The 72089-nt window shown below is 46.2% G+C and overlaps 1 protein-coding gene across 3 annotated transcripts; it reads left to right on the top strand.

The window, feature by feature from the left end:
- The first annotated feature begins 26102 nt into the window (after positions 1-26102).
- Positions 26103-41627, top strand: LOC122554672 (glutamine synthetase, mitochondrial). 3 transcript variants are annotated; one of them, XM_087990939.1, is made up of 8 exons: positions 26108-26259; positions 26561-26655; positions 27761-27926; positions 33096-33257; positions 34451-34597; positions 35313-35440; positions 38584-38783; positions 39959-41627. In XM_087990939.1, exons 2-8 carry the CDS (start codon positions 26578-26580, stop codon positions 40278-40280), a joined length of 1203 nt encoding a protein of 400 aa, XP_087847065.1. In that variant the 5' UTR covers positions 26108-26259; positions 26561-26577; the 3' UTR covers positions 40281-41627. The 3 variants fall into 3 exon arrangements, with proteins under 3 accessions (XP_043555977.1, XP_087847065.1, XP_043555976.1); XM_043700041.2 differs by having other exon boundaries at positions 26109-26259; positions 27752-27926; XM_043700042.2 differs by lacking the exon at positions 26561-26655 and having other exon boundaries at positions 26103-26259; positions 27752-27926.
- Positions 41628-72089: the final 30462 nt, after the last annotated feature.

Below are 72089 nucleotides of genomic sequence, written 5' to 3'. Positions count from 1 at the left end.
CTTGATTATCCATGATGTATGGATCAGAGTGGTGCTGGAAAAGCACAGCCGGTCAGGCAGCATCCGAGGAGCAGGAAAACCGATATTTCTGGCAAAAGCCCTTCATCCTGATGAAGGGCTTTTGCCTGAAACGTCGATTTTCCTGCACCTCGGATGCTGCCTGACCGGCTGTGCTTTTCCAGCACCAGTCTAACCTAGACTCTGATTTCCAGGGTCTGCAGTCCTCACTTTATCTATGATATACGTCACGTGTGCTACCCTGGAAAGATAACAAACCACATCACTCACTATTCAACTTCAGGAAGCATCGCAGCTGAGCTGAATTCTGCTGCGAGATAGGTAAAGCCTCCGATCCTGTGATAACCTGAAAGGGGAAAATCACAATGAGAAAATCACAGTTGCAGTTGGAGAATGACAGTGATGACAAGTATAAAGGAGGGTTAAATAAAGATGCTGAAATGTTACTGAGGACAGAGGATCTGGTCACAAGTGGCTGAAACATACAAAGAACATGAAGCACAAAAACAGGTCATTCAACTGATGCACCTACATTCAAATGCACCTCCCTTCATCTCAGCCAACCAACAAATCCTTCTAGAGTATTCGCTTCAGGCAGGAAGAGCTGGGCACCATCAGCAACAGAAAACTTGGCTGCTTCACATGCTGTTTTTTAAAATCAGATTTTATGGAGTTCAGACCAGCCATGTGCAGATTGATTGGATATGTGGCTGGGGACCTGTTGCAGGATGGACGATATCAGGTTCCTGAGGAATGGGGTCTGCTTCTGGGGCAGGTGGGGCCTGCACAAGCTGGGCAGCTTCCACCTTATAATAGAACTGGGACCAGTATCCTCGCCAGTGCTGCTGGGACTGGTTTAAACTGGCCAATCAGGGAGAAGGAGAAATGTAAGGTACTGTATTGTATTTCAGTAAAACAAACAAAATAGTTACCTTAAAAGACCTTAAATCTCAACTCATTCAAGTAACATAGAACAACCAGTCTCCTCCACAAAAAACTCCATTATAGAACCCAGACCATATATCGTAGCCTTGTAGTTAATATTGTAGAGCAGAGAGACTTAGGGGTTCAGATATATAATTCTTAGAAATTTGCAGCACACGTAGACAGAGTGGTTAAGAAGGTGTTTAGCACACTTGCCTTCATTGCTAGGACCTTTGAGTATAGGAGTTGGGATTTCATGTTCATAGAATCATAGAACCTTACAGTGTGGAAGTTGGCCAATCAGCCCATCGAGTCTGCACCAACCCTCCAAAGAGCGTCCTACCCAGACCCACCCCTCTACCCTATGTCTGTAGCCCTGCATTTCCCATGGCTAATCCACCTAGCCTACACATCCCTGGACACTATGGGCAACTGGGATGGCACGGTGGCTTAGTGGTTAGCACTGCTGCCTCATAGTGCCAGGGACCTGGAATCAATTCCAGCTTCGGGTGACCGTCTGTGTGGAGTTTTCACATTCTCCCCGTGTCTGCATGGGTTTCCTCCCACAATCCAAAGATGTGCAGGGCAGGTGAATTGGCCATGCTAAATTGCCCACAGTGTTAGACGTGTTCGTCAGGGGTAATATAGGGATGGGGAATGGGTCTGGGTGGGTTACTCTGTGTGGACTTGTTGGGCTGAAGGACCTGTTTCCATACTGTAGGGAATCTAATCTAATCAATTTAACATGGCCAATCACCAAACCTGCACATCTTTGGACTGTGGGAGGAAACCACTACCCCCAGAGGAAATGTACTGAGATACAGGGAGAATGTGCAAACTCCATGTAGTCACCCAAGGTTAGAATCGAATATGGGTCCCTGACGCTGTGACACAGTAGTACTAACCACTGAGCCACAGCACCACTCTGTTGAAGTTGTACGGGATACAACTGGTAAGGCTGCTTCTGGAGTGGCGTGTACAGTTCTGGTTACCCTGCTCCAGGAAGGATATTATTCAGCTAGGGAGTGTTCAGAAAAGATTTACCAGGATGTTGCTGGGAATAAAAGGTTTGAGTTATCAGGAGAGGCTGGATAGGCCGGACTTCTTTCCCTGGAGTCTACGAAGTTGAGAGGTGACATTGTAGAGGTTTATAAAATTAGAAGGATATAGATAAGATGAATAGCAGGTCTCTTTTCCCTAGAATGGGGGATTTCAAGACTAGGTGGCACATTTTTAAGGTGAGAGGAGAAAGATTTAGGAAGGACCTGAGGGGTAATTTTTGTACACGGTATGTGTAGAATAAAATTCCAGATAAAATGGTGGATGCAGGTGCAATTACAATGTTTAAAAGACATTTGGATAAGTTCACAAATAAGAAATGTTTTGAGCGATATGAGCCAAATGCAGGTACGTGGGATTAGTTTAATTTGGGATTATAGTCAGCATAGACTGGTTGGCCCGAAGTGTTTGTTTCTGTACTGTATGACTCGATAGCTCTATAACTTGAAAGGGAGTTAAGTTGGTAATAGACAAGCTGTGAGGAACGTTAGAAGACAGGAGAAACCAACTGAGTATACCTCGAATGTGGAAAAATGACAAAAAGACAATGTTAAGGGCTATCTACTTGAAAGCACAAGACATTCAAAACAAGGCTGATGATCTAAAAGCACAAATAGAGATACAGGGGTTATGATCTACTGGCGATGAAAGATATACGATGGCATGGTGACTGGGACTCAGGAACTGAATATTCAAGGATATTCAGTGTTGAGAAGGACCAGATAAGTGGAAGAGAGGGTGGAGTTCTGCTGATAATAAGGGATGGCATCAGTACATTATTGAGGGGGGATTTCAGATCACAAGAACAAAATGCGGCATCTGTTGGGGTGGACTTCAGAAACAGCAAGGGCAGAAGATATTCGTTGAGTTACCTAAAAGCCATCAAATAGTTGTGGTAGTAAGGGGCATGGTATTAATCAGGAGTGGGGAGACGTATGTAACATGAACAACACAGTTACCATGGGTGACTACATGTATACTGAGTAAATCAACTGAGCCCAGAGGCTGTGGAGGGCACATTTCTGAAGTGTATTGGGATGAGTTTCTGCAACAGTATGGTGATGCGACCAAAAGGAGAATATCTAGTCTCAAGTAATAAAAAAGGGCTAATTAAAATCTTGTTGAGAAAGAACTATTAGCAATGAGGGAATCACAACGGGGTCCAATTTTACATCAGGTTTGAAAGTGTGGTAGTTCAATCTGAAGCAAGTCTGTTCAATTTGAATAAGGGAAATTATAAAGGCTGAGATGAACCCTGTTAAAATGCAAGACTCCACAAGGGCAATGAACCGTCTTCGATGAACTACAACATACAGCAGAGATACACTCCTTCAAAGTGCAACAGCTCGAGAAAGATCAAACAAGAGTTCAGGATTGTATAAGATTAAAAGACCTTTCAGAGCAAAGAAACAGCAAAGGGAGGTTTATAAAATATATCAAAGGAGGACCAAGAAACAGATAAGAAAAGAGAGAATAAAATATGAATGTACTGTCATTATAAAACATTAAAATGTACTGTAAAAGATTCTATAGGTAAGTAAAAAGGATTCATTTGGCTAAAATAAATGTGGGTCCAATACAGAGAGTGTCAGGAGAATTTATAATGAGGAACAGAGAAATGCCAGCAAAGTTATATAATTACTTTGTGTCTGTTTTTAACTGAGAAAGAATAAAAGAGCTCCCAGGATTAGAAGCCCAGGGAGAATGAGGAGCTGGAGGAAATTATATCAGGAAGAAGATTGTTCTGCAGGAATTAAGGAGCTGAAAGTTATTGTGTTTCTGGAACCTGATGGTCTACATTGTAGAGTGTTGAAGAAAGTGACTATATATTGGTGATGATCTTCCATAATTCCACAGATTCTAGGATATTCTTGCAGATTGGAAGGAAGCAAATGTCACCTCATTATTTAAGAAGAGAGTGAGAGAGAACAGGGAATGACAGATCTGGCAACCTTATGTCAGTATTAGGGAGAACTCAAGAATGCTTGGTAAAGGTTGCAATAAATACACTTTCTGACTGAGCAGAGTCAGGCATGGATTTGTGAATGGCAAATTGTGTTTGACAAACCTGCTGGGGTTTTTGAAGATATTACTCACACGATTGATGAAGGAGAGCTGATGGACATGGTGTTCTGAGATTTTCAGAAGTCCTTTTGATGAAATCCCCCACAGGAGGCTGGTTGGAAAGATTAAAGCACGCAGTATGGGAGGCAATGTACGGGCATGGGTTAACGACTGGCTGGCAGACAGAAAATAGAGAGTAGGAATAAATGGGTCATTCTGGTGTTGGTCAGGATGTAAGTAGTGGGCTATCACAAAGATCAGCACTTAGTGATCTCTGACTATTCAAACACATCATTGATTTGGATGTGGGGACTAAATATAATCTTTCCAAGTCTACAGATGATACAAAGCTACGTGGGAATGTGAGTCGTGGGGAAGATGTACAGTGTCTTCAGGAAAAGGCTTAGCAAATGGACAAGACTATGGGAGAAAGAATATAATGTGGAAAGAGGTGAGGTTTGGTAGAAAAAACAGATAGCTAGAGTGGTACTTAAATGGTAAGATGTTGGAGATGTACAAAGGGTGTCCTTATTGCTAATCACTGCAGACGCGGCAAGCTGTTATAGAGTCATACAGCACAGAAACAGACCCTTCAATCCATGTCGGACATAATCCCAAACTAAACTGGTCCCAACTGCCTGCTCATGGGCTATATCCCTCCAAACCTTTCCTATTCATGTATCTATCCAAATGTATTTTAAAAATCATAATCGTACCCGCATCCACAACTTCCTCAGGAAGTTTATCCACATGCAAACCACCCTCTGCGTAAAATAATTGCCTCTCGTATCTTTTCTAAATCTCTCTTCTCTCACCTTAATAATGGGCCCCCTAGTCTTGAAATCTCCCATCCTAGGGAAAGGACAACTACCATTAACTCTAGTGAAAATGTCCCAGCCTTTCTTTAGAACTCAAACCTTCAACACCCGGCAACATCCTGGTAAATTTCTTCTGATAGTATTCTTGATAGTACTCTCCAGCTTGACAGTATCTTCCCATAACTGGGTGACCAGGACTGGACACAGTATCCCAGAAGAGACCTCATCAATGTTCTGTACAAACTTAACACGACTTCCTAACTCCTATACTCAAAGGATTGAACAATGAAGGCACGCGTGCCAAATGCCTTTATACCCACCCTGTCTACATGTGACACAAACTTCAAATAATTACGTCCCTGCACCCCTAGATCCCTCTGCTCTACAACACTACCCAAGGCCCAACCATTAATTGCATAAGCCCTACCCTTGATTGTTTTACCTTACAATACCATCCTCCATTTCTCAGCCTATTGACCCATTTGACCAAGATCCCTTTGTTATCTTAGAAAATCTTCTTCACTATTGTTAGAAACAAAATTCAATAAAATTTAGACGAGACCACCAAAACTGGAAACAAGACAATTTATTACGGACTTGCAAGTACGGGCTGCAATTGCACACGACAATTGAGCAAATTAGAACTTAGGTTGGTGTCCAGTTATACCCTTTGAACTGAGTGAGGTCATCTCTCCAGACTTCTAATTACCCAATCTCTCTCACTATGCCAGACCACTGCCCAGCTGTGCTCCACCCTTATTACTTCCCCCTTCCCCAGGTTAGCCACCTTCCTTTCTGTAAGGGCTGACACATACATTTATTTTGTCGACAGTACATCTAGATCTGGTTTAACATTTTGTATCAATTCTGCTGGTACACTCCATCCTCGGACATTTCAATAACTTGTATCATTTTGTACAGCTCAAGCATTTCAGTTATCTCAGCGTTTTGCTGAAAGCATTCATTTTACAAAAAGAACTTTTTGTTATAGTAATTACACACCAAAGTTAGCATTTAATTAACCACAATTATACACTGAAAAGTCCCTAAATACCTGCAGGGTTAACAATTCTCTTGCTGTACCACTTTTCTGTATGCTTTTCCTATATGTGTAAAAACAACACTTTACCCCATTTCTAACACTATCTACTATGCCACCAATTTTGTTATCGTCTTCAAACTTACTAACCAAGCCTCCTATATTCTCATGCAAATCATTTATACAAATGACAAACAAATGAGAACCCAAAACCAATCTCTGTGGAACATTGCTGGTGACTAGCATCCACTCCGAAAGGCAACTCTCCACTATTATTCACTATTATTCTGTCTTCTGCCTCAGGCGACTGTCTGTGTGGAGTTTGCACATTCTCCCCGTGTCTGCGTGGGTTTCCTCCGGGTGCTCCGGTTTCCTCCCACAGTCCAAAGATGTGCAGGTTAGGTAAATTAGCCATGCTAAATTGCCCGTAGTGTTAGGTAAAGGGGTAAATGTAGGGGAATGGGTCTGGGTGTGTTGCAATTCGGCGGGTCAGTGTGGACTTGTTGGGCCGAAGGGCCTGTTTCCACACTGTAAGTAAGTCATCATTAAGCCAATTTTGTATCCAGCTGGCAAGCTCACCCTTATTCCCATGTGACCTAACTTTACTAATTAGTCCACCATGCAGAACCTTGTCAAAGGACTTACTAAAGTCAAACTAAACAACATCCCCTGCTCTGCCCTCATCAGTCTGTGGGATATAGGTAAAGTAGTGTTACTCCTGCAATTATAATTACCTATACAGGGTAAATGAACTCACACCAGTGTGTCATTGCTTCAACTAAGAGCTGAGTCAACTAGAATGCAAACTATGTGGAGGAAATATACATAAGTGTTTTTGTATTAGCTAAAATTGTATGCAAGAATGAAACGTGACTGCAAAACAATGGTAGATGTTACAGACAAATAGATAAGGTGCTGTGAGGATGTAGGTTAAGCCAGATATGCTTGCACAAGCAGTAGTTATAAGCATCTGTTTCCCACTTTTACAGAAACACAGGAACAAACCCCAATTAGAAGGTCATAAGGATCAGTATGGTTGGGGAAAGCACAGATGGAGGGAGTAGATAATACCTAACAATGGGCCACAGCGGGATGTGGTCAAACGGCCTTGTGAGGCCAGAATTAAGCATTTTGTCACAGACAAGGCTGGATAAGGCAAGAGATAAACAGGAGTAATGGGGCCGGTCTTAGAGAAGTGGGAGATGTAAACGGGGAGGAGCAATGGGATAAAATAAAGGAACCAAATTACATAAATATCGTGTATTCGTTGAATTCAGTGTGTGTGTGTCCCTGCCTTGTAGACAGTGGACATCACACCCTCTTGCAAGGGTAAAATAAATGACACTACTGATTCAGATCTTGTCTCGGACTGAAATTATTGAAGTGAGTGAGCTTTGTTTCTCACAAGTCCTTTCGACAACTTCCTCAAAAAACTCAATCAGATTTGTGAGATATGATTTTCGTCATACAAAACCATACTGACTATCCTTAATCAATGTTTGCCCCTCTAAATGTCCTTTTTTTTATAATCACCTCAACAATTCTTCCGTCGCCTCCGCCTCCGAGCTTACTTTCACAATCAGGATCCCGCCCCCTTCCGAGGACCCCTTCGCCCACCTCCAACACACTCCATCCACCTGGACACCCCGTGCTGGCCTATTACCTGCCCTCGACCTCTTCATTTCCAACTGCCGCCGGGACATTAACCGCCTCAACCTGCCTAACCCCCTCCCCCACTCCAACCTCTCACCCTCACAACGCGCAGCCCTCCAATCCCTCTGCTCCAATCCTGACCTCACCATCAAGCCAGCGGATAAGGGGGCGCAGTGGTAATCTGGTGCACTGACCTCTACATCGCTGAAGCCAAACGCCAACTCGAGGACACCTCTTCCTACTGCCCACTCGACCATGACCCCACCCCCCATCACCAAACCATCATCTCCCAGACCATACAGAACGTCATCACCTCAGGAGATCTCCCACCCACAGCTTCCAACCTCATAGTCCGGGAACCCCGCACTGCTCGGTTCTACCTCCTTCCCAAGATCCACAAGCCTGACCACCCTGGCCGACCCATTGTCTCAGCATGCTCCTGTCCCACCGAACTCATCTCTACCTACCTCGACACTGTCCTATCCCCCCTAGTCCAGGAACTCCCCACATACGTTCGAGACACCACCCACGCCCTCCACCTCCTCCAAGACTTCCGTTTCCCCGGCCCCCAACGCCTCATCTTCACCATGGATATCCAATCCCCTCTACACCTCCATCCGCCATGACCAGGGCCTCCACGCCCTCCGTATTTTCCTCTCCAGACGTTCCCAACAGTAACCTTCCACTGACACTCTCATTCGTTTGGCCGAACTGGTCCTCACCCTTAACAATTTCTCCTTTGAATCCTCCCACTTCCTCCAGACCAAAGGGGTAGCCAAGGGCACACGTATGGGCCCCAGCTATGCCTGTATCTTTGTTGGCTATGTAGAGCAGTTGATCTTCCGTAGTTACACCGGCACCACTCCCCACCTCTTCCTCCGCTACATTGATGACTGCATTGGCACCACCTCGTGCTCCCGCGAGGAGATTGAGCAATTCATCAACTTCACCGACACATTCCACCCTGACCTTAAATTTACCTGGACCATCTCTGACACCTCCCTCCCCTTCCTGGACCTCTCCATTTCCATTAGTGAAGACCGACTTGACACATTTTTTACAAACCCACCGACTCCCACAGCTACCTGGATTACACCTCTTCCCATCCCACCTCCTGCAAAAATGCCATCCCGTATTCCCAATTCCTCTGCCTCTGCCGTATCTGCTCCCAGGAGGACCAGTTCCACCATAGAACACACCAGATGGCCTCCTTCTTTAGAGACCACAATTTCCCTTCCCACGTGGTTAAAGATGCCCTCCAACGCATCTCGTCCACATCCCGCACCTCCGCCCTCAGACCCCACCCCTCCAACCGTAACAAGGACAGAACGCCCCGGTGCTCACCTTCCACCCTACCAACCTTCACATAAACCAAATCATCTGCCGACATTTCCGCTACCTCCAAACAGACCCCACCACCAGGGATATATTTCCCTCCCCACCCCTTTCCGCCTTCCGCAAAGACCATTCCCTCCATGACTACCTGGTCAGGTCCACGCCCCCCTACAACCAACCCTCCCATCCTGGCACTTTCCCCTGCCACTGCACGAACTGTAAAACCTGCGCCCACACCTCCTCCCTCACCTCTATCCAAGGCCCTAAAGGAGCCTTCCACATCCATCAAAGTTTTACTTGCACATCCACTAATATCATTTATTGTATCCGTTGCTCCCGATGCGGTCTCCTCTACATTGGGGAGACTGGGCGCCTCCTAGCAGAGCGCTTTAGAGAACATCTCCGAGACACCCGCACCAATCAACCACACCATACCGTGGCCCAATATTTAAACTCCCCCTCCCCCTCTGCCGAGGACATGGAGGTCCTGGGCATCCTTCACCGCCGCTCCCTCACCACCAGACGCCTGGAGGAAGAACGCCTCATCTTCCGCCTCGGAACACTTCAACCCCAGGGCATCAATGTGGACTTCAACAGTTTCCTCATTTCCCCTTCCCCCACCTCACCCCAGTTCCAAACTTCCAGCTCAGCACTGTCCCCATGACTTGTCCGGACTTGTCCTACCTGCCTATCTCCTTTTCCACCTATCCACTTCACCCTCTCCTCCCTGACCTATCACCTTCATCTCCTCCTCCACTCACCCATTGTACTCTATGCTACTTTCTCCCCACCCCCACCCTCCTCTAGCTTATCTCTCCACGCTTCAGGCTCACTGCCTTTATTCCTGATGAAGGGCTTTTGCCCGAAACGTCGATTTCGAAGCTCCTTGGATGCTGCCTGAACTGCTGTGCTCTTCCAGCACCACTGATCCAGAATCTGGTTTCCAGCATCTGCAGTCATTGTTTTTACCTCCAACAATTTACCCACAACCAAAGTCAGACTCACAGGTGTATAGCTCCGTGATTCCTTACAGTCTTTCTTAAACAAAGGTCAAACTTTAGCCGCCCTCCAGTCATCAGGCACCTCACCCGTAGTTATAGATGATGCAAATACTTCCGCAAGGGATCTCACAATTTCCTCCCTTACTTCCCACAATGTTCGAGGAAACCTGACATCAGGGCCCCAATAGAATGTTGAAAGAGAGTTTGAATCCAAGAATAGTGAAGTCTCTCCTCAGGTGTAGAGGAACGTGGCTCTACTGCACTGGTTGCAGTTTGGTCTCTTTAACTCAGCAAAGATATTATTGTTCAAGTTCTACCATCTGCTGTGGCAAGATTCAAACGCAGGCCCTTAGAATGTTACCTGAGTCTCTGGACAAATGGTCGAGTGGTAATAACACTAGACCATCACCTCCCTTTGGTTGGGGAGTCTAGAACCAGGGGACACAGTTTAAAAAGGAGGGGATAGAACTTAGGACATGTCATTTTACTCAGAGAGTTGTGAATTCTCTGCCAAAAAGATCCTTAGAAGCTCAGTCTTTGAATTTTTGACGTTTTTTTAAGGCAGAGATTGTTAGGTTTCTGATGACCAGTAGCAGTACAGGGATATGGGGATGGGGGTGGGTAAAACACATTGAAGTATTGAATGGTACACCAGGTTCAACGGGGGCTGAATGGCCTCCTTCTGTACCTGTATATCATTTACTGACTTGGACAGTGATGATACAATGAACAGCCACTGAGCGTCACTGTTGCACTTCGCACTCAGCAATTCCTGCTTTCTCCTCTTCGGTCATTATACACAGACAGACAGACACACACATACACACAGACACACACACGCAGACACACACAGACACACACACACACATCGACACACACAGACACACACACACAGAGACATACACGCAGACACACACACATCGACACACACAGACATGCACACACACCAGCTCCTCACTGGTGCCTGGAGGATGAGCCCAGGTCTCAGACACTGCCCGTCTCCTGGCAGGCATTGCAGGTGAGGTGGCAACCTGAAATGAGAGATGGCACGCAATTATTCCGAGACCGGCATCCATTCCATAAGAGGAGCAAGTCCGTTGTGTAAGTTATTGGCATAGCAAGATCCCATGCTGGTTCCCTGAGGAGCAATCCAGTCAGTCCCATTCCCCACTCTCCCTCCTCTGCTCGATTATCTCCCTCAAGTGTCCATCCAATTTCCTTTCGAAATCATTCATCAAATCCAACTCTAACCCTCGTGGGCAAGTCATTACCACTCACTGTGGAAAAATGTTTTTCCTCACAGTACCTTCAACCTGGGTCCCCTCGGCGGAATGGGACTATTTGGTGCCGCCCTTTTGGTGCTGATCGTTTGACCCCGCCATTTTGACTCTAAACTGTTTTGGCACTCATTACTTTGGCGCTGAGCTGTTTTGGCACCAATACATATAGATAACTATCGTGTGAAAATTTTGGTTTGTCTCTCTTGCTTAGAATGTTTTCTGGTATGGGCTCTACAAGAAAATAGAAAGAAAATTGTATTACAGCTTTCCAATGTGAAGGCAGAAGGGCTTAAATATCATCAAGGCAGTGGATGCCTATTAACAATTGTTAAATGAGAAAATCATTACAAAACGAGATTTGAATCTACAGCAGGTCATTACAGCTTTGACTATCAACTCTTGCTAGTTGAGAAAATTACATTGTCGACAGTCAACAGTGTTCACTATAGAAAATGAAAATGTTTTTGAGGAAGATACAGAGGTACTTGCATCTAGACTAGAAGAGATTGAGGTTCACAAGGAAGAGGTATTAGAAATACTGCACAGTGTGAAAATAGACAAGTCCCCTGGGCCGGATGGGATCTATCCAAGGATCCTCTGGGAAGCAAGGGAAGAGATTGCCGAGCCTTTGGCATTGATTTTCAAATCATCATTGTCTACAGGAATAGTGCCTGAGGACTGGAGGATAGCAAATGTGGTTCCCTTGTTCAAAAAGGGTAGTAGAGACAACCCTGGTAATTACAGACTAGTGAGTCTCACTTCAGTTGTTGGTAAAGTGTTGGAAAAGGTTATAAGAGATAAGATTTATAACCATCTAGAAAAGAATAATCTGATCAGGGACAGTCAGCACGGTTTTGTGAAGGGTAGGTTGTGCCTAACGAATCTTATTGACTTTTTTGACAAAGTGACCAAACAGGTTGATGAGAGTAAACCGGCTGATATGGTGTATATGGATTTTAGCAAGGCGTTCAATAAGGTTCCCCACAGTAAGCTATTGTACAAAATGCAGAGGAATGGGATTATGGGAGACATAGCAGTTTGGATCAGTAATTGGCTTGCTGAAAGAAAACAGAGGGTTGTAGTTGATGGAACATGCTCATCTTGATGTCCAGTTACTAGCGGCGTACCGCAAGGCTCGGTGTTGGGTCCACTGCTTTTCATAAATGACTTGGATGAGGGCTTAGAAGGGTGGGTTAGTAAATTTGTGGATGACACTAAGGTCGGTGGAGTTGTGGATAGTGACGAAGGATGTAGCAGGTTGCAGAGAGACATAGATAGGATGCAGAGCTGGGCTGAGAGGTGGCAAATGGAGTTTAATGTGGACAAGTGTGAGGTGATACACTTTGGACAGAGTAATTGGAATGCAAAGTACTGGGCTAATGGTAAGATTCTTAGGAGTGCAGATGAGCAGAGAGATCTCGGTGTCCATGTACACAGATCCCTGAAAGTTGCCACCCAGATTGACAGGGTTGTTAAGAAGGCATACAGTGTTTTGGCCTTTATTAATAGAGGGATCGAATTCCGGAACCAGGAGGTTATGCTGCAGATGTACAAAGCTCTGGTGCAGCCACACTTGGAGTATTGTGTACAGTTCTGGTCACCGCATTATAAGAAGGATGTGGAAGCTTTGGAAAGGGTACAGAGGAGATTTACTAGAATGTTGCCTGGTATTGAAGGAATATCTTACGAGGAAAGGCTGAGGGCTTTGAGGCTGTTCTCGTTAGAGAGAAGAATGTTGAGAGGTGACTTAATAGAGATGTACAAGATAATCAGAGGGTTAGATAGGGTGGACAGGGAGAGCCTTTTTCCAAGTATGGGGACGGCAAACACGAGGGGACACAACTTTAAAGTGAGGGGAGATAGGTATAAGACAGATGTCAGAGGTAGTTTCTTTACTCAGAGAGTAGTAAGGGTATGGAATGCTTTGCCTGCAACAGTTGTAGATTCGCCAAGTTTAAGTGCATTTAAGTCGTCATTGGACAGGCAAATGGATGTACATGGAATAGTGTAGGTGGGATGGGCTTCAGATTAGTATGACCTAGTATGAAGAGCCTGTACTGCGCTGTAATGTTCTATGTTCTTCTTTAACCAAACAAGACTTTCTTTTTATTCTGAATTGGTTCCAAAAGAGCTCAGCGGCAAGTAATGAGCGCCAAAACAGTTTAGAGCCAAAACGGTGGGGTCAAATGAGCGACGCCAAAAGGACGCGCCAAAATGTACCCGACCCTCCCCTAGGCCCTGTACCATCAGCCAGTGGGAGCAGATTTCTTTGTTTCCCTTGTCCAAACCCCTGATAATCCCATCCACCTCAATCAAACCTCCCCTCAACCTCCTTTGCTCCACGGAGAACAAAGAGAAAGTGAGGACAGCAGATGCTGGAGAGTCAGAGTCGAAAAGTGTGGTGCTGGAAAAGCACAGCGGGGCAGGCAGCATCCGAGAAGCAGGGAGAGTCAATGTTTTGGGCATGTAGAAGGGGGGCAGGGGGCTATGAGATAAAAGGGGGGGTGGGGGTGGGACTGGGGGGGGGGCAAGACAGCTGAGAAGGTGATAGGGGGATGCAGGTGGGGGGTAATTGTGCTAGGTCGGTGGGGAGAGTGGCGCGGTTAGGTGGGAAGGAAGATGGACAGGTCAAGAATGTAGTGTCGACTTGGAGGCTTGGATCTGGGATGAGGTGGGGGGAGGGGAAATTTGGAAACTAGTGAAGTCAGTGTTGATGCTATATGGTTGAAGGGTCCCAAGGTGGAAGATGAAGCGTTTCCCCCAGCTTCCCCAACTGAGCCTTGTCAGTAAATTCCCTCCTCACTGGGCCCATTGTGGTAAATCTCCCCTGCACTCTCTTGAGAACTCTCACATCCATCCTTGAGCGTGGAGACCAAAAGTTGACACCAATTTCTAGATAGGCCCTAAGCAGAACTTAGACTCTGCAGCCTGATCTGTAAGAACACAAAAGGACATATAAGTGCCTCTTGGATAGGCACATGGAAGATTGTACAATGAGGGGAATGTAGGTTAGTCTGATCTTACAGTAGGATAGAAGGCCGGCACAACATCAAGGGCTGAAGGGACTTGTTCTAGTAACATTTGCTAAATGCAGTCAAACAGAAATGAACCTGTCCATGAGATCTTGGATTTGTTTTCAATCATGAACAACTTGTTCTCATGCTCTTGTAGAGAAAATTGATTACAACATATCCCAAAGTAGAATCACTACAGAGGGGAAGGGGGCCGTTCAGCCCATCAAGTCTGCATGACCCTTTGAAGAGCATTCCCAAACCCCACCCTATCCCCATGACCTTGAATCCACCTAGCCTGCACATTACAGAGCAATTTAACATAACCAATCCACCCAACCTGTACATCATTAATTATGGAAGGAAATTGGAGCTATTGGTGGAAACCCACACAAAAACAGGGAGAACATACAAACTCCAAAGCGACATGTTGCTCAAAGCTAGAATCCAACCCGGGTCACTAGCACCATGAGGCAGCAGTGCTAACCGTTGAGCCACTGTGTCCTGTTTGACAACTGAGAAATAACATTGCAAAGCAAGAAACAGTCTTTTTAATAGAGAGGCCTAGTGTTGACTGAAGCCTAACTTCATTCGGATAAGGGAACCACATGCAACATTTCCAAGTTTGATGATGACACAAAATATGGCGGGATTGCGTGTTGAGAGGAGGAGGCAAGGAGGCTTCAAGGTGAATTAGACAAGTGGACTATGTGGGGGGGAAAAACGTGGTGAAACATAAAGTTACTCACTTCAGTGTGAAAACCAGAAAGACAGAATATTATTTGAATGGTGATATATTGGGAAGTGTAGATGTGCAAAGGGATCTTTGTACATCAGTCAATGAAAGCAGACAGGCAGGAGCAGCAAGTAATTAGGAAGGCAAAGATATATTGACCTTGATTGCAAGAGCATTGAGTTCAGAAGTAGGAATGTCTTCGTGCAATTAAACAGGGCTTTGGTGAGACCACAGCAGTGTACAGTTTAGGTCTCCCCACCAAAGACAGGATATACTTGCCATTGAGGGAGTATGTGGGGCTGGTACCAGGATGGCGGGACTGTCCTATCGCAAGATAGCAAAGCTGGGCCTGGAATCACTCAAGTTGAGAAGGACGAGAACGGGGGTCTAATGGAAAAATATAAAACGGGCTGGACAGACTCAACGCAGGGAGGAGGTTTCCCCTGGGTGGGGAGTCTGGGACCCAGGCGACACAGTCTCAGGGGGATATGAGGTAGACCATTTCGAACTGAGATGAGGAAACATTTCTTCACTCAGAGGGTGGTCGATCTGTAGAATTCTCTACCACTGAAGGCTGTGGAGGATAAGAGACTGAATATGTTCAAGAAGAAAAAGAGATAATATTTTACATTTTAACAGCATCAAGGGAAATGGGGAGAAATGGGAATACAGCATTGACAGAGAGGGTCAGCCATGATCAAACTGAATGACCCAAGGGGCCAAATGACCTACTCCTGCTCCTAATTTCTACATTTCACCCGAGCCAACATTGGGAACTAAACATTCCTGAACTCAGACTGAGGAGCAACAATTGGAGATAAAGATTGAAACAGTCGACTGAAAAGGAGTTCTGAAGAAGTCATCCTGGATTCAAAACGTGAACCTTGTTTCTCTCTCATTCCACTGATGCTGCTGAATTTCTCCAGCATTTTCTGTATTTGTTTCAGATTTCCAGCATCCGAAGCATTGTGTCTGCGTTACTATGGCTTAACGTTGAAGAACGAACTATGCTCAGGTGGTCAACAAATTTTTATGGATGAAGTAACAGCCATTCCTCAGTTTTCCAAAATTCTGTGAAAACTGGAATGTGGTATTAACATTAACCTTGGATCACGATGGATGGGAGCAACGTTACGGAAGTTAGATCCACCACTTAAGCAGCTGAACACCTCCAAGTTTAACAACTCTTCCCAGTCGAGAGTGTGGTGCTGGAAAAGCACAGCAGGTCAGGCAGCATCCGAGGAGCAGGAAAATCGACCCTTCGGGATAAGCCCTTCATCAGGAATGAGGCCTTTTGCCCGAAACGTCGATTCTCCTGATCCTCGGATGCTGCCTGACCTGCTGTGCTTTTCCAGCAACACACTCTCAACTCTAATCTCCAGCATCTTCAGTCCTCACGTTCACCTAACATCTTCCCTGTAGCAGGAAGACTAGAATTGAATGCAAAGGTGGCCTAAGTAATGCCCTGTACAGGGAAACCTTTTTTTCCCTGATGGGTAACAGACCAAGTGAGGCTCCCATGGGACATCCCATTGGGGCAGCACAGTGGCTCAGTGGTCAGCATTGCTGCCACACACAGCGCCAGGGACCAGGGATCAATTCCAGCCTCGGGTGACTATCTGTGTTGAGTTGGCATGTTCTCCCCATGTCTGCATGGGTTTCCTCCCACAGTCCAATGATGTGCATGATAGGTGCCTGGGCCATGTTAACTTACCCATAGTCTCCAGAGATGTGCAGGCTGAGTGGATTATGGCTCGGGAATAGAGGGTTATTGGAAGGGGGGGGAGGTGGTGTGTGGGTGGGGTGCTCTTTGGGGGCCAGTGTGGGCTTGATGGGCTGAATGGCCTGCTTCCATACTGTAGGGACTCTATAATTTCCACACACGTTTACATCTGTCTGACTTGGGAGGGCTGATTTCACTTGGAAATTGCTGCCTGGGTCACCCAGGCATTGGCAAGACTTCAGACAACAGCAAGTGGGTTTAAACATCCCATCCCCATCCAGGCAGGAGTCACCTTGGAGAATTTGCAAGTGGGTTTAAACATCCCATCCCCATCCAGGCAGGAGTCACCTTGGAGAATTTGCAAGTGGGTTGCAGAAGGTTGTCTCCCTTTTTGGTTCTGAGAGGGATTAAGAAATGAAATGGAAAATGCAGAGACTGCTTCTGTCAGATGAAACTGATCGTTCTCATTTCAAACAGACATCTGTTTTTGTTGATTGATTTGAAAGTAATCCATGAGATGGCTTGATTATAATTTCTGCTCATGCTTTAAGGCAGATTTACATTAGATTACATTAGATTAGATTACATTACAGTGTGGAAACAGGCCCTTCGGCCCAACAAGTCCACACCGACCCGCCGAAGCACAACCCACCCATTCCCCTACATTTACCCCTTACCTAACACTACGGACAATTTAGCATGGCCAATTCACCTGATCTGCACATCTTTGGACTTTGGGAGGAAACCGGAGCATCTGGAGGAAACCCACGCAGACACGGGGAGAACTCATTTTGAGCTATTCAAGATGATTAAATTCTCTCTTCTTCAACAGCATCCAGTGAAGAAAGTGAAGACTACGCTGACAGATCACTGTACAAAGTGGAAAACATGAAATCTCCTTCATAAAGCGTCTGTGAACTTTACACTGTCCTTGGTAGTGCACAGATTGGATTCCGGTTCCTGCCTGCTGCACCAATGTAGTCCCCGGTGATTGCAAAAGAGATAGACTCAGCAAGATTAATTTGCCTTAATGTATTCCTGTTTCCATGGCAGGGAATAGCACATTGATGAATCTGTTTCTTACATATCTGTGCAAGAGGAAAATGCCAACATTTATGGCTGCGCATTTATGGAGGATTTGACTCCACCCACCAATTCCCCATCCTCCCTCCCCGCGAGGAGAGATGGGAGGTGTTTTATCCCATAGATGGCAACAAGTGGAGTCGCAGGTAGATAGGATAGTGAAGAAGTGTTTGGTATGCTTTCCTTTATTGGTCAGAGTATTGAGTACAGGAGTTGGGAGGTCATGTTGCGGCTGTACAGGACATTGGTTTGGCCACTGTTGGAATATTGCATGCAATTCTGGTCTCCTTCCTATCGGAAAGATTAGATTAGATTACTTACAGTGTGGAAACAGGCCCTTCAGCCCAGCAAGTCCGCACCGACCCGCCGAACCCCCCCCCACCCAGACCCATTCCCCTACATTTACCCCTTCACCTAACACTACGGGCAATTTAGCATGGCCAATTCACCTGACCTGCACATTTTTGGATTGTGGGAGGAAACCGGAGCACCCGGAGGAAACCCACGCAGACACGGGGAGAATGTGCAAACTCCACACAGAGAGTCGCCTGAGGCGGGAATTGAACCCGGGTCTCCAGCGCTGTGAGGCAGCAGTGCTAACCACTGTGCCACCGTGCCACCCACTTGTAACCGTGCCGCGCACAAAGATGTTGTGAAACTTAAAAGGGTTCAGAAAAGATTTACAAGGATGTTGCGAGAGTTGGAGGATTTGAGGCTGAACAGGCTGGGGCTGTTTTCCCTGGAGCGTCGGAGGCTGAGGGGTGACCTTATAGAGGTTTATAAAATCATGAGGGGCATGGATAGGATAAATAGACAAAGTCTTTTCCCTGGGGTGGGGGAGTCCAGAACTAGAGGGCATAGGTTTAGGGTGAGAGGGGAAAGATATAAAAGACACCTACGGGGCAACGTTTTCACACAGAGGGTGGTACGTGTATTGAATGAGCTGCCAGAGGAAGTGGTGGAGGCTGGTACAATTGCAACATTTAAAAGCATTTGGATGGGTATATGAATAGGAAGGGTTTGGAGGGATATGGGCCGGGTGCTGGCAGGTGGGACTAGATTGGGTTGGGATATCTGGTCGGCGTGGACGAGTTGGACCGAAGGGTCTGTTTCCATGCGGTACATCTCTATGACTCTAAAAGGCCACTGTGACTGCCAGCCTGGGCAGAGACGGCCAAGGGGCTCAGCAGTGTCACCACAGAGCCTGCACCAGGCTCACAGGAAAATGACTGTTGTAGCTGCACAGGACATTGGTTAGGCCAGCTTTGGGAGACTGCATTCAATTCTGGTCTTCCTGCTACAGGGGAGATGCTGTTAAACTTGGAAGTGTTCAGAAAAGATTTGCGTGGTTGTTTCTGGGCTGGACGGTTTGAACTATAGAGAGAGGCTGAATGAACTCGGTTAATTTTCGCTGGAGCATCGAAGGTTAAGGGGTGACCTTATAGAGGTTTATAAAACCATGAAGGGCATGGATCCAGTGAACAGCCAAGGTCTTTTTACCCGGGGGTGGGGGAGTCCAAAACTAGAGGGCACAGATTTAAGGTGAGAGGGGAATGCAATGGGCAACATTTTCACCCTTCAGAGGGTGGAGTGTGTATGGAATGAGCTGCCAGAGTAAAACATAGAACAGGGTTAGGTGCCGGCGCATTGCTGCAAGTGTGGAGCGGAGGATCTTGAAGGAGAACTGTTGCTGGTGTTTTTGAATCTGTAGTCTGTACTGTTTGTCCTGTTCGGGTCCGAACTCAGCTGGTTTAAAGGTGGTCCGGAGTCCGTGTGGGATGAGTTGGTTACGGAGGCAGGCACTGAGGAAGCAAAGGTGGCTGTGGTAGCGAGTTTGTTTCAGGACCTGGTTGAAGAGCTTCAGGGCAGAGGAAATGACCTGGGAGTTGCAGTGGGAGAGGGACTCCCTGAGATTCTTGTAGAGAGAGGAGGAAAACTTCTTCAAGGCAGGCATCCTTGCAAGAGGATTCGCAGAAGGGTTAAAATCAACGAGGTAAAAACAATGACTGCAGATGCTGGAAACCAGATTCTGGATTAGAGTGGTGCTGGAAGAGCACAGCAGTTCAGGCAGCATCCGAGGAGCAGGAAAATCGACGTTTCCTGATGGAGGGCTTTTGCCCGAAACGTTGATTTTCCTGCTCCTTGGATGCTGCCTGACCTGCTGTGCTCTTCCAGCACCACTCTAATCTAGAGTCTGGTTTCCAGCATCTGCAGTCATTGTTTTTACCTAGAACATAGAACAGTACAGCATAGTACAGGCCATTCGGCCCTCGATGTTGTGCCGACCTTTTAGCCTATTCTAAGATCCATCTAACCTATCTTCCATGTGCCTATCCCAATGAGGCTCTTAAATGTCCCTAATGAAGCTGACTGTCCTCCCACCTCTGACAGTGCATTCCACACACCCACCACTCTCTGTGTAAAGACCCAAAGCTAATGCTTCCAGAGAAACCTGTTGTTGTGTGATTTTTAACTTGAAGTGGTGGGGGCTAGTATGATCACAACATTTAAAAGGCATCGAAGTGGGTTTATGAATAGGAAGCGTTCAGAAGGATATGGGCTAAATGCTGGCAAGTGGGACGAGATTAATTGAGGACAACTGGTCGAAAGGAACAAGTTGGTTGGAAGGGTGTGTTTCCGTGCTGTACAACTCTCAGACTCCATGAATGGCTTGCCCCTTTGGGAGGGCTTGTCCAGTCCGCAGTATAACAGCAGGTCAGTAGGTGGCAGCATCAGATAGCAGAGCAACGACAGCAAAAGTGACTCTGGCACACCAAACCTGTGATAAGGGCAAAAGGGGGTATTATCCCCCCCCAGTGAGGGTCAGTCCCTTCAGGAGAGGGAGGGCAGTGGGCTCTGTGCCCCCCCCCCCCCCCCCCCCCAGTGAGGGTCAGTCACTTCAGGAGAGGGAGGGCAGTGGGCTCTGTGCCCCCCCCCAGTGAGGGTCAGTCCCTTCAGGAGAGGGAGGGCAGTGGGCTCTGTGCACCCCACCCCCCCACCCCCCCAGTGAGGGTCAGTCCCTTCAGGAGAGGGAGGGCAGTGGGCTCTGTGCACCCCACCCCCCCACCCCCCCAGTGAGGGTCAGTCCCTTCAGGAGAGGGAGGGCAGTGGGCTCTGTGCCCCCCCCCCCAGTGAGGGTCAGTCCCTTCAGGAGAGGGAGGGCAGTGGGCTCTGTGCCCCCCCCAGTGAGGGTCAGTCCCTTCAGGAGAGTGAGGGCAGTGGGCTCTGTGCCCCCCCCCCCCCCCCCCCAGTGAGGGTCAGTCCCTTCAGGAGAGGGAGGGCAGTGGGCTCTGTGCCCCCCCCAGTGAGGGTCAGTCCCTTCAGGAGAGGGAGGGCAGTGGGCTCTGTGCCCCCCCCAGTGAGGGTCAGTCCCTTCAGGAGAGGGAGGGCAGTGGGCTCTGTGCCCCCCCCCCCCCCCCCAGTGAAGGTCAGTCCCTTCAGGAGAGGGAGGGCAGTGGGGTCTGTGCCCCCCCCAGTGAGGGTCAGTCCCTTCAGGAAAGGGAGGGCAGTGGGCTCTGTGCCCCCCCAGTGAGGGTCAGTCCCTTCAGGAGAGGGAGGGCAATGGGCTCTGTGCCCCCCCCCCCAGTGAAGGTCAGTCCCTTCAGGAGAGGGAGGGCAGTGGGCTCTGTGCCCCCCCACCCCCCCCAGTGAGGGTCAGTCCCTTCAGGAGAGGGAGGGCAGTGGGCTCTGTGCCCCCTGCCCAGTGAAGGTCAGTCCCTTCAGGAGAGGGAGGGCAGTGGGCTCTGTGCCCCCCCCCCCCCCCTCAGTGAGGGTCAGTCCCTTCAGGAGAGGGAGGGCAGTGGGCTCTGTGCCCCCCCCCCTCCCCAGTGAGGGTCAGTCCCTTCAGGAGAGGGAGGGCAGTGGGCTCTGTGCCCCCCCAGTGAGGGTCAGTCCCTTCAGGAGAGAGAGGGGAGTGGGCTCTGTGCCCCCTCCCAGTGAGGGTCAGTCCCTTCAGGAGAGGGAGGGCAGTGGGCTCTGTGCCCCCCCCTCCCCAGTGAGGGTCAGTCCCTTCAGGAGAGGGAGGGCAGTGGGCTCTGTGCCCCCTCCCAGTGAGGGTCAGTCCCTTCAGGAGAGGGAGGGCAGTGGGGTCTGTGCCCCCCCAATGAGGGTCAGTCCCTTCAGGAAAGGGAGGGCAGTGGGGTCTGTGCCCCCCTCAGTGAGGGTCAGTCCCTTGAGGAAAGGGAGGGCAGTGGGCTCTGTGCCCCCCCAGTGAGGGTCAGTCCCTTCAGGAAAGGGAGGGCAGTGGGCTCTGTGCCCCCCCCCAGTGAGGGTCAGTCCCTTCAGGAGAGGGAGGGCAGTTGGCTCTGTGCCCCCCCCCCCTCCCCAGTGAAGGTCAGTCCCTTCAGGAGATGGAGAGCAGTGGGCTCTGTGCCCTCCCCCCCCAGTGAGGGTCAGTCCCTTCAGGAAAGGGAGGGCAGTGGGCTCTGTGCCCCCCCAGTGAGGGTCAGTCCCTTCAGCAAAGGGAGGGCAGTGGTCTCTGTGCCCATCAGGAGAGGAGAAGAGAGAGATATGAGATGTTAGAAAAGGAAATTGACCAGGTTTTTTTATCTTACTGAATGAAATGTGAAATCCTTTTCAGAAAACGAACTGCTGTTTACAGGACATCAACAAATCCTTCAAAACCTGTCACAAGACTCCGCAGCCGACTTCCTGCAGCTGATCTTGGTTGCCAAGCATTTTTGGTTTTGCACAATCAGCGGGAGGAGATTGGAGATTTGTCGACTTTATCCCTTACTCGGTAACCACAAAGCCTCCATGACGTGAGATTGGCCTGACTTTAACACTTTTATGGGATGACAAAGTTCACCCTACACACTGAAACCAGCCCCGTCAAACTTCCAGTGATAGGAAACTGCAAATCCGAGCTGTGTCAGCTTTTTGTGAGGGTAATGGGAGGTGGCCAGTGCTCAGTCCCCCATGTGGAATGGGGCAATGATTATTCTTGGCAGCAGAAGGGAACAACGGTCTCTGCAGGGTACAGTCTGAGGAAGCCCAATGCTATGCTAGTTGGTGACTGGCTCTAATAATACCCCAGCTATGCCTGTCTCTTTGTCGGTTACATGGAATAGCCCACCTTCCGCAGTTACACCGGCACCACTCCCCACCTCCTCCTCCGCTACACTGATGACCGCATCAGCCCCACCTCATTCTCCCGCGAGGACGTTGAACAGTTCATTAACTTTATAAACACATTCCATCCGACCTTAAGTTCACCTGGACCATCTCGGACACCTCCCTCCCCTTCCTGGACCTCTCCCTCTCCATCAACGTGACCGACGCCACACTGACATCTTTTACAAACCCACCGACTCCCACAGCTGCCTGGACTACACCTCCGCCCAACCTGCATCCTGTAAAAATGCCATCCCTTATTCCCAATTCCTCCGCCTCCGCCATATCTGCTCCCAGGAGGACCAGTTCCACTACAGAGCACATTAGATGGCCTCCTTCTTTAAAGACCACAACTTCCCCTCCCACGTGGTCGATGATGCCCTCCAACGCATCTCATCCACGTCCTGCACCTCTACCCTCAAACCCCACCCTTCCAACCGTAACAAGGACAGAACCCCTCTGGTGCTCACCTTCCACCCCACCAACTTCCGTATACATCACATCATCCTCCACCATTTTCGCCACCTACAAACAGACCCCACCACCAGGGATATATTTCCCTCTGCACCCCTATCCGCTTCCCGTAAAGACTCCCTCCGCAACTCCCTTGTCAGGTCCACGCCCCCCTACAACCCACCCTCCCATCCTGGCACCTTCTCCTGCCAACGCAGGAATTGCATTGCCCACACCTCCTCCCTCACCTCCATCCAGTGCCCCAAAGGAGCCTTCCACATCCATCAAAGTTTCACCTACACTTCCACACATCATTTACTGTATCTGTTGCTCCCGATGCAGTCTCCTCTACACTGGGGAGACAGGACCCCTACTCAACAGAGTGCTTCAGAAAACCTACACCACTCAACCCCACTGCCCCCTGGCCAAACACTTCAACTCCCCCTCCCACTCCACCAAGGACATGCAGGTCCTGGGCCTCCTCCATCGCCACTCCCTCACCACCCAACGCCTGGAGGTGGAAAGTATCATCTTCCGCCTCCAACCCCAGGACATCGTTGTGGATTTCACCAGTTTCCTCATTTCCCTGCCCCCCAACTTATCCCAGATCCAACCTTCCAACTCAGCACTGCCCTCATGACCTGTCCCATCTGTCAATGATCCTTCCCAACTATCCGCTCCACCTTCCTTTCAGACCTATCACCATTACCCAGACCGCCATCCACCTATCGCACTCACAGCTTCCTTCCCCCACACCACCCCCAACCCCTCCCATTTATCTCTCCAGCCCCTCGGATCACAGCCTCATTCCTGATGAGGCGCTTTTGCCTGAAACGTCGACGCTCGTGCTCCTTGGATGCTGCCTGACCTGCTGTGCTTTTTCTGATCTCCAGCATCTGCAGTCCTCACTTAGTTCTAATAGTACCCAGCCTCATAGTCATTGAAACGAAATGAGCAAATCACATGGCAAACCAGAAACAGGCGCAAGGCAGTGCAGACCACAACATTCGAGGCTCTACATTATACATGGAATTTAACTTCCACTCGGATGTGAATATCGAAAGCAGTTTTAATACATCTCAGCTTTAAGATCAGTAACACATATTTACAGTTTTACATTAAATCTCAATATCTTTGTCAAATGAATTACAAAGCAATACTCTGTGCAGCACTCCCTCATTACTGACCCTCCGACAGTGCGGCACTCCCTCAGTACTGACCCTCTGACAGGGCAGCACTCCCTCAGTATTGACCCTCTGACAGGGCAGCACTCCCTCAGTATTGACCCTCTGACAGGGCAGCACTCCCTCAGCACTGACCCTCTGACAGTGCTGCACTCCCTCAGTACTGACTCTCTGATATTGCAGCACTTCCTCAGCACTGACTCTCTGATAGTGCAGCACTCCCTCAGTACTGACCCTCTGACAGTGCGGCACTCCCTCAGTACTGACCCTCTGACAGTGCGGCACTCCCTCAGCACTGACCCTCTGACAGTGCAGTACTCCCTCAGTACTGACTGCCTGACAGTGCAGCACTCCCTCAGTACTGACCCTCTGACAGTGCGGCACTCCCTCAGCACTGAACTTCTGACAGTGCAGCAATCCCTCAGCACTGACCCTCTGACAGTGCAGCACTCCCTCAGTACTGACCCTCTGACAGTGCGGCACTCCCTCAGCACTGAACTTCTGACAGTGCAGCACTCCCTCAGCACTGACCCTCTGACAGTGCAGCACTCCCTCAGCACTGACCCTCTGACAGTGCAGCACTCCCTCAGCACTGACCCTCTGACAGTGCAGCACTCCCTCAGCACTGACTCTCTGATATTGCAGCACTTCCTCAGCACTGACTCTCTGATAGTGCAGCACTCCCTCAGTACTGACCCTCTGACAGTGCGGCACTCCCTCAGTACTGACCCTCTGACAGTGCGGCACTCCCTCAGCACTGACCCTCTGACAGTGCAGTACTCCCTCAGTACTGACTGCCTGACAGTGCAGCACTCCCTCAGCACTGACCCTCTGACAGTGCAGCACTCCCTCAGCACTGACCCTGTGACAGTGCAGCACTCCCTCAGTACTGACCCTCTGACAGTGCAGCACTCCCTCAGCACTGACCCTCTGACAGTGCAGCACTCCCTCAGCACTGACCCTCTGACAGTGCAGCACTCCCTCAGTACTGACCCTCTGACAGTGCAGCACTCTTTCAGTGTTGCAGCGAAATAATAGCGTTGGGTATTTGTGCTGTCCGCTCGCAGTGAGCCCACGGCTTTGTGAGAGGCCACGGTTCTCGCTGGCCGCTCTGCAGGTGACGGGTTCAATCCTGACTCAGTGTTAGCCTGAGCAGGGGGGGGGGGGACAAGGGCGGTGTGATGATCTGAGTTTCCAGTGTGTCTGCCCCTGTGCCCGTGAAGGGGCTGCAGTCCGCCTCTGCAGTCTGTGTTGTCCTTATAACAAAACAACTAAAATAAAACATTCAACAATTTCTGTCCCTCTTTGGTGTGAGCTGGCGGGGCGGGACATTTGCAAACGCTGGCAATTTGAGAGATCCCGGTCCCGTTAGAAGCCAGGAGCTGAAGTCGGGATGTTATTTTCGGTTTGTTATGCAACGCAGAAATGGCTCTCCCTTCCCCCATTCGCCTAGTTTTTTGTGTACGAGTGAGAGAGAGAGAGAAGGGGGAAGGGAGGAGAAGATAGATAGATAGATGGATGGATGGGGGGGAAGGGAGGGATCTGAGCAATGGAAATTTCCTCCAGTCACTATTCGCTCAACATGAGTCTGCTGCACGAAGCGATCACGTTTCGCCGGCGCCAATGAGCGCCCTGGACATATTATAAATGTACGGCCTTCTCCTCCATACACCCCAAGTGCTTCCCCGAACCCTTCTGCAATGTGGATCTGAATGTGATAACATCAGAGCGAAGAGGACTCGAATACCTGTAACGAATCAGAAAAGGTAACTGACCCAAAACCCACTGGGAAGAGAGAGTGACCCACTGGATCCATCATCACTTTGTTTCCCCTCAGAGTTAGCCTGTTTTCTGCTGCTGCTGCTTCAGTGTGTGTTGCTGCTACTATTTTCTGTTTTTTTTTTGTTTTTTTTAAAACTAATCTTTAGTTAGAACACAAACAAACGTGATGTTCCCCCCCCCCCCCCCTCTCTCTCCCCCTCCTCCCAGTATCTCCGACTTCAGTAATGACTGTCCCGGAGAAGCGACACTTGTTATCTGTAATAATTGGGCGTTTTGTTTTTGTAGTCAATTTGTGCTGGAGAATGCGGATCTCACGGTGTTTCCTGTTTCTGGTAAAAAAATGTGGCAATGTCCAGCCGACGAATTGGCGGAACCAACATGTAGGTTTAACTCAGCAGACTCGAATAAGGGGTTCAGGAATTTGTTGAGATCGATTGGGGTTTTTGGGGGGTGTGGGCGAAGGAGGTTGCTGCTAGTTGGTGATGGCAAGTTATGCATGGCCTGATTTGCATGCGTCAGAGTTGATCAGGTTTGGGCAAAAAAAAAATTTTAATTGGGGGCTTGCTTTTAAAATAAAATGTTGCATGTTCCAACGCCGGGATGGTCTCAGTTGCAATTAGAATGTATCGAGGGACTGGGGTTTTTTTGCATGCTCCGTGATGCAGGCCTGGCTCTGCATGACAGTGATGATCCAGAGGGTCTGTAGATCGACAGCCTGCAGAAACCCCCCCTCTGTGTGGGGCAGGCTTGGGGGCTATCCCCAAACAGTGCCCTTGCTACCCCCCGTCACGCCTATCTGGATACGTGTAAGTCAATATCTGTTGGTACTTTTTCCCCCCTCTTGTCTCTGTCTGAAATCCAGTCTGGGATCTGTACAGCCGCCATAAACCATCTCTTTCAACCCCCCCCCCCCCCCATAGGAATTAACCAACACGCCCCCCCCCTTCCCCCACAAAGAAGGAGAAAATGCATTCGACCCTGCACGTCCCTCTGTCTAAAATCCAGTCTGGGATCTGCACGGTCGTCATAGACTTGTGTTTAAACGCTGCAAAACCCCCCCCCAAATTAGGAATTGAACCTGTACCCCCGCCGAGGGAGGGGGGAATTTCAGATATTCTACACGCTTCTCCCTGGGAAATCCTGGGATCTGGCCATTTCATGATGCACAATTGAATTTCCCTCCCTCTCCAGAGAGAGAGAGAGAGAAATACACTCAGCCACCGCATTTACGCAGCGTTTAATTTTCCTTTGTTCTGCAAATTGCCGTTTTGTTTGCAATTCCTCTCTACCCCCGCCGTCTCTTGCTTATAATGAAAGCAAACGGTGGTTTAGCCCCTGCCCTGGAGAATTCCAGTCGGTGCGGTTTCTCTGTCTCTGTGTGAGTGCCATGTGGCTACAGCTCTAATGCCGTCCATTTCCTTGCTGCTTTCCTCTTTTATTTCCCCCCCCCCATCTCCCTCTCTGACTTTCTGGCAGACCTACAAGATGGCCACTTCAGCCAGCGCCAACCTCAGCAAGATTGTGAAGAAGAACTACATGGAGCTGCCCCAGGACGGCAAGGTGCAGGCCATGTACATCTGGATCGATGGCACGGGGGAGGCTGTGCGGTGCAAAACCAAGACCTTAGACAAGGAGCCCAAGAGCATTGCTGGTAAGGGCAGCTTTCACACTCGCATCTCTCCCTCTCTCTCCCTCTCTCTCACGTTGACTCCCAGTCTCCGACTGGGATACTAAAACTGCTCTCTGATACACACTTCACCCACTGATCATGCTAAATGTGAGACTTCAGGGCCCCGGAGTGAAATCAAGAAACCCTGCAATATCAGTCCCTCCCAAAACAAGCCCTTAACTGCCCTCACCGAGAGTACAGGTCGATCGGGTAGCTTTTGTGTTGAATTGTGTTTAATTTTGGGGGGTATGTGGGGGAGGACATTTGGTGCAGATAGGGAACAGACCTATTTGTATTCGAATGGCCTTGAGCATGTTTTATCCCTCTGCTTTTTGCTTTCTATTTTTTTTGTCAACTTTCCCTCCTTTTTCCAAGTGGCCAACTTCATGCATGTGTGGGCAGGTTATTTAACACTTGCTACCAGATCTGGTGTTTTCCTTCTGCCCCAGATCTCCACTAAGGTGCACTTTTTCTCCAGTAAGCTGCTGGGTAAGTAATGAAGAACGGGAACTCCTTTTTGTTTTTTGCCGACTTTTGTTCCCTCGTTCCCACTTCCCTTGAATGCATCCCACTCTCAAATATTCCCCTTCAATGTTTACAAATGAGAAGAGCTCGGCATGCACGCACCCTTTCCCAAGCTGCTCGGGTGCTGAGACCAGGAGGTGTTTAGCTGGTTATAAGGCTGCGTGCATGCTGAGCTCTCCCCTTTTGTGAATATTTGGGAGTGCGATGCATTTAAACCACCGTGATGCAGCCCACTGTGTCAAAGTTAAGATTCAGTGACAAATGGAGCCAAGATAACTTCTACATTTTGATGTCTCGTTCCTCCTATCCACATAACTACTACATTTATGGTGATGCTTATTGCAAGTTGCTTTAACCCCATCGAAGATGTTAGTGTCCTGTTAGAGCCAGCTTTGGAATGTATTACCGAGTCTTGTGTATGGAAATGACGGGCATGATTGCGTTAATGCCCCTGACAATGTAAAACGTAATTGTGGAGCTCTCTGCTTTTGGAACTCTCTTTCCAGACATTGGACTGCCTGTCAAATCCAACAGTGAGGTGTAGTGATTTTCATCCATGATGAAGTATGAACTAATTGTGAGAAGCAAATCATTTTAACCTTCCAGATTTTGGAAGTGAGCACAATAGCATTTTCAGGGGACTTCACACCTCTGACTGCTGAAACAATAAGCCACCAACTCGCCAAAAACAAAATAAAGCAACTCTACTGCTTGCAGGGATTCTCTTTTCAAGTCATACAACATGGAAATAGACCCTTTAGTCCAACCAGTAGATGCTGATCATGTTCCCAAACTAAATTACCTGCGTTTGGCCCATTTCCCTCTGAACATTTGCTTTTCATGAACTGAACCATATGTCTTTTAAATGTTATAACTGTACCTGCATCTACTGCTTTCTCTGTCAGTTCATTCCACATCTAAACCGCACTTTTTTTTAAAGAAAATGGTTGCCCCTCCTGTCCTCCTTTCAAATCTTTCTCATCTCGCCTTTAAAAATATGCCCTGATTTTGAAATCCCCCACCCTAAGGAAAAGGCCTATCTGTGCCCCTCATAATTTTATAAACATCAATAAGGTCACCCCTCAACTTCCTAGCTCCAGTGAAAAAAGTCTCAGCCTTTCCATCCCCAGCAACATCCTGGTGAATCTTTTCTGAGCCCTCTCCAGTTTAATAATATCCTTCGTATAACAGTGTGACCAGAACTGCACAATCCAGAAGAGGCCTCACCAGTGTCCCGTACGATCTCCACATGATATCCCAACTCTATACTCAATGCTATGACCAGTGAAGGCAAGAATCAAAATGCTGCCTTAACCATCCTGTCTACCTGTGATGCAGATTTCAAAGAATTATGTACTTGAGCCCCTAAGTCTCTTCTAAAACACTGCCAGGGCCCTGCCATTAATTGTATAAGTCCTGTCCTGGTTTGTATTACCAAAATGCAATACTTCCCATTTATCCAAGTTAAACTTAAATCTGACACACCTCAGCCCATTGACCCAATTGATCAAGATCTCTCTGTAATCTTAGATAACCTTGTTCACTGTTGACTATACCATCAATTTTGGTGTCATCTGCAAAGGTTTTGCTAAAATCCAAGTAAACAGCATCTACTGCTCTCCAAACGTATGTAAGTTTTGTTTCAGTGGCACTGTGGCTCAGTGGTTAGCACTGCTGCCTCACAGCACCAAGATCCCAGGTTCGATTCCAGCCTTGGGCAACTGTCTGTGTGGAGTTTGCACATTCTCCCCGTGTCTGTGTGGGTTTCCTCTGGGTGCACCGGTTTCCTCCCACAGTCCAAAGATGTTCAGGTCAGGTGAATTGGCTGTGCTAAATTGCCCGTAGTCAAAGAGAAATGGGTCCGGGTGGGTTACTCTTCAGAGGGTCGGTGTGGACTGGTTGGGCCAAAGGGCCTGTTTCCACACTGTAGGGAATCTAATACAAAAATCTAATAAAATAGAATCTCCTCCAAAAACTTAGCTACCATCGATGTCAGACTCTCAGGTCTGTAGTTACTAGATTTCTCCTCACAGCCTTTCTTAAACAATGGCACACAACATTCGCCACCCTCCAGTATTTCACCTATACATGTAGACAACACAGATATTTCTGCTTAGGGGCCCCACAATTTCCTTCCTAACTTCTCACAATGTCCTAGGATACATTTGATCACGTCCTGGAGATTAACCTACCTTTGTTTTCTAATACCTCCAGCACTTCCTTTTTGGTAATGTGAACTGCTTTTGAAACATCTATATTTATTTCCCTGAGTTCTCTAGCCTGTATTTCTTTCTCAACAATAAAAGCTGACATGAAATATTCATTTAATATCTCTCCCAACTCCTGATGTTCAACGCAAAGGCAACCTAATTTATCTTTAAGGGACCCGACTCTTTCTATTGTTGCGCTCTCATTCTTAATGTATATGTAGAATCCTTCTGGATTATCTTGAACCTTACCTGCCAAGGCTATTTCATATCCCCTCTTTGCCTTCCTGATTTCCTTCTCAAGAATGCTCCACAGACTCTTTATACTTTTCAAGAGATTCAATTCACCCCAATTGTCTATATCTAATACATGATTTTTTCTTATTCTTGAATAGAACAATATCTTAATTCATCTGTTGTTCCCTAATCTTACCAGTCTTGCCTTTTACTCTTTACAGGAACATAATGCCTCTGAACTTGTTATCGTGTGCTTAAAGGCCTCCCACTTGCAGTTATCCCTTTATCTGGGAACAGTCACCTGCAATTAAGTTTTTTGAGTTCTTGTTTCATACTCTTATTCCAATTAAAAACTTTGACTTTTATGGAAGACTTATCCTTTTCCATAACTATTTTAAAACTATTAGAGTTATGATCACTAGACTTAGTGTTCCCCTACTAACCGTTCAGTCACTGGCCCTGCCTTATTTCCCAAGCGAAAATAGAGTTTTGCTACTTCTCTAATAGAAGCACTTGCATATTGATAAAGAAAATATTCCTAAAAACCGTTAACAAATTCTTCACCACCCAACCGCTTAATGCGATATGGCAGTCCCAGTCAATGTTTGGACAATTAAAATCCCCTACTATTACAGCCACCTATTTTGCATATATCTGAGATCTCTACATATTTGTTTCTCAATTTCCCTCTAATTATTGGAGGGCCTATAGTACAATCCCATCAAGGTGATCATCCCTTTCTTTATTTCTAATTTCAATCCATATATTTTCAGTAAATGATTCCTCAGAAATGTTGTCTTTAATTACAGTAACTGCAGATTTCCTGAATCAAAAATGCCACAGCACCCTCTCTTGTCTCCCTTTCTATTCCTCCTATAACATCTAAATTCTGGAACATGTAACTGACAGTCCTGTCCTGTCCTTCCCTCAGCCAAGCCTCTGTCTTAGCTACAGTGTTCCAGACCCATGATCTGTCACATCCCCATTGAAATAAATGCAGGATTAATTTGAGTTATTTTGTTCTCTGACTTGCTCTTCTGTCTTTTCTAATTAACTTGCTCTTTTCTGATTCAGAACCATCCTCCTCTGTTTTTCAATTTTCACGGTTACTGAGGAAGTCTCCACACACCCTCTCTAAACCTTTTACAGGCTGCCCAGATAGTACTAATAAATCTCCCCACCAGGATGTTGGTCCCTTTCCAGTTCAGGTGAAACCCATCCTTTTTGAACAGGTCTTCTCTCTCCTACAAGAGATCCCAATGATCCTAGAAACATAATCCCTGCATGTTGCACCTCATCTTCAGCCACTGATTTATCTCCTCTATCCTTGTGTTCCTTCCCTCATTACAACTTGGCACTGCAACTAAACTAGAGATTACTATTTTTGATCTGTTTTGTAACCTTTGACCTAACCTCTTATATTCCCTCTGCAAGCCTGAACCCCTTTCCCTAACTGTCATTCCTACCAATGGGTACAGCAACTTGCGGATTCTCGCTCTCCCCCTTTTTTGCTTCAAATGTTTTGAGACATCCTTAACCCTGGCACCAGGAAAGCAACATAGTGTTCTAGATTGATGCTTACCACTGCACAATCTCCTGTCTGTGCCCCTGACAGGAGAGTCCCCATGACAATTATTGTTTTAAATCTTGATGATTTGCTCTTAGTGCCCACGTTCTGACTACCACTTCTATTTTTCTGAGACTCTCTCTTTCAGCAGTACTCAAAACGGAATATCTGCTTGAGAGATAAATAGCAAGCAGGAGACTTCTGAACAGCCCTCTTACCTTATCAGCCACCTGACTGATCCTGCAGTGTAATCCCTTCTCTAAACCCACTAGTTATCACGCTCTGTCTCTTGAATGTCTCCAGTGACGTTAAACCAAGAAAAAGAAGCTTTCAATAGCACCTTTTTTATATAAAAATAAACTCTCTCCTTACCAAAAGATTTAAGTATGCAAGAGGGGGAAACATTAAACATATAAATATTAAAAAGAAATTAATCACTTTGTTGAACAAGTGACTCCTCCTCAAATAATCCAACATTCTGTTTTCAATCTCCAGATTAAAGTAAAACTTGCTCCAGAGCTGCCTATATAAATAGTGCTTTTTTTGTGTGTGGGTGGGTTTCCTGCATGTTACCTTTGGCGACCATGAGACTTTTATTTGTACTCTCTCTTGCAGATCTCCCAGAGTGGAACTTTGACGGATCGAGCACGTATCAGTCAGAAGGATCCAATAGTGACATGTACCTCATCCCAGCAGCCATGTTCCGGGATCCTTTCCGGAAGGATCCGAACAAGCTTGTCCTTTGTGAAGTCCTCAAATACAATAGGAAACCAGCAGGTACACGGAGTGCAGTTTTCCAAGCACCAAGAGACCGGCATAAAAGGGACTTGTAGACATTTGATCCATCCCACCTATACAAACTGTTTTTAGATATCCAGTTAGTTTGAGACATTTGCTCCATCGTACCTCAAATTCTTTCAGAGTTGCTTCTATTGTTCCTGTAACATTGCAAAGTGTTTTTTTTTTCCTTTTTATTGAAGTTATATATTTGCACATCTTCTGTGAGTTACTACTGAATATGTAGCAGACTAGATTAGATTACAAGTGTGGAAACAGGTCCTTCGGCCCAAAAAATCCACACCGACCCTCTGAAGAGCAATCCACCCAGACTCATTCCTCTACCTTTACCCCTTCACCTAACACTACAGGCAACTTAGCATGGACAATTCACTGGACCTGCACGTCTTTGGACTGTGGGAGGAAACCGGAGCACCCAGAGGAAATCCATGCAGACGCTGGGAGAATGTGCAAACTCCACACAGACGGTTGCCTGAGGTGGGAATTGAACCTGGGTCTCTGGTGCTGTGAGGCAGCAGTGCTAACCATTGTGCCACCCGCTAGTGAAGAATTCTCACTTCCCACACGCTCCAGTCTCTTCAATAATCTCATCGTCCCTTTGTACTGGCACACGCATACACTCCACTGTCAATGTAACCCCACTCCATTGTAATCACTTAATTATTCAAATTCCTTCACGAAGCTTGCTAATCTAGTTTACAGTCAAATAACAAGCACACAACCACTTTCCTTGTGCTGTTGATACATACCCACTTTTATCCCAGTTAATTCCCAGAAGTATATTACAGATTGTGAAGATCTGATATTGTTGTTGTCTTTGACTGAGCTGGAGGTTACTCCCTTTGTAATGGGTTTTCAATATGCAGAGTTCATGTCCTGTCTAAAATTTTGCATCGCAATAGTCAAAAGCATATCTAACAGGAGCAACTGAAGTGTTTTCTTTATTTTTTTTTCATATTTGGTAGCTCTGCGTTGTTTCTAAGCTGTTAAGTATGGGAGGCCAATTTTCACATCAGCATTAAGTGAGACAGTTGAGGCAAATGTTCAATTTTTAAACCAAAGTGCGCTTGCTTTTCTTATTATTTTAATGAAATATGCACCTGTAGAATTTTAGTTTCTTGTGGATGTGAAGCTGATGGGAACGCTGTGATTACAAACCTTTGTCTCCACAGAGAGTAATCTCCGCAACTCATGCCAGCAAATAATGTCCATGGTCGCAGATGAGAAACCGTGGTTCGGAATGGAACAGGAGTACACTTTATTAGGAACAGATGGGCATCCCTTTGGCTGGCCTTCCAATGGCTTTCCTGGACCACAAGGTATGCCATTCCTTACGCTCCTTTCAAATCGCGAGTAACAATGTTACAATAAGGCGCTACCTTCGGCAGCAAGGTTTTAAAATAAATGTAACTACTGCAGGACAATTAAGATACTCGAATCTACGTTCTTAACCTGAAGGAAGCAAAGATCAGTGAGAGGAGCCGAGAGAATAAATGGTAACTTGATAGCCGGGACAAACTAGGTCAAAAAACGCACAACACCAGGTTATAGTCCAACCGGTTTATTTGAAAGCACTAGCTTTTGGAGCACTGCTTCTCCAGGTCCTCGCATCCACATCAGGACAAAATAGATGAGAGCTATTTTTTCATAGCTCGATTCTCAAAGCAGAGCTCTCAAATCCGTCAACCTGCCTGATTTAAAATTTAAACACTGCCCTGGCAGTTAATTGTCAATCATCATTAACTGATGTATTCTCCATTGCAGTGCCTCAGCCAATTCAAATCCACTTGCCACTCTTTTCTCATCTCCAACAGTACATATGTTGGTTTTCCCTTTTTTTAAAAAAATTGGTATATCCTGTCCTGGTGCGTACAAGATGGAAATATTTGGTCTTTTATTTTCAGCAATGCAGCTAAAACTTGAGGTTACACTTGTTGGTGTGTGGGATAATCCTCAATTGGTGCTTATTTATCTTTGTTACTACTTTACTGGTGCATTCAGTAACTAACTGTTACTGATCATGTTACCTTCTAGGTCCCTATTACTGTGGAGTTGGTGCAGACAAAGCTTATGGCCGAGATATTGTGGAGGCTCATTACCGAGCCTGCCTATACGCTGGAATTCATATCTCTGGTACCAATGCTGAAGTGATGGCATCTCAGGTGAGAAGGAACTGGCGGCTGCCTAATGTATCATACAAGGTTGAAGAGTGATCAGAAATATCCACAAGTGCTTGTGGATTTGAATTCTCACGTGGGCTTTAACGAAAGCTTAGCTTACAAATTCAGAGTGCGCAAGCACTGAGGTGGGGTGAGATGGTATTGCAAACGTTTCTATCCGTTAAAGAACTAGCTCACCATTGGTGTGGGCAGGTCTTCTAGAAATAGCCGACCAGCAGAAAATGGCCGTCACTTTGACCAGCATGGATTGTAAAATGAGTCCCATTGATGTAAGTCAATGACCTGGGGATTGAGTGAGATGAAGGGGAGCTAAAGGATAGAGCTCCTTTTTAATTTGGAGGTGTGGCTGTGTGGGAGCCAGGGAGGAAGATGGTCACCGTTGAAGAGAGCAGTGGTGAAATGGAATGGATAAGTGGAGAAACTCAACATGGCTGTACGTTTCAAAAGAATTGGAATACAAATGGTATAATTTTTAAAAAGCAAGGACAGGCTGGTGTACACTTTTATTTTTCCATCCCAAGACCTTGATCGGAATTATGATGGTGCAGAAGGGAGGCCATTTGGTCTCTGTTGAATCTCTCTCCGCTCCATTCCCAGGCAGTGCTTTCCAACCACTTGTTGTGTGGGCATGTCCTCTCTCACATCAGACATGGTCAGGCGAGTTTACAAAACAGCCTACCCCATCGTCTAGCAGGATAGCAGAGAATACAGCGTGACCAGGCCTATAAAAGATCACTGCTTTGGTCCTGACCTGTAGGTTTGTCTTAAGTTCTAGGTGTCACGTCTTTATAAAGAGACTCTGGCTGCTGATCACCCATGTCGCAGAGCTGTCCTGTCTTCCACAACTCTTTATTTGCATTTCAAAGATCTGTAGGCTGGGGAAGCTTTGGAATAGAGATTTGATGGAGTTTAAAATCGAGTTGTTTTTATTAATGTGACATGGATGTCACTGACTAAGCCAATATTTATTTCCAATCCCTAATTACCTAGACAACAGATAAGAGTAAACCACATTGTTGTGAGTCATGAAGGCCAATCCAGTTAAGAATGCCAGTTTCCTTCCCTAAAGGGTATTACTGAACCAGTTAGGTTTTTTGAACAATCATGGTCATCACTCGACTGTTAATTCCAGATTTCTATTAGATTCCCTTTCCACCAACTGCTATGGCAGGATTCAAACCTGGATTCCCAGGACATTCCCTGGATCTTTTGTGGGCGGCACGGTGGCACAGTGGTTAGCACTGCTGCCTCACAGCGCCAGAGACCCGGGTTCAATTCCCGCCTCAGGCGACTGACTGTGTGGAGTTTGCACATTCTCCCCGTGTCTGCGTGGGTTTCCTCCGGGTGCTCCGGTTTCCTCCCACAGTCCAAAGATGTGCAGGTCAGGTGAATTGGCCGTGCTAAATTGCCCGTAGTGTTAGGTTAAAGGGGTAAATGTAGGGGTATGGGTGGGTTGCGCTTCGGCGGGTCGGTGTGGACTTGTTGGGCCGAAGGGCCTGTTTCCACACTAATCCAAACCATCCAGCGATAATATCACTTGGCTATCACCTCCCCCGTAAGACAGAGCGAGAACATCTGTTTGTAATGCCAACAGGTTTAACCACCAGCAAGATAAGATTGACGATTAGACAAAAGCAAGGTAGCCTGAGGAAATCCATCGCAGGGTGGCTTGCATTTGGATTGTACTGCCTGCAAGCATTGGTGGATCCTGATACTAACCAACCTTCCCAAGTGAATTGGGATCAATATTTGAGAAGATGAAATTAGGGACGTGGTCAAAGAGGGAAGCGGACGGACAAACTGGATTTGAAGGCTTGACTGCATCAACATTGACAGCAATCTTCCATGAATGAGATTGTTCCTTAAATTTAAAAGTGGTGTGCATGTATGTGTGTGTTCGTTGATTCCATGGAGTACCAAACCATAGCTGACAATCTCAATGGGTCATGTGGGTGGGTTGCTTTTCAGAGGGTCTGTTGGGACTTGGTGGGTCAATGGTCTCCTTCCACACGAAGTAGGGATTGTATGATTCTCCATGCAGTGTCTCTATGCTGGAGCTAACTGAGAGGAGTTTTTGATTTGGCTTGACATTGGGTCTGCTCATAATGCTTACTGAGGTCAGCAAGACACTTGATCACCTTTTTATTTGTTCTTTGCATTATTTTTAAGAATAAGTTTTTATGGATGCTGCTGACTTTGCGGTTGAGAATTGTTTTTCATGTCAGTAATGTCTACCTTGAAACTATATATTTTTTTTTGTCTCTTGCGTTTGTTGGAGGCTCATGGAGATTAGAGTTGAGACAGTTGAATGGCAGAAGGGGTTCAAGGGACTGAACGGCCTCATCCTGTTCCACAGTGATAGACATAATGGCACCCAGGGTTTGACTCTCTGATTGGACACTAAACACTGGCAAGTGGGAGGTGATGGCCTAGTGCTGTTATCCGGTTATTTCAGAGACCCAAGCAATGTTCAGAGGACCCAGGTTCGAATCCTGCTATGGCAGATGGTGGAATTTGAATTCAGTAAAAATCTGGGAGTAGCAGTCTTGTGGAAATCATGATCAACTGGAAAAACCCATCCAGTTCACTCATGCCCGTGAAGGAGTGAAGCTGCCTGCCGAGCAATCCGGAATGAGCAATAAATGCTGATTTTTAGCTGACGATGCCCTCTTCCCATCAATGAATTTAAAAGAAGTCAGCTGCTTCTGGGAAGTTCTAGCCACTTGAACGTTACTTAATGGGCAACCCATTGACGGTGAGCTTGTCAGAATAGCTGCAAGAGAAGGTGGAGACCATTCATCCATTAAGGTCCCCCACCCCGGCTTTGTGAATCGCTAATTTTTGGTGCCGTTCTGTTATCGTTGATCTTTCTTGCTGTTCCCTACTGCTTACCACTCAGATTTTGTATCTTTAAAAGGGAATCCAGCCAAAGAGACTCTCCCTGTTGTAAAGGATCTGAGCCTTTAGGCTCTACGTGTCAACATTGTGCAGACATGTCTCACATTGGGTCATCTGCAATGCTGATTTTATTTTTAAACTCTGATTTTATGCTGCTGGGCATTGTAATACACACCTTTCTTTGCTTTTTTTTTGAGCTAATCACTGTTTTCCCACCACCTTTGCAGTGGGAGTACCAAATTGGACCGTGCGAAGATATCTCGATGGGTGACCACTTGTGGATTTCGAGGTTTATTCTGCACAGGGTGTGTGAGGATTTTGGTATCATTGCCAGCTTTGACCCCAAACCCATTCCGGGCAACTGGAATGGTGCAGGGTGCCACACCAACTTTAGCACCAAGTCCATGCGAAACGAGGGCGGGTTGAAGTGAGTATCAAATGTTAAGTTTGTTCTTTTTTAGTCTTGAAACATTTTTGTGAAGAGAACTGGCTCCATTGATCTATATCTGCTAATAGATTTGGGGAGTGAGTGCTTTGTTACGAATGGAAAAGCAACATTTGAGGGACTAATTGCGTGGAATGTGGGATCTCCCATCACTAGGTTAAGACGATGTTAGCGTGCTTGCCTTCATTGATTACATTACAGTGTGGAAACAGGCCCTTCGGCCCAACAAGTCCACACCAACCCACCCATACCCCTACATTTACCCCTTACCTAACACTACGGGCAATTTAGTATGGCCAATTCACCTGACCTGCACATCTTTGGACTGTGGGAGGAAACCGGAGCACCCGGAGGAAACCCACGCAGACACTGGGAGAACGTGCAAACTCCACACAGTCAGTCGCCTGAGGCAGGAATTGAACCCGGGTCTCTGGTGCTGTGAGGCAGCAGCGATAACCACTGGGCCACCGTGCCGCCCATTGCTCAAACCATAGAGTGTAGGAGTTATGAATGTCACGGACACCATGTTGGTGATGCCACTTTTGAAATATTGTTCAGTTCTGGTCACCCTGCTATAGGAAGGATGTTACCAAATTGGAGGGGCTTCAGAAAAGATTTAGCAGGATGTTGCCAGGGCTGGAGGGTTTGAGTTAAAGGAGAGACTGGAACTCTTTTTTTTTTCACTGGAGTGTAGGAGGTTGAGGAGTATTTTTCTATATATATAGAGGCTTTTAAAAACATGAGGGGCAGAGATAAGGTCTTTAGCAAAGGTCTTTTCCCCAGGGTGAGGCAGTCTGAAACTAGAGGGCACATTTTTGAGGTGAGAGGGGAAGGGTTAAAAGGGTCCGGAGGGGCAGGATTTTTCAGAGGGTGGTGCATGAGTGGAATGAACTGCCAGAGGATCTGGTGGATACAGGCACAGTTATAACATTTTAGACTGCAGGCAAGTGGGGCTAGTTTAGTTTGGGAAACTTAGTCAGCATGGACAAATTGGACCGAAGGGTCTGTTTCCATGCTGCTTGACTCTGACTCAATTTTATCACGGAGCAAATGGAACATGATTGAGAGAGTAATAGATTTGATTTTAGTGTGTAATATTCCTCATTTGTTGCCAGCAATAAGAATTCAGCACAAAGTAACAATTCTTTCCTCTTTAGATTTATTGAAGAATCGATCGAAAGACTGGGAAAGAGGCATCAATATCACATCCGTGCCTATGACCCCAAGGGGGGGTTGGACAATGCCCGCCGTTTGACAGGCCACCATGAAACCTCTAATATCAACGAGTTCTCGGCTGGTGTGGCAAACAGAGGGGCCAGTATCCGAATTCCCCGATCTGTTGGCCAGGACAAGAAAGGGTACTTTGAAGACCGCCGTCCCTCTGCCAATTGTGACCCGTACGCAGTCACGGAAGCACTGGTCCGCACGTGCCTATTGGGCGAGACTGGGGACAAGCCTGTGGAGTATAACAAAAACTAAACCCGCTAATGCAGTCATGGACCTAGCATTTGTATCAGTTTGTTTTTTCCCTGGAAGCACAGGACTTTTTAAAGTTTCTATTCCTACACTGTACAGGTGCTAAAGAGGGTTGTGAGAAGAGGGTGCAAGGGTGATGGTGGTGTCTGAGTTTGTATTGTATTTCTGAACATAATTTCTTCTGTTTTTAATCTGAAAAGTGAGGAACGATACTTGGGATAGGACAACAGACTGTTCTCTTATTTAGAACAGTTAACATTAATAACTCTCCAAGTTGACTGGTCAACTTAAGACTGACAGTAACCTGTAATTTAATACAGTCAACATTTATATTAAAGCAGGCCTTTTTATTAAAACTCAGCATTAATATTTTATGGTCGAGTGACATTCTCGTTTGCTAACACTTTGGATCTGTACAGATCCACAAATATTACTAACATTGTAGGTAACACCATTTCACTTATCTTTAACGGTTGCTGACATTCTTTGGAGATTGTCCTCAGTTGCTGAAGATTGGCTCTGTAAATGGCTGATCTAGCACTGGAACAGGATTTTTGAGACCTCTTGTTAGGATTTTTGACTAGTCCTGTGTAATTTATTACATTGTGTTGAGAACATGCTTTTTTTTTTCAAAATGAAACTAGAACTCCTTACGATTTGAAGACACTTTGTAACTAACGTTTCTTTTGTGCAAGTAATTTTCACTTGGTCTGGTTTGGCCAGTTAATTTTGCAGTGGTCTTGTCATTGTTATAGGGTCCAAGGGTATCTCAATGTTGATGCCTTTGTTTATTGTACATTATCTTAATGACACCCCATTTTTAATGCATGCCCTAAAAGATCAAAAGCATTCAGCTAATGTATTAGAAGTTTTACAAAGACAATTTTTTTAAACTATATATCTGAATTGTATGACACTATCTGACTGTGTTCTAATATTTTGGGAGAGAGCAGGATGTGTTTTGAAGATAATTAATAGGTGACTGGTCCTTCCTGAAGTAAGTTACTGTTCACTTGAACATTTTTTCTTAAGGCTTTACAGGAAAATTCAGTTGTAAATGAAATTTTTTATTTCTTTAGATTCTACCTAGGTACATTAACTAACTGTGTGTCAGTTCCTCCCAGAGCTGCACTTTTCTGCAACAGTTTCTGAAGCATGCTGTAAGCATTGATGTATTTTTTTACCGTATTTTGATGGTACAGATTGTTTCAGGTTTTGACATCACTGTGTAGATTTCTTTTTTAACTCAGCAAAACAAACAGAACCTTTTAAAATTGTTGTCTCACTCTGTCTTGTCTTGTATTTTGAAATGTTATTTGCTAAAATTGAGTAAAGTTGTTTTTAATCTTGTTGCTTTCGTGTGTGTGTGTGTGTGTATGCACACACTCATCGTCTGAGTGTATCCTGTGTGCTTTGTTGTGTGTGTGTGTGTGTCTCTGGGTGATGCATGGTATCATTTTAAAGGCTCAATTCCACAGGTTTCCTTAAGTATTGATTTTTTTTTCAAACTGTTCTCAAGCAGCTTTTCTCCATCTGTGTCTTTCTCCCCAAAATTTAAGTCTCAATAGTCTCTATCACTCGGCATTATAGCCAGTGATAAGTATAAGCCAGTCTGACTGTACCATTCACTAAACCACTGCTTGGGCAGTGAGTATTTCATTACATGTCTATAAAGTAGCTGACCACCTCCTAGACCAGTTCTGTCTGTGGATCAATGCAAGGTATGAAAGAGTGTTTGCTGAGTGAACTATAATTTCAGTGTGACAGAAAGCTGTCTAAGCTTAATCGTAAACTGAACTTTGTGCATGAACAACGCAGTGAAGCTTCTCAATCAATATGGTAGGCAATAAGGTTACACTGAGGCTGTATATTGACATGACTACAGTGTTCCAGGTGCTAGTGTAAACTACTCTCAGCAGACAAACGATGTAAGCAATAAGTATGTGAAATAGGAGGGTTTACCAGAAGAAGCTGTGGCTAACAGTGCAAATTTTTGAGGCCGGTTACTGTGTGGAATGGAGCATACAAATTATCTGCAGTCATAGGTTTAGTGCTTTCACTACAGAGTGTACACTCACCACTTCACATCTATCATATACAGCACTTTGCCTTAGAGGAGCTGATACACACACTCCCTCAAGGAGATGGGCTGTGTAGTGGTAAAGTAGGCAGAAGTGAAGGACCGTGTTATAACTGTATTTAACAATGCACTCTAACCCAGCATTGTGTCTCACATCGTGACTTGGTCTCTGGGGGGGTGCTTGACATTTCTTTGTAACACTGACAAACTACAAGAAGGCTATCCCAGTGTCTGGGCCATGCACTGTTGAAGCTGCAGGGGAGCAGCAACCTACTCATGATATGCTGTTTCTTTTCACAGGAGGGGCATATTGCCAGTGTTGAAGAAGTCCTGTATGGAGACCACATGATAGCACAGTGCTTGGCATCAGGTTGATTTCTGATCTGCAGGAATCCATTGACTGCCAAACGAGTCAAGCCAGGGATCCCCAGAGATCGGTGTCCTGTCTGCCAGTGGGATACACATTCTTCGTGCAGAAAGAGTTGGAACGGAGTGCAGTGTGATTAGTTTCTGATTGGAGACCATCATAATTGTATTCACACTCATAAGCACAAGCGGTGATACTACAGAAGCTAACTAATTAGAGCTGGCTCTGCATATTACATGCTTTGCCTTCAACTATCCAGCACAACTGAGTGTTGGGAATCTGCCTACCAGCCATGCCAAACCAATTGTCCAGTAAAGGGAACCTGTCTCAACACTAAGGAATGAAACAGGAGCTAGCCCTGAGATTGAACTCTGCTCGGGATAGCGTGCTGGTTCTGTGAACATGAACAAGGCATTACTAATGGCCAAAGAATTTGGAGTTTTGCCGTTGGCTTTGTACCAGGGTAGCATTAAAAATGTAAGTTGGTTGATCTGAGTAGTGTAGAAGAGATTTGCTACACTTTATCCAACCTGATTTGTACTATGAGGGAGCAAGTATTTTCTATCCTGATTACCCTCAGCAGTTAAGCCTGGTTAACATGCCCAGAGCTGCTGGCCTAGACAAATACTAAGGTCTGGGGATGAAATGCTGTCTCAATACTGTCTCTCAACTACTTCATCATCAGAACACATTCTCACTGTGAGTTACCTTTTGACAGGTTGTGGGTATTTCTGCATTTACTGCCCATTCCAAAACAGCCTTTGTACTGAGTGCCTAGAGGGCAATTAAAAGTCAGCACATTGCTGCGGGTCTGGAGTCAAATGTGGGCCAGACCAAGTGAGGATGGCAGAAAGCCCCTACCTTCAAGGGCCAGTGGCCAGTCATTTCATAATTACCATTACTGAAACCACCTTTATGTTCCAGCTGAACTTCACATCTGCTTCCAGGTGCGGTGCAATTTGAACTCGAATGTCTGCAGAGACTGGACCTCTGGATTGCCAGCTTAGATTGCCAGCTTAGTGACGTTACCACTGTGTCACCATCTACTGCTTCCAAAGTGGTGCAGGAATCAAGGGATGATGCCTTTGAGGTGTGTCAGCCTCCTCGGGTTGTACTTCGACCAGTTTTCCAGACTGATTCCTGGGAAGGCAGGACTGACATCTGAAGCGAGACTGGATCGGTTAGGACCGTATTCACTGGAGCTTGGAAGACTGAGAGGGGATCGCATATGCTCTATAAAATTCTAACAGGACTAGATACGGAAAGCAAAGGAATAATATTCCTGACAAATGGAAAGTCCAAAACGCTGTAAGGCTTTGGTGTAGGCCATTTAGGACTGATGAGGAGAAATCCTTTCTTTTTATTGGTCAGAGTATTGAGTACAGGAGTTGGGAGATCATGTTGCGGCTGTACAGGGCATTGGTTAGGCCACTGTTGGAATATTGTGTACAATTCTGGTCTCCTTCCTCTCGGAAGGATTTTGTGAAACTTGAAAAGGTTCAGAAAAGATTTACAAGGATGTTGTCAGGGTTGGAGGATCTGAGCTACAGGGAGAAGCTGAACAGACTGGGGCTGTTTTCCCTGGAGCGTCAGAGGCTGCAGGGTGGCCTTATAGATGTTTATAAAATCATGAGGGGCATGGATAGGATAAATAGACAAGGTATTTTCCTTGGGGTGGGGGAGTCCAGAACTAGAGGGCATAGGTTTAGGGTGAGAGGGGAAAGATATAAAAGAGACCTAAGGGACAACTTTCATGCAGAGGGTGGTACGTGTATGGAATGAGCTTCCAGAGGAAGTAATGTAGGCTGGTGCAACTACAACATTTAAAAGGCATCTGGATGGGTATATGAATAGGAAGGGCTTAGAGTGACATGGACCAAGTGCTGGCAAATGGGTCTAGGATATCTGGCATGGACAAGTAGGACTGAAGGGTCTGTTTCTGTGCTGTATATATCTGTGACTCTAAATGTCTTCACCCAGAGAATGGGCCCGCTGCTATTGCTACCTCCAATGTTCCTAAGTTGCATTTTTAAGAAAAGGTGAGCGAGTGCTCCTTGGTGTCCTAGCCAATGATCAACCCGCAACGAACATCACTGAGGCAGATTAGCCGGTCGCTTATCTAATTTCTGTTTGTGGGCCTTGTTTGCCGATATTGCAACATTGACGACATTTCTAAATTGTTATTGACTCCCTTCAGCCACTGGGAACAGTTTTGGAAATTTCACTTTGTGTAAACTCTTGACTGATTTGAAACAGCTCAATTAAATCTCCCTTTGGCTGCTCGGAGAACTATCCATGTTAGTGCAATCCTTCGTCCCTGGAATCCTTCTTGATTCCCTTTCCAGAGTCTTCATGTGTGGCACTCTGAATTGTTCATACATCTCCAACGGAAACCTAACAAGTGATTTACACAGGTTTGACAGAACTTTTTGTACTCGCTGCCTCGATTTACAGATCCCAAGATTTGGCACCTATCTGCTTTCTTAGATTGTCCCGTTATCTTCAAACTCCACCTATCCACTTCTCTTCTCCAGGTTTTTATTTTGTATGTAAACTGCTTCTAAGCCTTGCTCAAGCAAGTTATTAAAATGACATTGTCGTTTGGTCAGCTGCTCGACTTTAGAAGAATAAGGGGGGGATCTCATTACAAACATATAAGATCCTGATGGTACTGGACAGGCTAGATATGGAAAGAATGTTCCTGATGTTGGGAAGTCCATAGCTCGAGATCAACGTCTAAGAACAAAGGGTAAGCCATTCAGGAATGAGATGAGGAAAAATTTCGTCACTCAGTTGTGAGCCTGTGGAATTCTTTCCCACAGAAAGCTGTTGGGGCCAGTTCGTTAGATATATTCAACAGGGAGCTGAACATGGCCCTTGCAGCTAAAGGGATCAAGGGGTATGGAGAGAAAGCGTGAGTGGGATACTAAAATTACACGATCAGCTATGAGCATGTTGAATGGTGGCGCAGGCTCGACGGAGTGAATGGCCTACTCCTGCACCTATTTTTATTTGTCTAGGATTTGTTGCTCATAGGGCAATTAAGAGCCAACCAGTTCTGAGGAAAGGTCATTTGACCCAAAGCATTAACTTTGACTTCTCTCCACAGATGCTGCCAGATCTACTGAGCTTTTCCAGCAACTTCTGTTTTTGTTTCAGAGTCAACCACATTGCAGTGTCGCTGGTGTCACATATAGGCCAGACCAGGTAAGGATGGCAGATTTCCTTCCCTAAAGGACATAAGTGAACCAGATGGGTCACCATTAAAATAGCTTTTTCTTTACTTCCAGATCTTATTGTAATTTAAAAATAGGGCGGCTCAGTGGTTAGCACTGCTGCTGAATTGAACCATGGACCTTGGTTCAATTCCAGCCTTGGGCAACTGTCTATGGAGTTTGTGTTCTCCCCATCTCTGTGCTGGTTTCCTCCCAGAGTCCAAAGATGTGCAGGATAGGTGGATTGTTTCTCATAGTGTGCAGGTTTAGCCATGAGAAATGGAGGGTGGGTGGGATGCTGTTTCGAGGGTCAGTGTGGACTCAATTGGCTGCGTGGCCTCTCTTGGTAACAATTCTATGAGTGTGCTGCGGCCAGATTTGAACCCATTTTCCACTCCAATGACATTACAACCACCGCAACACCAGGACTACAGTTCTGTAAACATGTCTCATGTGTAATATTTTATCAAGCATCTGTTGAAAATCTCTATGCAGAACATCAACCACTTTATCCCAATCTATCACCTCAATAAATATTACAGGCGTTTATAAAAAGATGAGGAGCATGGAAAAGGTGAAGAGCTAGGATCTTTTTTTCCAGGGTGAGAGAGTCCAAAACTAGAGAGCATAAGTTTAAGGTGAGGCGGAAAAGATTTAAAAGGGACCTAAGGGACAACCTTTTCACACAGAAGATGGAATGAGTTGCCTGAGGAAGTGGTGGAGGCTGGTACAATTACAATATTTAAAAGGCATCTGGATGGGTATATGAATAGGATAGGTTCAGAGGAGTATGGGGCTAGACTAATTTAGGATATTTGGTCGGCACGGACAAGTTGGACCGAATAGCCTGTTTCTGTGCTGGACATCCCTATGACTCTCAGCTAGTCAGACACAGCAGAACACAGCTCTCACCCATTCTCTGCTGGCTTTGAATTATTTCAACTCCTCACCCACAAAAAGGTACATTTCTATTGTGCTTGTACAATACTCCCTCTTTGTGAGCACACTATCCTCAGTACAAAGTTCAATTTTCTTATCCTAAACAATGCTGTTGATTAATCTGCAAAGGAACCAATCTCACTGTAAATATAAAGCTATGTATAGCAGTGAGAGCAAACACACAAGCTCCATTCCCTGTTTGTCCTTTTAAAGAACTTTGTTTCAATGTGACCGCTGCCTCCATTTTTAAAATTCTTTGCTTCCAAATACTTACCTGAATCTCCAAAGGTGTGCAGATTAGGTGGGTTGGCCACAGTAAATGCAAGGTTACAGGGATAGAGCAGGGGGCTGGGCCTGTTTCTGGATGGGTGGGATGCTGTCTGGAGTGCAGATTCAATGGGCCGAATGGCTTCCTTCCACATTGTAGGGATTCATAGAGTCATGCACCACAGAAACAGACCTTTATGCCCAACCATAATGATGCTGACCATAATCCCAAACTAAACTTGTCCCACCTGCCTGCACTTGGCAAATATCCTGCCAGATACTTCTCATTCATTACTTATCCAAATGTCATTTAAACATTGTAACTGTACCTGCATTCACCAGCATTCCACAAACAAACCACTCTGTGTAAAAGTTGCATCTCATGTCCTTTTTAAATCTTTCTCCTATTGGCTTAAATATATGCCCCAAGTCTTGAAATTCCCCCCACCCTCGGTAAAAGACATCTGCCGTTCACTTTATCATCACCCCTCATGATTTTATAAACCTCTCAACCCCTATGCTCTGGTGAAAGAAGTCCCGGCCTAACCAGTCCCTCCCTGTAACTCAAACCTCTATTCCTAGCAAAAGGTAAATCTTTTTCTGAACCCTTTCCATTAAATAATATCCTTTCTGTAACAGGGCGATCAGAACTGGGCACAGTCCTCCAGAAATGGCCTCACCGACATCCTGTACAACCTCAACATGGTGTCTCAACTCCTAAACTCAAATTCTCTGATTGTGTGATTCAAAATCTCTTTTAAATTAAGTTATAGTCTCTTCCTTAATCGTCCTTTATAACAAGCACAAAACTACTGCACAAAAAGAGGCCGTCCAACCCATTGCAGCTATGCTATCTGAGAATTAACCACCAAATCCTTCCAGCTCTTGTACTTATCATGTAGCATCCCCGAGTGCACGGGGAGGGGTACTTTTTCTCAATGTGATGAGGGTTTCTGCCCCTCCCACCTTTTCAGACAGTGAGTCTCAGATCCCACCAGCCACTGAGTGAAACCAATTACCCTCAACACCCCTCTAAACCTGCCCCCAATTCATTTCAATCTCTCCCCATGGTTATTGCCCTCTGTGCTGGTGGAAATCAGTCCTTCCTACCCACTCGATCCAGACCCCTCATCATTTTACACACCTCGATCAAATCTCCCTTCAGGTCTCCCGTTTCAAAGAAAACAGTCCCAGCCTATTCAATCAGCCCTCAAAGCTAAAACTCCTTATTCCTGACTGTGGTGATTGTAACAGGGTCAGCTCACAGAATATGAGTTCCCCGATTGGGGCTGTTAATCTGGTCCAATCAGGGAGCCCAGGCTGATAGATATAAACAGGAGTGTCAGAGGTTCTGTTCACTCTGAGAGCTGGCTCTGAGGGAGCTGGGTCAGTGTCAAGGACTCTCCACATGTAAATAAAGAGTGACCTCTATGGAGTTGTTTCACTGACAACATCCTCATAAAGTTTTTCCGTCCCCTCTCCAGTGGGACCATGTCCTTCCTGTAATGTGGTGACCAAAAGGCTGTGCTCTGACTGATGTTTTGTACAGTTCCAGAAACCCTCCAGTAAAAGCCAAGTAACTGCGGATGGTTGAGAAATTAAAACAGGAAGTACCGGAGAAACTCAGTACATTTGTCAGCAGTTTGTTACACATTAATATCCAAAAACCTGTCTCCATGACAACGTGGATCACAGGAACCTTACATGCTAGGTAGTTAACATCTTAACCCTCAACTCCATTCTCCCTTGAAATGAAATGAACTTAAGAGTCATAGAGTCCTACAGCACGGAGGCAGGTCCTCTGGCCCAAACTGGTCCATGCCGACGAAAATGTCCATCCACGCTAACCCCATTTCCCTACACTTGGCCCATATCCTTCTAAACCTTTCCTATCCATGTATCTGTCTAAATGCCTTTTAAACTTTGTTAATGGGCACCCCTCAACCACTTCCACTGGCAGCTCATTCCACCTTCTGTGTGAAAAAGTTGCCACTCAGGTTCCCCTTTATTCTTTCCCCTCTAACCTTAATCTGATGCCCTCTACTCCTCGATTCCCCAACTCTGAGTGCATTCACCCTATCCATGCCTCTCATGAACTTATACACTTCTCCCTCCTCAGTCTCCTACGCTTTAAAGAAAAAAGTCCTCGCTTGTCCAACCTACCCCTGTAACTCAGACTATAGAGTCCTGGCAACATTCTTGCTAATTTCTTCTGCACTCTTTCCGGTTTAATAACTTGTACATCCTGTATTGAGCAGGGTTGGATCTGGTACCTTAGTGACTGCATTCCAGTGCATGAACTGCCTCAGGACAATTCTAGTTTGAATATGATCGTTTATAAAACATTACGTTCCCAGCAGCACCCTCTGTGTCATGTGGAAGCTTACACTGTTAGCAAAGATGCCATTATCTACAAGTGTAAATGTTGATGTATTTTCTGCGTGTCTGCTAACATAGGGTCCCTCTTGTACCCTTAACTACTATTCGGGAGAATTCACAGTGAGTGGTGTGACCCCCTCTCATTCCCCCATTTTACTCTCGACAAGCAATGCAGTCTCCAAATATAATCATCTTAGAAACTGAATATGAGAAGGCACTTGCAGTGCACTGGTAGTGTCCTTACCTCAGAGCCAGGAGATCTGAGCTCAGGTCCCACCTGCTCCACATCTCTGCACAACTTGGTAAGAAAATAGCTATAAATTTAGCATTTACCTTGTGTCTCATTGTACACTTCTTTGTGTTTAGCCATTTTGTTTTACAACATTTCAATGCTCTGCGTAAAATGGACAAGCTTCGCGGTTGAGTGCTAGTGGTTTCGGTGGATTATCATCAGGTGATTGACTCCTATCCGGCCATGGTTTCCTGCAGAGGTCTACACGAGGGTGCCGGCCCATCATTAACAGCGCTGTGAGTGGGGATGGAGAGCGGACGCTTTAGAGGGAAGTGAAATTTAGAGGCTGTACATTGCACAACCAGAGATTCAGTGACCTTCAGAGGTTGGTCAAAACCAATAAAGGCTCTATGCCCTTACGTGATCATTCAATGAATAATGGAAATATTGACCATGTTAACTTCTAATCACTGGGTGAGCTCATACAGTCTGGCACAAGGACTTTTTTTAGTCTTCAGGGTATGATTGCATATTGTGATAACGGCAGTCTGTACACACACTCACAATAAGGTGATAAGTTGTGTCCTTGCTCGTCACATTCCTCTAACTCTGTGTCCTCTCTTTCCTAAGGAAAACAACAACTTGTGAGGAACCGTCACTGAAGGAGAATACTTCACCTGAAAATATGGACCCCCAAATTCCTACAGCCTGTTAATTGTTGAGGGAGCTCAGGGGTTCTCTGGAGAAAGTGCGGGGACAGGGACAGGCTTCCCATGTGCAAGTCTGGCCATTTTCTTACAGGCCCAGATAAAGAGAACTGTTTTGGAAATACAGTAGTGGCTTGTGGGAAAGCAAGTAGCAACAGGTTGGAGATGGGGAGGAAGGAGTCACCAAGCCAACATTGAACTGGTAAAGATGGGGCCAGGGGGCTGGTCGGACTGTTTCAGCTTCATCGCTGACCCACAGCTTAGAGTCATCCAGCACAGAAACAGGCCTTTCAGCCCAACTCATCCATACTATTTAGGTTTTTCTAAACTGAGCGAGTCTCATTTGTCTGTGTTTTACCCTCCAGACCTTTCCTATTCATGTACTATTTAAATGTTACAATTGTACTCACCTCTATCACTCCCTCTGGCAGCTCATTCTATATATGCGCCACCCTCTGTGTGAAAAGGTTGCCCCTCAGGTCCTCCTTAATCTTTCACCTCTCACCTTAAGCCTATGCCCTGTAGTTTTGGACTCCACTACTCTGGGGAAAAGACTTTGGCTATTCACCTTATCCATTCCCCTCATGATTTTATAAATTGCTATAAGGTCACCCCTCAGACTCTTACACTCCAGGGAAAAAAGGTCCCAGCCTAGCCAGCCTCTCCTGTTAATTCAAACATTCCTTGTAAATCTTCTTTGTACCCTTTCCAGTTTAATAACTTCCTTCCACAACAGGCAACTAGAATTGTACGCGGTACTCCAAATGTGGTCTTACCAATGTCTTCTGCTCTTGTAATATGACATCCCAGTTTCTGTACTCAGTGCTCTGACCGATGAAGGCAAGCATGCTAAAGGCCTTCTGGGACCTATGTGGCCTCCTCTATATTGGGGAGACAGGCCGCCTACTTGCGGAGCGATTCAGAGAGCACCTCGGGGCCACCCGGACGAACCAACCCAACCACCCTGTAGCACAGCATTTCAACTCCCCCTCCCACTCCACCGAGGATATGCAGGTCATTGGACTCATCCACCGCCAAACCACAACAACGCGACGGTCGGAGGAGGAGCGTCTTATCTTCCGACTGGGAACCCTCCAACCACAGGGGATGAACTTGGACTTCACCAGTTTCTTCATCCCCCCTCCCCCCACCTTGTCTCAGCCGAATCCCTCCAGCCCGGCACCGCCTTCCTGACCTGCAGTCTTCTTCTTGACTTCTCCGCCTCCATCCTACTCCGACCTATCACCCTCACCTTGACCTCTTTCCACCTATCACATTTCCAACGCCCCTCCTCCAAGTCCCTCCTCCCTACCTTTTATCTTCTCCTGCTGAACACTCTCTGCTCATTCCTGAAGAAGGGCCTATGCCCGAAACGTCGAATCTCCTGTTCCCTGGATGCTGCCTGATCTGCTGTGCTGTTCCAGCAATAAAGTTTCAACTTTGATCTCCAGCATCTGCAGACCTCACTTTCTCCTAAAGGCCTTCTTCACCAACCTGTGTACCTGTGTTGCCACTTACAAAGAATTCTGTATACGTACCCCTTAGGTCACTCTGTTTGACAACATTACCCAAGGCCTTACCATTAACTGTGTAAGTCCTGCCCTGCTTTGTCTTACCAAAATGGAATACCTTGCACGCATCTGAATTAAACTCCATCTGCCATTCCTCAGTCCACTGGCCCAGTTGATCGAGATCCCTTGGACTCTCAGATGACCTTCTTCACTGTCTGCTATAAGACACACACACATACACACACACTTACAATACACCAACACACAATATACACACACACAATACACAAACACAGAATACACACACACAATACACAAACACAGAATACACACACACAATACACAAACACAGAATACACACACACAATACACAAACACACAATATACCTGCACACACTTCCTCAATGAGGAAGGGACTATCAGCTCAGTGGAGAACCTAAGGAAAGTGTTGAGAATCTCTGCAACATTGTCATGGCAACCAGCACCCGGCCTAGATGCAGCAACTCAAAACAAAAGGAAGAAACCTCAAGGGGTCTTTAAAGATTCTGAGAGGATTTGATGGAGCGGATGGACAGCGAATATTTTTACAAGACTATAAGAGATGGGAACAGAAGTAGGCCATTCAGCCCATTGAGTCCACCTGCCATTCAATGAGATTATGGCTGAGCTGATAACCCTCAACTCCACTTTCCTGCCTGTTCCCTATAACCCCTGATTCCTTACTGATTAAAAATCTGTCTACCTCAGCCTTAGGTAGAATATACTGAATGACCCAGCTTCAAGAGCCCTTTGTAGTAAAGAATGGCACAGTTCCAGTACCCTCAGAGAGAAGAAATTCCTCCTCATCTCTGGCTTTAATGAGAGATCATTTATTCTGAGATGATGCCCTCTGGACCTAGACTGTCCCACAAGGGGAAACAACCTCTCCACATCTACTCTGTCAAGTCCCATCAGAATCTTATATGTTTCAATAAGATCACCTCTAAACTCCAACGACTAGAGGCCCAACTTACGCAATCTCTCCTCATAAGACTGAGCATCCATACCCGGGATCAACCAAGTGAACTCTTCTCTGGACTGTCTCCAATGATTATGTATCTTTCCTTAGATGAGCAGCTTATTCACAGTTTTCTCATTGTGGGTTTGACTAGTGCCTTTGCGTAAGTTTTAGTAAAGTCTCCCTACTTTCATACTCCATTCACTTTGAAATAAAGCTCAACATTCCATTTGCCTTCCCTATGACCTGCTGAACTTGGATGCTAACATGAACGAGGATTCCCAAATCCTCCTGCTCTGTAGCTTTCTGCAGTCTTTCTCAAGTGAAATAATATTCAGATCCTCTTCGCTTCCTCTGACAGTCACTATGATTCAGCGTGTCTGGGTTCCAAACTCTGAAATTCCCTCTCTCTATCCTTCACATGTCACTGCTCCTTTAAGACCCTCCATAACAGCCAACCTCCAGGTTTTACTAACCTCCCCCAATGCCTCTTTCTGGACTCCGCACTCAATGTGCTTTATGAAACCGTGGGGATGTTTTCCGATGCTAAAGACACGTACAGTGAAATTAGTGAAAACGTAGATAACCATTGTCGCCAAGTTGTCAGCCATCATCGCCGGCAGGTGGGGAAGTCCTGTAGGAATCCAGTGACCAACCCGAGCCATGGATTGGTAACTCCAGACTGGCCAGACTCAGATGTGACTGTGCTGACCGACTGGTATGGAGCAGAGGGCAGAGTGATGGGCCGGCCTGCAGCATTGGCTGTGAAACGGTCTTACACATGGCCTGTGTGCCCACAGGGGCGGCACGGTGGCTCAGTGGTTAAGCACTGCTGCCGCACAGCACCAGGGTCTCAGGTTCAATTCCAGCCTGAGTCAAGTGTCTGCGTGGAGTTTGTACATTCTCCCCGTGTCTGCGTGGGTTTCCACCGGGTGCTCCGGTTTCCTCTCACAGTCCAAAGATGAGCAGGTCAGGTGAATTGGCCATGCTAAATTGCCCGTAGTGTTAGGTGCGTTAGTCAGAGGGAAATGGGTCTGGGTGGGTTACTCTTCGGGGGGTCGGTGTGGACTGGTTGGGCTGAAGGGCCTGTTTCCACACTGTAGGGAATCTAGTCTAGTAAGAGGCAACAGGGAAGGTGATGGCCTTGTGCTATTATCGCTGGACTGTTCGTCCAGAGACCCAGGTAATGTTCCAGGGTACCCTGGTTCAAATCCCACCATGGCCAACAATGCCCACATGAATAAAACTATTTTAACCTGGATGAAATCAGACTGTTTTACCAAGTCTTCCTCTCTTTAGCTGCAGTGAAAGTGTCTGAAATAACTGCGCAGTGGCCAGTATCTCATTACCACATTAGCCTTTATTTACTTGTGCACAGTACACTAGCTGTAGCCAGCCAACTCGGAGTCAGTTGCCTGAACTGAGGAGATTCTAAATCTCCCGTTTATATTTTTTTGTTCTGAGGAGATTCTAATCTCCGATATATATTGGCCAGCCAAGGCTTTCCTGATTGGCCTAAGTTAACAAACCCAATCAAAAATTTCATAGTCAATGCGGTCACCCTGGCTCTAATCATTACATCCCTCCCCCTCAAGCACAGCGAGGGAGACCGAGTCTTTGGCTTGTAGCGTTACCTGCGACGTTTTTGTCTCAAGTCCGTAGCCCGCTTCCTGCATCCGGAGTGTCTCAGGAGAGTTTCTTCCTCTTCTCCCCGTGATAATAGTATTGAGGCTGCATCCATCTCACACTCAGAGGTTTCCTCAACACTAGATAGAGGGGGAGAACCTACGGTTTCTGACACACCTTCTGACTGCTCTGAGGGGCCAGGTATGTTTGCTCCTGCCGCATTTGCGAGGTAACAGCTTTCAGGCGATCCACGTGTTTGATCAGGACTGTATCACCGACCCGAACTTTGACCTCGCGTAGCCTTACGGGGCCATCTCCATGGCTCCGGCACCAAATCTCGTCCACTGAATTGAATTGTCTATCTCACTTTGAGGCGGCATGTGGGCAGCATTGACCCTCCTGCTGCTGTTTCACCCTCCCACCCAGATCTGGGAATATCAGGGTTGAACCTGCTGCGGAGTCTTCTCCCCATCAGCAATCTGCAGGAGCTGTCCCTGTTGCATGGGCTGGTTCTCAGTCATCATCCCCGAGTTTACCGAATGAACTTTATGCACGTCTAACCATTTTGAATGGGCATCCACAATGACCAGCAACATTGAGCCCGTGGAAGGAACTGGCATAGTTGACATATATCTGAATTCAGGGTTTACCCGACCATTCCCACGAATGTGGGGGTGCTGTTGGTGGTAATTTTTGTCTTTGTTGGCACTCTGGGCACCGCCCACCAACGCAGCTACGTTGGCATCCACCCCCGGCCAGCGGACTTGGCTTCTGGTCAGTATATTCAACTTAGAAACCCCTGAATGACCCCCAGTGGAGATCAGCAGAATCTGGTGGGTGACCTTTACTCAGGACAATCACCCTTGCTCCCCGTAGTCATATTCTGCCCTTGACAGTGATTTGGTGTCGCCGGGCCCAGAAAAGTTTCAATCTGGGTTGCGATGGCCCTTCCATTTCCCCTATTACCACCAGCTGTTTTAGTTTCACAAGGGCAGGCTCTTCCTGTGTCCAACTTCGAATATTGACTGGATAGGTATCCAGAAAGTTTAAAAACCAAAATGGACTCTTCCAGGGGAGAAACCACAGGTAGAGTATCTACCAGAGGGAAGTGGCTCAAGGGATCTGCATTCAGCACTTGGCTTCCTGGACAGTGTTCTAATTTGTATGTGCTGAGAGTAAAGGCCCAATGCTGAATTCTACTGGAAACTATGGGCAGCACCACCTTGTCTTCCTTCAGCAACCCTCGCAGGAGCATGTGATCTATTGCTAAGACAAATTCCAATCTGTAAAGGTACTGGTCGAACGCCCTCACACCAAAGGTGACCGCCAAACCGTCCTTCTCTGTCTGGGCATATTTGCATTCAGTGTCAGCCAAAGTCCAGGAATATCATTAGGCCACCAGTGAGCCAACACCACCCAGTACCATATGGGGAGGCATCGCATGTCAGCACTACCTCTCACTTCGGATCGTAGTGGGCCAGCCGCCTGATGTGATGATAGCTGCGTTTTCACTTCCCTGAAGGTTACTTCTTGGCTATGTGATCATTTCCAAAGCCGACCGTGTTTCAACAGCAAGCATGCCAAGGTGGAGGCCAGGTTATGTCTGAATTTTCCATAATAATACCCATGGAAAGATCTAAGCTCTGGTACAGCCGTGGGGGCTGGGGCTCCATTGATCACCCTCACTGTTGCGTCCAACAGGTATAACCCAGTTTTGTTGACTCTGTAACCCAAGTAGGTGCCTGGAACATACATGTTTCCCTTCTAAAGGTGTACGCCCACCTGGGAGAACTGTTTAAGCACGATGTCCAAGTTCTCCAAGTGCTCTTTATTGGTCTTCTTTGTTATTAGTACATCATCCAGATGAATGGCAACCTGGGCTAGCCCTTGTAAATTGTTCTCCATGGTCTGTAGAAAAGAGCGCAGGCTGATGACATCCCAAATGGCAGTCTTGTGTATTGGTATATATCCTTATGGGTGTTGATTATGATGTATGTCTGGGACTCCTTCTCCAGTCACAATTGTAGGTAGACGTGTTTCACATCCAGCTTTGTAAAGGATAGTCCACGTGCCAACTTTGCGTACAACTCTTCTATGTCAGGGATTGGGTATTTATCCAGGTGCGAGAGGCGGTTTATCATTTGCTTAAAATCCCCACAAAGGCAAACTGAGCTATCAGGCTTCACAATCAGTACAGGGTCATTCCCAATGAAGGCCTTTTGCCTAAAACGTCGATTTTCCTGCTCCTCGGATGCCGCCTGACCTGCTGTGCTTTTCCGGCACCACTCTAATCTTGAATCTAATCCCACTTCCACCTTCACAATCAGTCCGACCGGTGCTGCCCATTCTGCATATTGCACTGTTTTGATGATTCCTTCCCTCTCCAGCTTTCAGATTTTCACCGCTACCTTTGCCCGCAAAACAAATGGCACTGGGCAAGCCTTGCAAAATCTCACAATTGCTTCCTGGTCAACACGTAAAATGGCTTTGGCCCTTTTGATAGACGCAAGCCCTTCTTGAACCTCATAGAATTCCTACAAGTATGGGAACAGACCCTACAAGTCCACACTGACCCTCCAAAGAGTAACCCACCCAGACCCATCCCCTACTACTCTACATTTACCCCTGACTAATGCAACTAATCTACACATCTCTGAACACTATGGGCAATTTTAGCATGGCCAATTCACCCAACTTGCACAGCTTTGGACTGTGGGAGGAAACCGGGAGCACCCGGAGGAAACCCACGCCGCTACGGGGAGAATGTGCAAACTCCACACACACACAGTCACCCGAGGATGGAATATACGCAAAACACCGCGAGTAGCAATGTAAGTGAAAAGTAAACTGGAAACTGGTTCCTCAGATGACAGTCACAGAACCATTAGAGCACTGAAGGATGCCATTCGGCCCACTACGACCATCTCCTAGTGCCAATCTCCTGTTTTTGTCCTCATGTCCCTTGCATGCCAATTCTATCTGAATAATCGTCCAATACCCCCCCCCCCTTGAATGGCTCCATTGGACCTGTCTCTGCTACATTTACAGGTAGCGCATTCCATTCTCGAACTACTTGCTCCGTGAAAAAAGTTATTTTTCCCATCGGTTTTATAAAGAAAAGATCCATCGCTAACGTTTGAAGGGATTAATGTGTCTGAGAAACCGATTGGCATCAGGTTCCAGCAGAGGTCCGTGGGACGTCAAACTGTGCAGGGTATCAATAATGCCATCTTTCTCATTGGGTGGCTCGGGTTGAAATGATCCACTGCCATTGAAGGGCATTTGCCCAAAACTTCGACTCTCCTGCTCCTCGGATGCTGCCTGACCAGCTGTGCTTTTCCAGCGCCACATTCTCAACTCTGACCTCCTGCACCTGCAGTGCTCATTTTCACCCAGCTATACCTGGGACTTTGCAGTTGTAGAATAATGTGGGAATTTACTTACAGAAAGAAAGGGGGATTAACTTACTGCTGAAAGTCAGTGTGCAGGAGCAGCAGGCGGTGAAGAAGGCAAATGGGATGTTGGCCTTCAGAGTGAGAGGATTCGAGTACAGGAGCAGGGATGTCTTGCTACAATTGCGCAGGGCTGTGGTGAGACCACACCTGGAGAGCCATGAACACCTTTAGTCTCTTTATCTGAGGAAGGATGTCCTGGCTATGGAGGGCCTGCAGTGAAGGCTCACCAGACTGATTCTTGGGATGGCAGGACTGAATTATGAAGAGAGACTAGATCGATTAGGACTATATTCACTCGAGTTTAGAAGAATTGAGGAAGATCTCTCAAGTTTCTATACGAGGACCAGACAGGGTAAATGCAGGAATGGTGTTCCCAATGACCAGTGAGTCCAGAATCAGGTGTCACAGTTTAATGATACAAGGTAGGCCATTTAGGACTGAGATGAGGAGAAACAGTGGTGAGCCTGCGGAGTTCTCTGTCGCAGAAAGTGGTTGAGGTCAAAATACTGGCTGTTTTCAAAAGGGCTTCGGTACAGTTCTTAGGGCTGAAGGAATCAAAGCATGTGGGGAGACAGCAGGAGTAGGGGGCGGAGTTGGATGGTCAGCCATGATAATATTGAATGGCAGAACAGGTTTGAAGGACCGAATGGCCTACACCTACTCCTCTTTTCTGTGGTTCTATGAAATGTATGTAAGAGTCAATGTGGTCTTTAGCATCTGCTCCAGGGTCCGGCGATGGAGCAGTGCATCCAATAACGCACGGCATTATAAATATCAAACAATGCAGTGGGGATAAACATCAGATGAATCAGGAGGAAGTCTTGAGTTACCAGGATGGGAAAAGTGTGCAGTTGAAGCCATCAACTCCACAGTGGCTAACTGATGAGTTTTATCACCTCAGCCCGGCCTATAAACAGGAAGCAAATGGAACAATCCTCACGTTTTTACTGTCAAATGGGCCCTGTGATCCGAAGAGTATTCACATTGAGAGCTTATAGTGTCTTAATTATTGAAGGTGAATTCAAGATCAGCTTTCTGACCTACCGCATCACCCAGGCTCTCTAGATAATATCTCTGAAATGCAGTCAGATTAATCTAAAGGGCTGGAGGAGGAAAGCAGCCATCATGTTGTGTCTGGCTTTTCCAGGTGATTTCTCTCCAAACAGGTCCATCCAAAAGTGAAAGTGAGAGTGAGAGGGAGAGGGAGAGTGACAGTGACAGGAGAATATTGCAGTGTTATGAAACAGCTACGTTATTGCAACAACACGTATAGCTGTGTTCAGATCACAGCTAAACAACCCAAGCTGCCAACTGATGCCAAGGCAACAGAACTCTTGACTCAGCAGCCAGTCCCTTCCTTAGGAAGGGTTAGCTAATACACATTAACCAGACAGCTGTGGGAATATTGCACAGCAGCAATTGGTGCAGTAGTGTACAGGCACTGACTTCTCACCATCACAGGGCTGTCACATACACTCTGATACTCACACACTCACACACCAACACGCACACACACTCTCTTTTTTACACACGCACTCACACTTTCACACATACATACTCTATCTTTCAAACATACACAGGCACAGTCTCTTTCTCACACACACTCACATTTTCACACACACACATTCTCTCTCATCCACACTCTCACATACCACTCACATTCACACAGACACTCACACTCATACACACATGCTCACATACATATACACAGACACACTGACACACACACCACGCACACACTCTCTCTCACACTCACAGAAACACACACACACTCTCTCACACACATACACACACTCTCTCACACACATACACACACACTCAGCAAAATGAAGGGGCTGGTCATCGACTTCAGGAAGCAAGGTGAAGGACATGTCCTTGTCTGCATTAATGGTGCTGAGGTGGAGATGGAAGTTGAGTGTCAACTTCCTAAGAGGGATGATCACCAACGATCTATCCTGTCCAGATAGAAAGCATTCTGTCTGAATGCATCACAGCTTGATATGGCAACTGCTCTGCCCAGGACTGTAAGAAATTACAGAGAATTGTGAACACAGCCGAGTCCATCACACAAGCCAATCTTCCATCCACTGACTCCATCTATATTTCTCGCTGCCTTGGGAAGGCAGCCGATAACATCAAAGACCCCCTCCCAGCTCAGTTATACTCTCTTCCATTGAGCAGATGACATAAAAGCTTAAACACGTGTATCAACAGATTCAGGAATAACTTCTTCCCTACTGTTATCAGACTTCTGAATGGCCCTCTCAAATTTTAAACTTAAATGTTGATCTTGCTTTTTGTGCTTAAAAATGCGTTGCTGGAAAAGCGCAGCAGGTCAGGCAGCATCAAAGGAGAAGGAGAATTGACGTTTCAGACATAAGCCCTTCTTTTGTGCACCTTTTCTGCAGCAGTAACTCTGTATTCCTTGCTCTGCTCTATGTACTTTGTATGATTTGAGCTGCCTGTACTGCACACAAAACAAAACTTTTCACTAAACCTAGGTACATGACAATATTAAATCAAATCAAACAATTCCTGTGGAGTTTCACAGAATTCCTATACAATATGGAAGTAGGCCATTCGAATCCTCCAAAGGGTATCCCACCCAGATCCATCCCTGTAACCCTGCATTTCCCATGGCTAATAAAATCAAGTCTGCACATCCCTGGTTGTTATGGTCTATTTAGCATGGCCAATCCATCTAACCCACATCTTTGGACTGTAGGAGGAAACCCCACGTAGACACAGGGAGAATATAAAAACTCCACACAGACAGTCCCCCAAGGATGGAATTGAACCCAGGTCACCCAGCACTACAAAGCAGCAGTACTAACCACTGAGCCACCATACCACGAATGTCAGATATAGAAATCAGCCACTACAGATCAAATTTTGTAAAATATAATATGATTAGCAAGATTACAAAAGCATCAGTCTTATGTAAAACTGAGAAAACGTGGACCATTAGCTACACAGTGACCTATTTATGCTATTGCTCAGCTTGCCTGACTCAGTTTAATACAACACTAACAACAGTGTGATACTCACATTGTGGGCTCTTCTGATAGATTGCAGCTGACTTTAACTAAGGGCTTTTCTGTTGTGGGGATGTCTTTCATTACATTCTCTATCACATTACATGAGACTGTACTGAAAATCTACAGTTCTCTTCCACTTTCCCCCATTTACTCTCCAGAAATACCCATTATCAACTTAAACATTGAGGTGTGTGGATCTGTATGTTAACATCTAGCAGGGTCCCACAGCGATTCCTGAATCCAGACTGGACCAGGGAACTGCTAATGGTTACTTTAATTAAAGGGTGAGCACTTGACTGAGGAACAAATAATCAATCGTGTCTGAACCAAAAATAAAACTCTGACTTGAGACATTGTGCTCTGTCATGCCAAACTTTTAATTCTGGGATTCAATAATGTAGTTCCTCACTCACCTCCCTCTCTCAGTCACCCACCCCCTCCACTCATCCAATTCCTTCTCCCCACCCACATCCCTCTGCCCACCCACTGAGCCATCTCCCTCACTCCCATTCCTCACTTAGCCATCTCCCTTACTCCCCTTCTCATTCTCTCTCTCACACACTCTCACTCATTCTTATTCACTTTCTCACTCTCACTCACTGTCTCACTCCCACCATCTCACTTCTCTCACTCTCACACTCTCTCACTTTCCAACTCTCTCTCACTTTCTCACGCTCTCACTCTCACACACACACACTCTCACTCTTTCACTCTCACCATTTCATTTCTCTCACTCTCTCTCACTTTCTCACACTCTTACTCTCACTCACACTCTTTCACTCTCACTCTCTCACTGTCACTCTCTCTCACTCCACTGACCCTCTCACTCCCTTTCTCACTCACTCTCTCTCACACCTTCACTCACTTTCTCATTCTCTCTCATAATCTCTTACTCTCACTCACTCTCACACTCTCATTCTTACTCTCATTCTCTCTCACACACACTTTCTTTCACTCTCTCATTCACTCTCTCACTTTCTCACTCATCAGAAAGTGTGAGACCTTTAATAGCGTACTTGACTACTGCAGCCACTGCTGCTTGCAAGACTGACCCTACCTGCCCAGTGCTGCCCTTTCCTGCCTCCCCAGGAGTCATAAGGTATGGCTGAAAGTGGGTGGTATTATCAGGTCAGAGCAGAAAGCTTGGTAGGCAGTGCCAGGATGTCCAGCATTACCATTAACCAGCAGCCCCATGCCCAAAGTAGACCCAGTGCAGGAATGGGGAGCTCTGGGTGGAAGAATTAAAGCAATGATTAAATATGCTTTAGCACGCTCCAAAGAAGTAAGGAAACACTGTCCCATGGCCATGTTACCATGATAACATTAAGATATAGATATGTCAGGAATGCTGACACATTCAGATTTCAATTCAATGCCAATGGCACCAAGCCATGATGATAGATTTACTTCATGTTGCAAATTGCTGTGATTTGTGCATTTTCTTGGGATTCTGTTCCTTGAGGCTATTGACTTCACATAGATCCCAAGCTGAGTCCGCAATAATTCTTCTGTAACACCACCAGAATCTGTTTGTAGGTTTGCTCACTGAGCTGGTAGGTTGTTCTCAGATGTTTCGTCACCATGCTAGGGAACATCATCAGTGAGCCTCCGATGAACCATTGGTGCCACTTGCTCTTTATGTGTCTTGGTCTGTTGTGGTTAGTGACATCACTTCCTCTTCTTTTTCTCAGAGGTTGGTAAATAGGGTCCAAACCGACATGTTTGTTGATGGAGGTCCAATTGGAATGCCAGGCCTCCAGGAATTCCCATGCGTGTCTTTGTTTAGCCTGTCCCAGGATGGATGTATTGTCCCAGTGGAACTGGTGTCCCTCTTCGTCTGTGTATATGGATACTACTGATAGTTGGTCATGTCTTTTGGTGGCTAGTTGGTGGTCATGTATCTTGGTGGGGAGTTGCCTGCCCTTCTGTCCAATGCAATGTTTGTTGCATCAAACTGTTCACACAGGACCTTACTAATAACTACAGGTCAGTTTGTTTAGCATCAGTCGTGAGTGAGGTTACACAGTGTGTGTTGTCCCATTCTTCAGGTTATGTGTGAGTCCAAGGTAAGGATTTTGGGGGAGTGTGAACATTGTTGAGTGAGAACACTGGGGTTTGGGGACACAGTCGAATATGCACAATGCCCTTTCCTCCAAGCCCCCCATCACCCCCTCCACAGGATCAGCATTTCGGCCAGGGGCAGTCAAGAGTCAACCACATTGCTTTGGGTCTGGAGTCACAAGTAGATCAGACCAGGTAAGGACGGCAGATTTTATTCTGTAAAGGACATTAGTGAATCACAGGGGAATTTACAAAAGTTGATACATTAATCAATTTCAAATTCCAATAGCTGCTATGGTGGGATTTGAACCCATGCCTCAAGAGCATTAACCTAGGTCTCTGGGTGGCATGGTGGTTAGCTCTGCTGCCAGGGACCTGGGTTTGAATCCACCCTCTGTGTGGAGTTTGCATGTTCTCCTCATGTCAGCTTGGGATTCCCCCACAGTCCAAAGATGGCAGGTTAGGTGGATTGGTCATGTTAAATTGCTGAAAATGTGTTGCTGGAAAAGCGCAGCAGGTCAGGCAGCATCCAGGGAACAGGAGAATCGACGTTTCGGGCATAAGCCCTTCTTCAGGAATGAGGAAAGTTTGTCCAGCAGGCTAAGATAAAAGGTAGGGAGGAGGGACTTGGGGGAGGGGCGTTGGAAATGTGATAGGTGGAAAGAGGTCAAGGTGAGGGTGATAGGTCAGACTTGGGTGGGGGCGGAGAGGTCAGGAAGAAGATTGCAGGTTAGGAAGGCGGTGCTGAATTCGATGGATTTGACTGAGACAAGGTGGGGGGAGGGGAAATGAGGAAACTGGTGAAATCCGAGTTCATCCCTTGTGGTTGGAGGGTTCCTAGGCGGAAGATGAGGCGCTCTTCCTCCAACCGTCGTTTTGTTGTGGTCTGACGATGGAGGAGTCCAAAGACCTGCATATCCTTGGTGGAGTGGGAGGGGGAGTTGAAATGTTGAGCCACAGGGTGGTTGGGTTGGTTGGTCCGGGTGTCCCAGAGGTGTTCTCTGAAACGCTCCGCAAGTAGCCGGCCTGTCTCCCCAATATAGAGGAGGCCACATCGGGTGCAGAGGATGCAATAGATGATGTGTGTGGAGGTGCAGGTGAATCTGTGGCGGATATGGAAGTTTCCTTTGCCCCTAGTATCCAGGGATGTGCGGTCGAGGTGGATTAGCCACGGGAAATGCACGGTTATGGAGTGAGGGAATTGGTCTGGTTGGGATACTCTTTGGAGGGTCAGTGTGGACTGAAGTGATGCTGGATCGTTATAACACTCAGATTAAGGTCCCAACTCAAGGATGGTTTCCAGTTTTGGTACCCACACACTGGAAGGATGAGACGGCCTTTGAGACAGTGCAGGGGAGGTTTACCATAGTGAGTCTTGTGTTGAAGGGTTTTGCTGAAAAGATTCAGTTCGGGAAGCTGGGTTTGTCCTTACCTGGTCTGGACTACATGTGACTCCAGACCGACAGCAATGCGATTGCTGCTCCTTAGGCAATTAGAGCTGAGCAATAAATGTCTTACACCCTATGAGAAAATAGAAAAGTAATTTTAGGACTGGACACTTGTCATGAACATGGTTTAGAAAAGGGTTTTACTCAATAAGTATGTCATAATACCGCTTGCAACTGTGTTGTTAGGCTGGGAGTTACTATGGGAAAGGTGTGTTGAAGCTGAGAGAAATGGATAGCGACAAGTAAACCACCAGAGGTTTTCCGTTCACTGTCAAGGGATTGAATCTTGCCCAATCTAATTGTGCTTGCTACTCACCTGAATTGGAAACCATTACAGGTCAAATCTCATGTGGACCAATCCTGCCCTGGCCATCCACTCCGAGATGGAGGCCTCAGTGACACCAACTCCACCACAATGGACGTCATTTGGTCACCTCAATAATCCCCTGCGTGTTCGTCCCAACCATCTCCATGACAGAACCACAATCACGTTGACGGACACCCCCAACTCTATACGTGGTTACTCAGTCTTTGGGTCGTTATTGAACCCTCGCTGCTTTTGGAACACCGTAGGAATGACCCAGAGTCTCAGTGACTGTGTGCCACTGCCTCCTCTTTCTGTGACACTGTTACAACAAGACCAGGAAGCAGCCAACAAGCAAAAGAAATAAACTGGCTGGAGGAGTTGCCAAAGTTCAGTTTTTCAACAAACGACAGTCTTTGTTCAGGTTTGACCCAATTGCAGCTGTTGGTGGCCAAGTCGAGTAAATTCATCAGTGCATGGGAGAAAGGCCAAAATTATCAACAGATACAGCCATGAATAACAAGGGTAGGGCCCCTTAAAGATCAAAGAGGTCCTCTATGTGTAGAACCTCAGGAGATGGAACTAAATGAATATTTTGCTTCTGTGCTTGTTATGGGGAAAGAACTGGAGATTGGAGAACTCAGGAAAATAAATATTGATGTTTTGAAACAGTTCACATTACAGAAGAGGAAGTGATGGAGGTCTGAGAAACCATAAAGGTGGATAAATCTCCAGGACCCGATCTCATGGATTCATAGAGATGTACAGCACGGAAACAGACACTTCAGTCCAACCCGTCCATGCCCACCAGATATCCCAACCCAATCTAGTCCCACCTGCCAGCACCCGGCCCATATCCCTCCAAACCCTTCCTATTCATATACCCATCCAAATGCCTCTTAAATGTTGCAATTGTACCAGCCTCCACCACTTCCTCTGGCAGCTCATTCCATACACGTACCACCCTCTGTGTGAAAAGGTTGCCCCTTAGGTCTCTTTTATATCTTTCCCCTCTCACCATAAACCTACGCCCTCTAGTTCTGGACTCTCCCACCCCAGGGAAAAGAGTTTGGCTATTTATCCTATCCATGACCCTCATGATTTTATAACCTCTATAAGGTCACCCCTCAGCGTCAGACACTCCAGGGAAAACAGTCCCAGCCTGTTCAGCCTCTCCCTATAGCTCAAATCCTCCAACTTTGGCAACATCCTTGTAAATCTTTTCTGAACCCTTTCAAGTTTCACAACATCTTTCCAATAGGAAGGAGGCCAGAATTGCACGCAATATTCCAACAGTGGCCTAACCAATATCCTGTACAGCCGCAACATGACCTCCTAACTCCTGTACTCAGTACTCTGACCAATAAAGGAAAGCATACCAAACGCCTTCTTCACTATCCTATCTACCTGCGACTCCACTTTCAAGGAGCTATGAACCTGCACTCCAAGGTCTCTTTGTTCAGCAACACTCCCTAGGACCTTATCATTAAGTGTATAAATCCTGCTAAGATTTGCTTTCCCAAAATGCAGCACCTCGCATTTATCTGGATTAAACTCCATCTGCCACTTCTCAGCCCATTGGCCCATCTGATGAAGATCCTGTTGTAATCTGAGGTAACCTTGTTCACTGTCCACTACACCTCCAATTTTGGCATCATCTGCAAACCTACTAACTGTCCCTCTTATGCTCACATCCAAATCATTTATATAAATGTCAAAAAGTAGAGGGCCCAGCACTGATCCTTGTGGCACTCCACTGCTCACAGGCCTCCAGTCTGAAAAACAACCCTCCACCACCACCCTCTGTCTTCAACCTTCCACCCAGTTCTGTATTCAAATGGCTAGTTCTCTCTGTATTCCATGAGATCTAATCTTGCTAACCTGTCTCCCATGGGAACCTTGTCAAATGCCTTACTAATGTCCATATAAATCACATCTACCACTCTGCCCTCATCAATCCTCTTTGTTACTTCTTCGAAAAACTCAATCAGGTTTGTGAGAAATGATTTCCCACACACAAAGCCATGTTGACTATCCCTAAAGTCCTTGCCTTTCCAAATACATGTACGTCCTGTCCCTCAGGATGCCCTCCAACAACTTGCCCACCATCGACGTCAGGCTCACTTGACTATAGTTCCCTGGCTTGTCCTTACCATCTTTCTTAAACAGTGGCACCACATTAGCCAACCTCCAGTCTTCCGGAACCTCACCTGTTACTATGAATGATACAAATATCTCAGCAAGAGGCCCAGCAATCACTTCCTTAGCTTCCTGTGGTATCCCAGGACATGAAGTTGGAGAGGAAATTGCAGGGCCTCTTGCAGAAATATTTATTTGTAACTATGTCTACCTATATCTACAACTACGGGTGAGGTGCTGGATGACTGGAGAATGACTAGTGTTGTGCATTTAAGAAGGGATATAAGGAGAAGCCTGGGAACTATAGACTTGTAAGTCTAACTTCAGTGGTGGGTAAAATGATGGAAGTGATTCTGAAAGATAGGATTTACATGCCTTTGGAGAGACAAGGATTGATTAGGGAGAGTCAGAATGGTTTTGTGCATGGGAAATCATGTTTCACAAACTTGGTTGAGTTTTTTGAGGAAGTAATCAAGAAGATTGATGAGGGCAAAGTGATAGACTTTGTTTACTTGGACTTTAGTAAAGCCTTTGACACGGTTCATGAAAGTACAAGTAAGTTTGCAGATGACATCAAGATTGATGGTAAAGTGGACAGTGAAGGTTATCTAAGATTACAAAGAGATCTTGATTAATTAGGTCAATGGGCTGAAGAGTGGCAGATGGAGTTTAATTTGGATAAATGCGAGGTATTGCATTTTGGTCATACTAAACAACAGGACTTATAAAACTAACAGAGCTGAAAATGTGTTGTTGGAAAAGCGCAGCAGGTCAGGCAGCATCCAAGGAACAGGAGAATCGACATTTCAGGCATAAGCTGCCTGACCTGCTGCGCTTTTCCAGCAATACATTTTCAGCTCTGATCTCCAGCATCTGCAGTCCTCACTTTCTCCTTATACAACTAACAGTAGAGCCTTGGGTAGTGTTGTAGAACGAAGAGACCTAAGGGCTTGGATACATAGTTCTTTGAAGTTTGCATCGCATATAGGTAGGGTGTTTAAGAAGGCATTTAGCATGCTTGCCTTCATTATTCAGAACTTTGAGTATAGGAGTTGGGACATCATGTTTGAGGTTGTACAGGGTGTATGGGAGGCCTCTTCTAGAGCCCTGTGCACAGTTTTGGTCGCTCTGTTATAGGAGAGGGTTCCGAAGAGATTTGCCCGGATGTGGCAGGGGATGGAGGGTTATCTTATATGGGGAGAGGTTGGATAGGCTGGGACATTTTTCACTGGAAGCTTGGAGGCTGAAGGCTGACCTTGTGGAGGTTTGGAAAATCATGATGGGTATAGATAAGGGAATGGCAGGTATATTTGCCCTCGAGTGGAGGATTTCAAGACCCAGGGGCATATTCTAAAGGTGTGAGGAGACAGTTTTTAAAAAAGACATGGGGGTAATTTTCTTTTATGCAGGAAGTGGTTTGTGTGTGGAATGAACTTTCAAAGGAAGTGGTGGATGCAGGTACAGTTACAACATTTAGGTAAGTGCATGAATAAGAAATATTTGGAGGCATATGAGCCCAGTGCGGGCAGGTGGCACTAGTTTAGTTTGAGATCATGGTCAGCATGGACTGGCTGGACCGAAGGGTCTGTTTTCGTGCTGTATGACTATGAGTCTAAGTAAGAGAATCTGTGAACAACCATGCAAAAGCAGAATTCCACCGACATCAATGAACAGGAAAGATATAAAGAAACAGCCACGAGTGACAAAACAGAACAGGAGCAATGTGAAGGCAATATTGAAGGAAATTTGTGTGGGAACTAAAGTCATCATAAATCCATTCGCAGTTGCTTTGGGAGAAAGAAGGCAATGTCTGTCCATCTCAAACCCATGAGGATGACCTTGCCAATGATAAGGAAAGGATGGACAGGCTGAATAATTATTCCACATCAGGGCGAGGTCAGGATGTCAGGCCTCCCAAGGAAATGCATATTTAATCAGTGAGAGAGTCTCACAATCAAAATGAACAAAATGTTTTTAGGACAGTAAGTAAAAGCTCTGAAGAGTAGCAAATCCCTAACGCAAGCATCCAATTTCAATGCCAGTGTTTAAAGAATTGAGTCAGAAATCTGCAGCACAGAAAAAGGCTCTTCAGCCCATCATAACTGTGCCAGTCAAATAGAGCCACCTAACTATCCTATTCCTGCTCTCTGGCACTTGGATATAAAATTGGCTTAACGGCGGGAGATAGAGAGCGATGGTGGAGAGTTGTTTTTCGGACTGGAGACCTGTGACCAGCGGTGTTCCACAGAGACCAGCGCTGTGTCCACTTTTGGTTGTCATTTACGTAAATGATGTAGATGAAAGTATAGGAGGCATGGTTAGCCTTGTACGTTTGGCATTGCAAATGCACATCTAAATACTTCTTCAATGTGATGGGTCTATCTGCCCTTGCAGGCATTGAGTTCCAGATACCCACCAATCTCTGGGTGAAGTTATGAGGGGCATAGAGAGGGTAGACAGGAAGAAACCTTTCCCCTTGATGAAGGGATCATTGACTGGGGGCATAGGTTTAAGATAAAGGAGCAGGAGGTTGGAATCTGGAACTCACTGCCTGTCAAGGTGGTACAGGCAGAAAACCTCATAACATTGAAAAAGTATTCAGATCTGCACTTGCAATGCCAAGGCATACAAGGTTAAGGTCAAGTGTTGGAGAATGGGATTTGAATGGTAATTAGAATGTTGGTTCTTTCCCACTGACAAGAAAGTGATGGGCCAAAGGACCTTTGTGCTGTAGATCTCTATGACTTTATTTAAAATAGTTGATGAAGAAACAACAGTTTAAATATGATTCAAAAGCTATCATATGACTGGTGTGGAAGTTTTTTTTGGTGGACTGTCTGTTTGCAGCCATGTTTTAGTCAGTCATGGTGCTGCTCTCATCATGGTTTGGCCCCTTACCCTGAGTGGCCTTAGCTGTAAGAAATTCTGCTTTTTCCCACATAACTCATGAACTGTACATCTGTAGACACCTGCAGATGTGCGAATGTAGTGTGCATTGATTCAAGGCCTGAGAACAATAACACATGACTATTTTGTGGTTCTGCATCTAATTGAGCAACTGTCAGTCCGGGGAGCTATATAAATCTGAGGTGATCTGCAGTGCTTTGAAGTTACACTGATCTGTTCTTATGGAAAGGTGTGCTTCCCATGGTTTCATGTAAGAAACTTTGTCAATGCTCAAGCTCTGAGTCCGGAGAAGTTCTTCAATGATTGGTGAAAACGGTTTGCTGCTCCCGATTGTGTGGACAGATGGTAAAGCCGGGAGGGGTCTGCAGTGTTCAGTGGCTGGTATTGGGAGTCTCATCAGAACAATATACTGCTCCCAGCCAGCAGAGATAGGCAGCTCCTAATAGCTAGATGTGACAGTCTCCTTTCTCTCAGACTCAGAGACTCAGGCTGAAGTGAGGTTAGACTGAAGCTAGGACTCAAGTTGGAAAGCTGATTCCCTCTCGAGTGCCTGATTAAACCTTTACTCTGGTAGATGCTTTCCAGATTGTTCAGAGGATCAAGCCTTAAGAGGCTTTAGGAATGTCTTGATTCAGAGTCTCTGCATGACTTTGTTGGCGCTAAACACAGGGCATTGTGGGTCTGCTGAGAAGCTTTGTGGTCTATAATCCTTCACAGGATAAGGAGAGAGATAAACAGCTTTCTCTACGGTATTAAATACATTTCTTAAAATTTGTTTAGGTAGTTAGGCAGGGATTTTTTTATATAGCTCCCTCCATCTTGAGAAGTAAATCATCTGACTGATCATTCTCAACCCCGCATTAACTCAGTTTCGCGAACAAGATAATTATGTTTTTTTTTTATTTCTTTGTCAAACTCTACAGGTAACTTACCACAATTTTCAAGATCATTGACACAGACCCTTCAGCTGCCAAATGAACAAGTTTAACATCTTCTTCTAGTCAAGTATAAGAACATCCTTTTCCACTAGTTGAAGGTTCTAGAACCAGGCACATAGTCAAAGTATTAGAGCCAGACCATTCGAGAGAGATGATAGAAAGCATTTCTATGTGCAAACAGTAATAGAGGTTTGGAACTCTCTTCCTCAAATGGCGGTCAATGATAAATCAATTGTTGAATTTAAATCTGAGTAAGAAGATTTTCATTAAGCAAGATTATCCACAGATATGGGCCTAAGGGCACACATATGGAATTAGACCACCAATCAGTCAAGAGTTTATTAAATGGAACGACAGGTTCAAGAAGCTGAATAGTCTACTCCTGTTCCTATGTTCCTATGCAACATGAGATCTAGGATCAAGAGTAGGTCATTCAGCCCCTCGAACTTGCTCCACCACTTACTACAATTATGGCTGATCCCATTTCAGCCCCAACTCCACTTTCCTGCCTGTTCTCCATAACCTTTTAACCCTTTAACCTTAATTAAAAATCTGTCTCTATCTTTCTTACATGTCCCAGCATCCACCTTGGAATAGTGAATTCCACAGATTCATGTCCCTTTGAAATAAATAATTTCCCCTCAGGGCAGCACGGTGGCTCAGTGGTTAGCACGGCTGCCTCACATCACCAGGGTCCCAGGTTTGATCCCAGCCTCGGGTGACTGACTGTGTGGAGTTTGCACATTCTCCCCGTGTCTGCGTGGGTTTCCTCCGGGTGCTCCGGTTTCCTCCCACAGTCCAAAGATGTGTAGGTCAGGTGAATTGGCCATGCTAAATTGCCCATAGCGTTAGGTGCATTAGTCAGAGGGTCTTGGTGAGTTACTCTTCGGAGGGTTGCTATGGACTTGTTGGGCTGCAGGGCCTGTTTCCACACTGCAGGGAATCTAATCTCTGTTTTAAATGTTCTATCCCCTACCCTAAAACTATTACCTCACATTCTTGATTGTCCCAGAAGGGGAAACATCTTATTTGCATCTAGTTTGTCGATCCCCTTGAGCATCTCAATATCGCCCCGTTCATTCTGCTAAACTCCACAGAGTGTAGCCCTAAACTGCTCAATCTGTCTTCAACAGACAAACTCTTCATTTCTGAAATCAACCCTAGTGAACTTGCTCCGAACTGTGTCCGATGCAACTAAATTC

This window comes from Chiloscyllium plagiosum, unplaced genomic scaffold (genome assembly GCF_037043375.1).
Source record: "Chiloscyllium plagiosum isolate Xiang-an unplaced genomic scaffold, Cpla_swu_hap1 HiC_scaffold_9, whole genome shotgun sequence".
Classification (NCBI taxonomy): domain Eukaryota; kingdom Metazoa; phylum Chordata; class Chondrichthyes; order Orectolobiformes; family Hemiscylliidae; genus Chiloscyllium; species Chiloscyllium plagiosum.
The sequence above is the reverse complement of the archived record's forward strand: the minus strand, read 5'-3'. Positions and strand labels throughout refer to the sequence as shown.

What these genes read in the sequence shown, in the direction of transcription:
- LOC122554672 (XM_043700041.2), top strand. Translation starts at nt 26,578, where the DNA reads ATGCGGATCTCACGGTGTTTCCTGTTTCTGGTAAAAAAATGTGGCAAT. An exon ending in GGAGCCCAAGAGCATTGCTG is followed by an intron (nt 27,927 to 33,095) that starts GTAAGGGCAGCT and finishes TCTCTCTTGCAG; the next exon opens with ATCTCCCAGAGTGGAACTTT. An exon ending in TGGCTTTCCTGGACCACAAG is followed by an intron (nt 34,598 to 35,312) that starts GTATGCCATTCC and finishes GTTACCTTCTAG; the next exon opens with GTCCCTATTACTGTGGAGTT.